General features: G+C 39.6%; 1 protein-coding gene across 5 annotated transcripts; it reads right to left on the bottom strand.

Annotated features, from left to right (window-relative positions):
- Window positions 1–21,808: 21,808 nt before the first annotated feature.
- On the bottom strand, window positions 21,809–46,541 carry LOC104102365 (lipid droplet phospholipase 1-like). Of its 5 annotated transcripts, XM_070196298.1 has the most exons (12): window positions 46,143–46,283; window positions 45,710–45,863; window positions 42,870–43,014; window positions 41,727–41,794; window positions 40,351–40,421; window positions 39,146–39,409; window positions 31,405–31,568; window positions 31,261–31,316; window positions 31,014–31,066; window positions 22,407–22,575; window positions 22,206–22,303; window positions 21,809–22,130 (listed from the first exon to the last, which is right to left on the bottom strand). In XM_070196298.1, exons 3-12 carry the CDS (start codon window positions 42,968–42,970, stop codon window positions 22,014–22,016), a joined length of 1,161 nt encoding a protein of 386 aa, XP_070052399.1. In that variant the 5' UTR covers window positions 42,971–43,014; window positions 45,710–45,863; window positions 46,143–46,283; the 3' UTR covers window positions 21,809–22,013. The 5 variants fall into 5 exon arrangements, with proteins under 5 accessions (XP_070052399.1, XP_009608361.1, XP_009608360.1 ...); XM_009610066.3 differs by lacking the exon at window positions 45,710–45,863 and having other exon boundaries at window positions 46,143–46,541; XM_009610065.3 differs by lacking the exon at window positions 45,710–45,863 and having other exon boundaries at window positions 42,870–43,017; window positions 46,143–46,532.
- Between the last annotated feature and the right edge of the window lie 25,548 nt (window positions 46,542–72,089).

Genomic DNA, 72,089 nt, shown 5'->3' with positions numbered 1-72,089 from the left:
AGAACATAGAAATTCCAATGTGGAAGTGGGAGATGATTAACATGGATTTTGTGGTAGGATTACCACGCACTCCGCGTAAGTTTGACTCAATTTGGGTGATTGTGGACCGACTCACGAAATCACCACACTTTTTTCCTGTTAAATCTACCGACACAGCGGAACAGTATGCTCAGTTGTATATCAAGGAAATAGTCAGGCTACATGGCACTCCAGTTTCTATCATTTTTGATTGAGGGGCTCAGTTCACGGCCAATTTTTGGAAGATATTTTAGCAAGGTTTGGGTACTCAGGTGAATCTGAGTACAACATTCCATCCACAGACCGACGGGCAAGTAGAGCGGACTATTCAGACGCTTGAGGGCATGTTGCATGCTTGTGTTTTTTATTTCAAGGGTAGTTGGGATGATCATTTGCCACTCATAGAGTTTGCTTATAACAACAGCTTTCATGATAGTATTCATATGGCACCATTTGAGGCATTATATGGTAGGAGATGTAGATCTCCCATTATGTGGTTCCAAATTGGAGAAGCAGAGTTGATAGGGCCAGACCTCGTGCATCAGGCTATGGAAAAAGTTAAGACCATTAAGGAGCGGTTGAAGACTGCTCAGAGTCATCAGAAATCCTATTCGGATGTTCGTCGCAGAGAGTTAGAGTTCAAAGAAGATGATTGGGTATTTCTGATGGTTTCCCCCATGAAGGGAATAATGCGGTTAGGAAAGAAGGGGATATTGAGTCTGAGATATATCGGGTCGTACAAAATTATCTAGAGAATCGGTGAGGTGGCGTACAAGCTTGAGCTACCACTCGAGATGTCATTAGTGCACCCGAATTCCATGTGTCTATGTTGAAGAAGGTAGTTGGAGATCCGTCAGCCATTGTGCCAGTTGAGACCATTGAGGATAATGAAGAATTGTCATATGAAGAAATTCCAGTTGCCATTCTTGTTAGACAAGTCCGAAAGTTGAGGAATAAAGAAATTTCCTCTGTGAAAATGTTATGGTGAAACCAACAGGTTGAAGAGGCCACGTGGGAGGCCTAGGAAGAAATAAAGAAGAAGTATATTTTCTTTTTATGAACCTGTTGCCTATGAATTTTGTATCACTTGTTCAGTTAATGCAAATGTGTTCCTTTTTATTATATGTTGTTTACATGAGGCCACAGTTAGTACTATTATGAGTTTATTACGTCGTTGAGTTGTGCATATGTTTGTAAGATGTGTTTCTAGGGCTCTCTGACATGTGGATTAGGCCTAGTTACAAAGGAAACTCTGGCAAAAAGTTTGGAAATTTAGAGAGTTAGTTAAATTTGGGATTGTTGGTATGGGGTATGGAAAAGCTGAGTTGTATAAGATGATAATAGTGAACCTTGACCCTCATTCGAGGACGAATGATCTTAAGTGGGGGAGGATGTAAGGACCCGTAAAACTTTTCCTAAAATCCCGAATTCCGTGATGCCAAAGTAGGCGTAGAGATTGAAAGAAAATATTGGGCAGAAGTACGCATTTCTGCAGCCCATTCTGCGGCCGCAGAACCACTCTGCGGACCGTAGACTGGTCGCAGAGTGGGGCAATTTTCTTGGGCATTTTTTATGCCAATTTTGCGACCATTATGCGACCACATAACCGTTTTGCGGGCCGCATTCTTGTTGCATATCTTGCCTTAAGATTTTTCGGAGGGAGGTTCTGCGGTGCACTATGTGACCGCAGAACCATTCTGCAGTGCATTATGCGACCGCAGAACAGGTATGCGAGCCGCATAGTGACCGCAGACCAGGTAAGTTTCTTTCCAGTTGTGGCACCCATTTTTGTGGTCATTTCGCAGACTGCATAGCCACTATGCGGTCGTATATACGACCGCAGAACCTGTTCCGGGGCTTCAATTTTGGGGTTTTTAAACCCGACGCTATTTTGTTAAAACACCTACCTTTGACCATTTTGATCATATTTTCTGATATTTTTAGAGTGAGACAGAGGGTCCTAAAGGGAGGAAGTGATCTTCATCAAATTGCTCATCAATTCTCACTTAAAACCTTGAAGATTTTCAAGAGAGGTACCTAGGTCTTCTTCCTAAGAGGTCAAATTCTATCACCCAAACTCTTAATTCCAAAATGTAACTAGAATGGGCCATTTGTAATGTAATTCATGGGGATGGGAGTGCTTACCTTGCATGCATGTATCCTTGAAGTATGTGGGAAGATTGTGAGCTAAAATGATAGAGAGTGGGTTGGGAAATGATGGAATCTTCCACAAAAAGGGCCTTAAAACATTGATGCACACCTAGTGTTTGATAATATGCTCGAATGAGCTAAAACCATGTTCATCTTCGTAATTTTGGTTCTATTTTGTTACATTGTTAAAATAGATTGAAGTTGCTAATATTCCGGAACATCTTAGAGTTTTAAGAAGCTCAATTGAGGAATGTTGGCCAAACCCCCTTCTTCTTAGAATCGAATCCCATGGTGTTCATGTAATTGGAGTAAGTCCTTGATCATTATTGAATTGGCTATTCCCAATGTGGTTGTGTTGAAGGTTGTTTGTTCAATGTTTATTCTAAATGCTTCATCATGTCATCTTTCCATTTGAGAGTATGTTCAGAATGTGGAATATGTGTAAGGATCGTTAAGACTTCATGTCAAGATCGAAATAATGGTTGTTATGCCAAAATGGTATGAAAAGCCTCTATGTTACTAAGATTCCCAAATTTGCTCATATGTGAATCTAATGTTTTGAATGGGAAGCCTTATTATTGTGGATAATGATAATGATATTTGAATGTGGAAAAGGGGGACTAGAACTATGAAATACGGCCAAGTGCCAAGAATGACTTTGTAATCGTAATCACTAGTGCCAATGAATTGGAAGTATATGAAAGAAGTACGATGTGAGATGATTGACTGAAAAAGGTAATGTCTCAGATGAGATGGCCTAGCCGATCGGGCCGAGATCAGACTCCGTGTAAGAACACGGTGGTATTGTGGATGAAATTATGAAAATGGTTGATGTCTCCCTATCTGGCGGAATCCCAGGGAGCTCATCAGGAAAGACCTCTGGAAATTCATTGACAACTGGAACAGACTTGAGTGTAGGCTCCTTAGCGTTGGTGTTCATAACTCGGACCAAATAATAGATACACCCCTTCTTAATCATCTTCGTGGCCTTAAGTTAAGAAATAAACCTACCCTTCGGCACCACATTATCCCCCTTCCACTCAACAATTGGCTCATTAGGAAATTTAAACCTCACAGTTCTAGTTCGGCAGTCGAGCTTAGAAAAACATGAATAAAGCCAATCCATTCCCATAATTACATCAAAATCAACCATCCCCAATTTAATGAGATCGGTCACGGTGTCCCGACCACGCACCGTGACAACACAACCCCTATAAACCCGTGCGGCCACAATAGACTCGCCAATCGAAGTAAATACATAGAACGGCTCAGGAAGGTGTTCTGGTTCTATCACAAATTCCATAGCAACGTAAGGGGTAACATAGGACAAGGTGGAACCGGGATCAATAAGAGCATATACATCATGAGTTTGGACAGTCAATATACCTGTGACAATATCATGAGAAGCCTCTACACTCTGAAGACCACTCATAGCATAGAAATAGTTGGTTCCTCCTAAACTCTGTGCACCACCCCTAGCTGTACCATGCCATGCTGGTGCCGGAGGGCCTCGAGTAGGAGGGGGTGCTGAAGATGTAGCAACTGCAGAACTAAATGGATGTGCTGTGCCCCTGCCCGCACCCTGGCGGGATGAACGGCACTCCCTCTGAATATGACCCCTCAATCTGCACCAATAACAAATAGGCAAGTCCATGTAGCAGATCCCCGAGTGCATCTTCCCACACATGGGGCATGGGTGCCTCCGCTGCTACGGAAATCTCCCTCCTAATCGGCCCTGATGGTGCTTGCTGCCCTGATTGGGCTTGAAGCGACTCCCCTACTGCTGACTGTGCCCCGCTAGCGATGAACTGGAAGAAGACTGAGCATGAGACTAGGTTGGCCCTGATGACCCTCCCCTGAAAGTTGATCTTCCCCCACCAAATGACTCCCCAAAGTTGCTCGCGGACCAGGCCTTACTGGTACCCTCTCGCTCCCTTCTGTTCTTCAACTTACGGTCCTCTGTAGCTTGAGCAAATGCTACCATCTTCTAATAGTTCATGTCTAAATTCAAAGCAGTTGTAGAGGCCTCATTGATAACTAAGGGGCTAAGGCCCTGCACAAACCGACGCACTCTAGCCTCCATAGTAGGCAACATGTGAATAGCATATTTTGACAGGTGCGTGAACTCCATGTGATACTCCCACACACTCCTACTCCATTGCTTAAGATTCTCAAACTCTGTGGCATGGGCTTCCCTAGTCTCGGTAGGCAAGAAATGGTCTATAAAGCCATCAACAAACTCACTCCACCTCGTTGTAGGGCTCCCCTCCTCCCAAGAGTCCTCCCACAGCTCAAACCAAGAATATGCCACCCCTTTCAGGCGGTAGGCGGGCAACTCCACTCCCTCCGTCTCAGTAGCTCGCATAACCTGGAGAGTCATATGCATCTCATAAATGAAGTACTGTGGGTCCTCCTCGGGATTAGCACCCGTGAACACCGGAGGATCCAACTGAAGAAACCTGTTCACCCTGGAACCACTAGAATCCCCTTGTTGTCTACGCAAAGTGGGTGCAACATTTGATCTCTGGGCTTGAGAAGCCACTATCTGTGTTAGCATCTCAATAGCTCCCTAAGATCCCAATCAAAAATACTAGAACCGGAAGCTAGGGCTGGAGGTGGAATTGGAATATCGGTTGGAGGAACCGCTGCACCCTAAGTAGGTGCAAGAACTGGTGTGTCCTGAATAGGTGTAGTGGAATCAGGTAGTGTAGCAGTCGGGGAATTATCCTCATCTCTCAGGTATTCACCCGCCTCACCAAGTAAAGGGTCAACTGCCACTCCCAAGGTGGCATTAGCTCCTTGGCCAGTTTTTTCTCTCTTCTTAGGTGCCATATACTGAAAGTTAAAGGAATGCACGCGTTAGAAGAGGAACAGTTGCACAATTAGTTTCATCGCACGATCCAAAATATCAAAGAAGGGTATTATTCCTAAATGTCCAAGTATCCTCCAACTTATAGATGTGGTCGACAACACACCGATAAGAAGGACTCTACTAGACACGGCTCCGATACATCCTAGGACACTTTAAAACCTTAGGCTCTGATACCAAGTTTGCCACGCCCAACCTCGGGAGGTGCGACCGGCACTCAACCGAGTGAACCCAGCCGAGCAAGCTTGTTAGATACTTTCTACCCAACTCACCCATGATAAGAGAAGGCATGTTTTTATTAGCTAAACAGTAGAAGGACCATATGCATAGACATTACTAAACCATTTCATTTTTTTGCTACTTCCTGTTAAGTTTCAAAAGGCATACATTTTGTGATTTAGTGGAACAAAAATCCAAAATAAAACATAATCCGTTTGACCTTTCTAGCACCCATGTACAACCCACATAGTGTCATACAAAAGAGAGTCAAGATGGTGCTGGAAACAAGGCCCCGGCTATACCTCAAAATTGACCACAATATAAACAAAAGGTACAATACATGATCCAGTAATTAAATGGGGCTCACCGAGTCCGCTGAGAAGAGGATGCAGCACTATCTGTGATCAACATTGTCTGCTACGTAACCACCTGCATCTATTTAAAGATGCAGCACCCCCGGCAAAAGGGACGTTAGTACCGTCGAATAGCACTAATATGTAAAGTTAAACATCAACTCAATAGAATGAATAATAATACAAGAGGAACAGTCAGGAATTTAATAAGGGCTTCAAATAATATTAAAACAACAAGTTAAGGATCATATACGTTTTCAAGTCAATTTCTATATTATTAGGTTGGGTGATCTTTAGTACCGATATTCCACAATTCACAACACTTCCGTATTCTTACACAGAGTCCGATCACAACCCGATTTGCTAAGTCGTCTCATTTGAGACATTACCACAATTTCATTATAATTTCCAGTACAGTACCACCATGTGTGCGGCATGGCATCCGATCACGGCCCGATCAGCTAGGCCATCTTATTTGAGACATTACCACAATTTCATCCACAATACCACCGTGTACTTACACGGAGTCTGATCTCAGCCCGATCAGCTAGGCCATCTCATTTGAGACATTACCGTAATTTCAGTCAATCATCTCACATCGTACTTCTTAACAATTACAAATGACATTAGGAAAAATCATCTCACATCCTTCAACACAACCACATTAGGAAAATCCAATTCAATAATGATCAAGGACTTACTCCAATTACATAAACACTGTGGGATTCGATTCTAAGAAGAAGGGGGTTTAGCCAACATACCTCAATTGAGCTTCTCAACTATAAAATGATCCATAGTTCTTAGCAACTTCAATCTATTTAATAAAAATAACAAGTTGAACCAAAAATTAGGAAGATGATCATGGTTTTAGCTCATTTCAGCATTTTATCAAACACTAGATGTGCATTAAGGTTCTAAGGCTCTTTTGTGGAAGATTCCATCATTTTCCAACCCACTCTCTACCATTTTTAGCTCACAACCTTCCCACATACTTCAAGGATACATGCATGCAAGACAACAACCCTCACGCCCAATAATTGCCTCTCTAACTACCCTATTTTTACAATATTTCTAAATTGAGAGCTAAGGCATAGATTCTTACCTTTAGGGTGAAGACTTCCTTTGTTAATCCTCAGTGATTGAGGAAGAATTGATGGGTAATGGTTAAATATTGCTCCCCTACTCTAAGAACTCTCCCTCTCACTCTAAAATATCATAAATGTGCTCAAAATGGTCTATGGGGTATGTTTTAACGGAATTGGGTTGGGTTTAAAAACCCCAAAAATGAAGCTTCGGAACGGGTTCTGCGGTCGCATATGCAACCGCATAATGGTTATGCGGTCCGCAAAATGACTGCAAAATTGGGGTGCCAAAACTGGGAAATAACTTACCTAGTCTGCGGTCGCATAGTGCACCGCAGAACCTCCCTCCGAGAAATCCCAAGGCGGGATATGCGACAAGAATGCGGCCCGCAAAACGATTATGTGATCGCATATTGGCCGCGAAATTGACAACAAAAATGCCCCAGAAACCTGCCCCACTCTATGACCAGTCTGTGGTCCGCAGAGTGGTTCTACGGCCACAGAATGGGCCGTAGAAATGCGTACTTCTGCCCAACATTTTCCTTCAACTCCCCAGTGCATTGTTCAATCCAAAAATTCCGAACCGCAGCTCGCAAGCGCATCGCGAAGGATTTCTACTACTATTAACCTTTACACCTACTTTGGCATCACGGAATCCGGGTTTTTAGGAAATATTTTACGGGGCCTTACAGTTGTGAAGATAGATAAAGTTGGAAAACCTTTATATAAACTTTATGTTATGTTGTATATGTTGTTGTATTGAAGTAAAGGCTTAAGAAGTGTAAAGGGGTATAAGTTGGTTCCAATCCGAGCTTGCTGCACATCGTGTTAAATAATAGTTTCATTGGTGACGTTTGTGCACTTGTTGTTGTGTAGATTGATTTGTGTTGTTGGGTATGTTGTAGTGCTGAAAGTATACAGTTGAAGGTTGTATGTGTTCTTGTTGTTTTATGGACTTGGGGAAGTAGGTAAAACGGGGAGATGTTGCCCCTTTTAATATAAAATAATCTTGTCATTCGTTGTACGATAGTTGTATCTTTCTTAGCTTAATGACAGCATTATTATCATTGTTGTAGATTAAGGTATGATGAGATGAGTTCAACGTGGTTATTGAACAGGTTTTGATAAGGTATGTAATGGATATCCCTTATCTTAATTAGCATGAATCCGTAGTAAGTAGGAGTTGGATGAATCTTATACGAGAAACACATATTGTAGAGCTCGTGTCTCAATAGGTATTACATCTTTGCGTATACTTCCATCACATCTTATTGATATGGTTCCCATCCGCTTTGTGTTATTCTATGATATCGGACAAATATAGAGAGTTACATACGTACCTCCATACATTCTACTATGTACATGATATACAGTATCGTATACATATATTTTCTATAGTCTAGCCACTTGGTTAGTGAGATATTGTTATTGCCCGACCACTTGTTCAGGGAGAGATACTATTTCCTGGCCTTATGGTTAGTGAGAGTTTATATTTGACTGACCCTACGGTCGATGAGAGTTTATTATTGCCTGGCCACTTGGTTAGTGAGAGATACTATTATCTGGCCTTATGGTTAGTGAGAGTTTATATTTGATTGGCCTTATGGTCCGTGAGTGTTTGTTGCCTGGATACTTGGTCAGTGAGAGATAGATCGAGCCCTATATGTGGTCGGCTAGCTATGATATTACTATATTGAATTGTCTTGAGTTGGGACAGGTAAGTATATCTCAGAGCATTCTTTGGATTCTAGTTTACTATGTACTTCAATTCAGTTTAAGCTTTCATTTATTCTATTGCCTATTTGTGTTATGTGAAAAGTGACATGCACACGAGGTGACGAATGTATACACGGGTGCTATGTGTGGATTATAATCAGATTAGACCTTAGGCTATTAATATGACTTAATTTGGGGATGAATTATGTATGAAACATGCTCAATCACTTTGTGTCTATGTGAACATGATCACTACGCTTGTTTTAGTCATAGTAATGCTTAATTTGTTTAATACCCATCTGCATTTTACTATTTTTATGTCCTTGTTCACCTTGTTGATAAATTGTGAAATCATATATGTGATTAAACTTTGGCATTATTGTTTTGTGATTGTTTTGCCACATCTGGACATGTTGGGCGGAGCGATACGGGTGGATATTATGATATTTCCAGGGCGGAGCGATACGGGTAGCTATTATGATATTGTCAAGGCAAAGCGATACGGGTGGATATAGTGATATTGTCAGGGCATAGCAATATACCTGGCTATTGTGATATTGTCAGGACGGAGTGACATGAGTGGCTATTGTGATAATGTTAGGGTGGAGCGATACAGGTGGCTATTGTGATATTGTTAGCGTGGAGCGATACGGGTGACTATTGTGTTTTTGATAGAGCGGAGCGATACGGGTGGCTATTATGATATTGTCAGAGTGGAGGGATATGGGTGTCTATTGTGATATTGTCTGGACAGAGCGATACGGGCGGCTATTATGATTTTGTCAGGGTGGAGTGATACGGGTGGTTATTGTTGTTATGATAAAAATGTGGGCACGATGTGCTATTTGTGTGTGTTTCTATTTTATGACTTTTTGTTGAAGCTGAGCCTTTATTTGCATTGAATTGTTATCACTTGTCCTTATGAGATTATTGTTATTGTTTTTTGCTACACTTTTTGTTGCAAGTCTTTGAATTATTGCACAGGTTATTTGACTGGTGAGTATCACAAGACTTGAACCTCATCACTACTTCACCGAGGTAAGTCTTGATACTTACTGTGTACCGATCGTGGTGTACTCATAATATACTTTTGCACATTTTTATGCAAATCCAGGTGTTGGAGGCAGTGAGAGCTTATTCACCGTGAGGATTTCAAGGTAGAGATGCATTGACCATCGCAGTCCCTTGGAGTCCTATCCTTATATTTAAACTTTTATTTTTATATCTATACAGTATTGTATACTTGAGATATTCTTATGTATTCAATTAGAGCTTGTGACTCTGTACCACCTAGGTCTGAGAGTTATGTTGAGTATTGCCATTTTGGCCTATGTTGACTCTATTTCTGTAATTATATTTACACTTTGTCTGATTCTATCATGTTCTGTTTATTCAGATGTTGTTATGTGATCAGCTTACCTAGTTTTAGAGACTAGGTGCCAACACTACATATGTGGTGAGATTTGGGTTGTGACAAGTTGGCATCAGATCCCTAGGTTCATAGGTTCTACGAGTCACGAGCAAGTTTAGTAGAATCTTGCAAATCGATACGAAGACATATGTACTTATCTTCGAGAAGCTACTGAACCGTTAGGAAAAATCATCTTCTTTGTTTGTTTTTGTACCGATTTATTACTCCGAATTCTGAACCTTTACTATTCTATTCTCTCACAAATAGTGAGGACACGCTCTATTGGATCAACTGAGAAAGCACCAGTGCCCTCCGCTAGAGCCACGAGAGTCTAGGGTCGAGGTAGAGGCCTAGGAGGGGCACGTGCTACAGCTAGAGCACCTGCTAGAGCAGTAGTTGTGGAGCCTCTAGCAGCTCCAGTTACGTATCAAGAGCCTAAGCATATTGAGAATGCATCTAAGTAGCCTATTGCTACACCGGGGCTCCAAGAGACCTTGCCACACTACATGACTATGTTCGGGAGTTTCACCTAGGCAGGGTTGATTCTGGTTGTACCTGTTACTTCACATGTTGTAGGAGCTCAGACTCCTGGCACCCGTACACCAGAGTAGTCGACTCATGCTTATCAAACACCAAGTGTCATGTCGGTGTAGCCAGTAGTTGCAGTTCACCCTGAGGTAGGGCTAGTTGTGTCATGCCGCTACAGCCTCTCGTATGGGATGGCATGGGAGTTGGAGACTAAGACTCCATTTCATCAGGTTGTGGAGATTTCTAGGAGGTTGGAGTGTATCCGCGGGCAGGAGAGGGGTGATAGGGAGGCTAAAAATTCTCGAGGTTCTGGAGGGTTAAGTGGTTTCTACACTTCAACTCTGACCCGTCATGGTAGAGGCTTTGTTAGTCGACCAGTTCAGTCTGCACTTCAGGTTACCCATAATGCTCCAGCTAGCTAGGGACACCAGGGCACTAATATTAGACATCAATCTTTCAGTGCACCGCCTGCATGGGGTTCCTACAGTGACCATTCCAATCGTTCGGCACAAACTAAGTCCCAACAGCCACACTCGTAGCGGGCTTGTTTTGAATGTGGTGATATTAGGAACTTAATGAGAGATTATCCTGGACTTTGGAGGGGTAGACCTCAGCAGGGTACTTAGGCTATAGTGTTCGCTCTAGTTGCTACTCCACCTGCACAGCTAGCTAGAGATGGGGGACAGGCGGGTAGAGGACATCCAAGAGGAGGAGGCCATGCCCATTGATATGCTTTCCCGGGTAAGATTGAGGCAGTCGCATCAGATGTTGTCATTACAAGTATTGTCCCAGTCTGTCTTAGAGATGCATCAATTTTATTTGATCCGGGTTCTACTTATTCGTATATGTCCTCCTATTTTGCTTCATATTTGCATATGTCTCGTGATTCTCTGGATACTCCTATTTATGTGTCTACACCCATTGGGGATTCTATTATGGTGGACTATGTCTATCGCTCTTGTTTGGTAGCTATGGGGGACTACGCGACTGGGGTTGATCTTCTGCTGCTTAATATAGTGGATTTTGATGTGATTTTGGGTATGGATGGGCTATCTTTGTATCATGCTACTCTTGATTTTCACCCTAAGACCGTGACGTTGGCTTTGTTGGGGTTACCGAGGTCGGAGTGGATAATTTCCTTGGGTCATGTTCCCAGTAGAGTGGTGTCTTTTCTGAAGGCTCAATGGATGGTTGAGAAGAGGTTCTTAGCGTACTTGGACTTTGTTAGAGATGTGAGTGATGACACTCCCACGAATGATTCAATCCCTGTGGTGAGGGAGTTTTCATATGTATTCCCTACAGACCTACCGTGCATACTACCCAATAGGAATATTGATTTTGGTATTGACTTGGTGTCGGGCACTCAGCTCATAGCTATTCCACCATACCACATGGCTCCAGTAAAATTGAAGTTATTAAAGGAACAGTTATAGGAATTTCTAGATAAAGGTTTCATCAGCCCGAGTGTGTCACCTTGGGGTGCTCCGGTTCTATTTGTGAAGAAGAAAGATGGATCCATAAGGATGTGCATTGACTAGAGGCAATTGAACATGGTTACTATCAAGAAAAAGTATCCTCTACAATATATTTATGATTTATTTGATCCGCTTCAAGGTGTGGGGTATTCTCAAAGATTGATTTGAGATCGAGGTATCATCAGTTGAAGATAAGGTCTTTATATATTCCTAAGACGACTTACAGGACCCGTTACGGGCATTATGAGTCATGTCTTTTAGGTTGACCAATGCCCCACCAGTTTTCATGCACTTGATAAACAACTTGTTTCGACCATATTTAGATTCCTTCATGATTGTGTTCATTGATGATATATTGGTGTATTCTTGCAGCCCGGATGAGCATGAGCAACACTTGAGGATCATGCTCCAAACTTTAAGGGAAAAGAAGCTATATTCTAAGTTCCCCAAGTGTGAGTTTTGGTTAGACTCGGTGGCATTCTTGGTCACGTGGTGCCCAGTGAGGGGATTAAAGTAGATCCAAAGAAGATTGAGGTAGTTCATAGTTGGCCTAGACCTTCTACCGCTACTGATATCAGGAGTTTCCTGTGTATGGCTAGGAATTATTGCTGCTTCGTGGAGGGTTTCTCATTTATTGCAGCTCTATACACCAGATTGACTTAGAAGGGTGCCCCATTTAAGTAGTTTAATTCGTATGAGGAGAGTTTTCAGAAGTTCAAGACTGCCTTGACTATAGCTCTAGTACTGGTTTTGCCTTTGTCATTGGGTTCATATACAGTCTATTGTGATGCTTCATGGGTTAGAATTGGGTATCTGTTGATGGAGGATGGTAGTGTGATTGTCTATGCTTCACGTCAGTTGAAGCCCCATGAGAAGAACTACCCAGTGCATGATTTGGAGCTAACAGGTATTGTGCACGCGCTCAAGATTTTGAGGAATTATATTTATGGTGTGTCTTGTGAGGTGTACACGGATCACCAAAGTTTTCAACATCTATTCAAGCATAAGGATTTGAACTTGAGATAACGGAGGTGGTTGGAGCTATTGAAAGACTATGATATCACCATTATTTATCATTCGAGAAAGGCCAATGTGGTGGCTGACGCCTTGGGTAGGAAGGTGGAGAGTATGGGGAGTCTTGCTCTTATTCCATTTGGGGAGAGACTGTTAGCTTTAGATGTTTAGGCTTTGGCCAACAAGTTCGTGATTATGGAAATTTCGGAGCCTAGGAAGGTCCTTGCTTATGTTGTATCATGGTTGTCCTTGTTTGAGAGCATCAAGACGTGTCAATATGATGATCTTGTGTCAATATAATGATCCCCACTTGCTCGTCCTTAAGGACACGGTGCAGCACGGTGACGCTAAGGAGGTGAATATTGGTGATGATGGTGTGCTACAGCTTCAGGGACATATTTGTATGCCTAATGTGGATAGGTTGCGGGAGCTAATTCTTGAGGAGGCCCATAGTTCACAGTATTCCATTCATTCGGGTGCCACGAATATGTACCATGATTTGAAGCAGCATTATTGGTGGCGGAGGATAAACAAAGACATTGTTGAGTATGTGGCACAGTGTTTGAAATGTCAGCATGTTAAGTATGAGCATTAGAGACCTTGTGGTGTGCTTCAGAAACTAAATATACCAGAGTGGAAGTGGGAGCGTATCACTGTGGATTTTGTGGTTGGGCTACTACGGACCTTAAGGACATTTGATGTTATGTGGGTCATTGGGGACAGGCTGACCAAGTCTTCACACTTTATTCCAGTCATGACTACCTACACTTCAAAGCAGTTGGCTCAGAATTTTCTTAGGGAGAATGTTTACCTACATGGTGTGTCTATCTCTATTATCTCGTATCGAGGTACTCAATTTACATTGCATTTTTGGAGAGCCGTGCAGCATGAGTTGGGAACACAAATCAAGCTAAGTACGGCATTTTATCCTTAGATAGAGGGACAGTCCGAGCGTACTATTCAGATCTTCGAGAACATGTTAAGATCTTGCGTCATTGATTTCTTGGGACAGTGGGATCAGTTTCTACCATTTTTAGAGTTTGTCTACGACAACAGCTACCAATCGACTATCCAGATGGCTCCTTATAAGGCCTTGTATGGGAGGCGATATTTTTCTCTGATTGGTTGGTTTGAGCTTGGAGAGGCTAGGTTGTTGGGAACTGATCTAGTTTGTGATACTTTGGAGAAGGTGAAATTAATTCAACAGCAGCTTCATACAACATAGTCCAAGCAAAAGAGTTATGTTGATATGAAGGCTTGTGATGTGGCATTCATGGTGGGTGATAGGGTTATACTCAGAGTTCGCCCATGATGGATGTGATGAGGTTCCAGAAGAAGGGCAATTTGAGCCCTCGGTATATTGTTCCTTTTGAGATATTAGAGATACTTGGTGAGGTAGCCTATAGACTTGCTTTTTCACCCAGCTTATCGTGGGTTCATCTAGATTTTCATGTTTTCGTGCTTCAGAAGTGTTATGGGGACCCGTCACATGTGTTGGATTTTAGCTCGGTTCAATTGGACAATGATTTGACTTATGAAGAGGAGTCGGTGGCCATTCTAGATATGTAGGTTCGTAAGATGAGATCGAAGAATATTGCATCGGTGAAATTTCAGTGGAGAGGTCAACCGGTCGAGGAGGCGACTTGGGAGACTGAGCATGATATGTGGAGAAGATATCCTCGTCTATTTGGCACTTCAAGTATGATTCTAAACCTGTTTGAGAATGAACATTTATTTATGAGGGGAGAATGTAACGACCCAGCCAATCGTTTTGTGTATTTGAGCCATGTTCCCTTATTTGATGCTCCCCATATATGTATTTGTTGTTGTGTGGCTTGCGGGGATGGCTGGGTTGGTTTCATGGAGGTTTTGGATTGAATTGGAACACTTAGTTCCTAGTTTGGAAGCTTAAGTTAGAAGTGTTGTCCAAGTTTGACTTTTGTAAATTTGACCTGAGATCAGAGTTTTGATAGTTTTGTTAGGTTCGGATGGTAATTTTGGAGTTAGGCATATGTCCGGATTTAGATTTGGAGGTCCTAGGTTGATTTGGATCTAATTGGCGAAAGTTGGCAAACTGAAGTTTTAGAATTTCATAGGTGTGACCCATAGTTGACTTTGTGGTTATTGATGTCTGTTTGGGGTTCCTAGACTTGGAATAGGTTCGTATGGTGAATTATGACTTGTGTGTAAAATTTGGGGTCATTCCGAGTTGTTTAGGCATGTTCGATGTAAGTTTGAAAGTTGAAAATTTGAAATAGTTCATTAAGCTTGAATTGGTATGCGATTCCTGGTTTTGATGTTATTTTGTGTGATTTGAGGCCTCAATAGGTCTGTGTTATGTTTTGATTTGTTGGTGTGATTGGATGGGGTCCCGAGAGCCTCGGGTGCATTTTAGATGGGTTTTGGACCATTTCTCTCATGTCTGGAGTTGCTGGTTTTCTGGTGTTGGTGCCTTCATCATGATCGCGGAGTGAGTCATGCGATCGAGAGGGTGTTTTGGTGGCTGACATTTTTTGTTTTTCGCATTCGCGATTAGGATGTCGTTATTGCAGAGCATGGTGGGCAGTTGCCTTCGCGTTCGTGCTGAGAAAGGTCAGCTAGGAGGTGACATACATTTGGCAATCACGTGTATGCTACACCATTCGCGTGGTCTCAAGAGGTGTAGGCATTGCGTTCGTGTGGGGGCTCGCATTCGCGAAGAAGGGGCAGCAACTGGGCAAGAGTTTGACCTTCGCGATTGCGAAGTAGGTCCTGCGATCGCGAAGTGTATAACTGGGCAGTGTTGTAAGATACCATTTTTGAGGGTTTGAGTTATTTTATCATATTTTGAGATTGGGAGCTCGAATTTGGGTGATATTTTAGGGGATTTTCAATACTTGATTGGGATAAATATTCTTGACTCGGATTTGATTATTATTCATGATTTCATCCTTGATTTTTGCATTTGATTGATGAATCTAAGTGAGGGAAATTAGGAGTTTTGGCAAAACATTTTTAAAATGAAAAATAGGGATTTGAACCCCAATTCGGAGTTGGATTTGGATGAAACTTATATGGTTGGACTCGTATTCGAATGGGCGTTTGGGATTTTTAACTTTTGTCGGGTTGAGGGAGGCGGCTTGGATTGTATTTTTAGTTGACTTTTTGATTTTTAATAAAGATCGGAGCTTTACTACTTGGAATCAATTTCTATGGTCGTGTTTGATTTATGGAGTTGTTTTGGCTAAATTTAACCCATTTGGAGGTCGATTTGAAAGGCAATGGCTTTTTAGAGTAATGATTTGGCTTATTTGAGGTAAGTATCTTGCCTAACCTTGTGTGGGAGAATACCCCTTAGGATTTGGCCTTAATTTTCTATTTGTGTTATGTGAAAAGTGATGTGTACGCGAGGTGACGGGCGTATACATAGGTGTTATGTGTGGCTTATGATCATATTAGACCTAAGGGTATTAATATGCCTTAATTTGTGTATGTATTGTAGATGAAACATGCTCAATCACTTTGTGGCAATGTGAACATGATCACTACACTTATTTTAGCCGTAGTAATGCTTAATTTATTAAATACCTATCCGCGTTTTACTATTTTCATGTCCTTGTGCACCTTGTTGATAAATTATGAACTCATATCTGTGATAAAACTTTGGCATTATTATTTTGTGATTGTTGTGGCACATGTGGACACATTGGGCAAGGGATACGGGTGGCTATTGTGATATTGTCTGGACAAAGCGATACGAGTGGCTATTGTGATATTGTCAGGGTGGAGCGACACGGTTAGATATTGTGATATATTCAGGGCGAAACTATACGGATGGCTATAGTGATTTTGTCAGGGCGAAGCGATATGGGTGGCTATTGTTGTTGTGATAAAAATATGGGCACGAGGTGCCATTTGTGTGTATGATGACTTGTTGTTGAAGCTTAGCCTTTACTTACATTGAATTGTTATCACTTATCCTGATGAGATTATTGTTATTGTTTTTTGATATACTTTTGTTGCCAGTCTTTGATTTATTACACATGTTATTTTCCTAGTGAGAATCGCATGACTTGAACCTCGTCATTACTTCACCGAGTTTAGTCTTGATACTTACTAGGTACGGACCGTGGTGTACTCATATTACACTTCTTCATATTTTTGTGTAGATCCAGGTGTTGGAGGCAGTAGATCTAAGCAGTGAGAGCTTATTGACCGTGAGGATTCAAGGTTGAACCGCATTGTCCGTCGCAGTCCCTTGGAGTCCTATTCTTATATTTATACTGTTATTTTTATATCCGAATATCATTGTATATTTTAGATATTCTTATGTATTCATTTAGATCTCGTGATTCTGTACTACGTAGTTTTTGGGAGTTATGTTAAGTATTGCCATTTTGGCATGTATTGACTCTATTTCTGTTATTATATTAACACTTTCTCCTATTATATCATGTTCTATTTATTTAGATGTTGCTAAGTGATCATCTTACCTAGTTTTAAGAGTAGGTACCATCAGGACCCATGTGGTGGTAGTTGGGTTGTGACAGAGTATGGCACCAGGTACCGGCCACGCCTCTTCAGGTTTAGAGTGTGACAGTATGTTTAAGTGGGGGAGAATATAATGACCCAAAGAATCGTTTTGAGCTCTAGAATTCCATTTGGTGGTTTGAGGCCTTGAGTAGCTTCATATGATGCGTTACGACTTTCATGTATGGTTGATTTTGATTTCCATGAGGTTTGGGATTAATTAGGAAGAGTAATTCTCAATTTGGAAGCTTTGAGTTGGAAGAGTTCACTAAGGTTTGACTTTTGAGTGAACGACCTCAGAATCGAAATTTGATGGTTTCAATAGGTTTGTATAGTATTGGACTTGGGCGTGTGTTCGAATTTGGATTCGGAGATTCCGAGAAGGTTTTGGCTCTAATTACCGAAAGATGGCATTTGAAAAACTGAAAGTTCTTAAGTTTGACCAAAAATTAACTTTGGTGTTATCAGGCTTTGATTGTTATTTTGAGACCTTGGATAGTTTCACTTAGTGAAATGGAGCTTGTTTGCGAAGTTTGCTTGTGGTCTAGAATGCCTAAATAAGAGTTTGGACATAAAAATGTAAATTGTTTTTTAAAAAAAGTAGTATTTGGAGTTATGTTGAAAAATGGTATTTGAAATTTGAAATTATATTTGGACATGCATTTCACTTGAAAAAATATTACAGTTTTGTGAGTGGGAAAAAACAATTTTCGAAAATTCTGGAAAAAACAATATTTATGGTCAAACGGGTCCTAAGTGCGTTTCGGACTAATTCGGCGAATTTTGAATGTTTGAAAGTTAAGAGAATGTTTTGATCTTTGATTCTTGTTTTTGATATTATTTGTGGTGTTTTGAGCCTTTAAATAATCTATTCAGACTTGTTGGTATGATTGGACGGGGTCCTGAGGAGCTCGGGTGATTTCGGAGTGATTTTGGACCATTTTGGTTGAGTTTGGCATTGTTGATTTCTAATGTCTCTTATGAGCTTCGCAATCGCAGGAGGTGAGTCGCTTTCGCAAGGTGTCTGCTGCATTTGCACGCATAGAAATAGAGCTGGCAAGGGAGGATTTAGACTTCGTGTTCGCGAAGGTCTTGCTCGCGTTCGCGAGAGAGTGGATTGTTGGCTATTGCGATCGCAAGGTTGAGGCCATGATAATGAAGTGTATTTCGTCAGTGGATTTAGGTTGTGCTTTGCGAACACGGAGTCAGGTAATTCACGAAGGGTACTTCTGGGCAGAATATTTAAGTTGTTATTTTTGGGATTTTAGCCTATTCTTTCATACTTTGAGCCCTAGACTTCGAGAGGAGGAGATTTTAAAGAAGCATTTCTCTACTACTTTATAGGTAAGTAATTTTTTCTTGGATTTAGTTGTATTTATTGATTTCTCATAAATTTCTACACTTATAAATTGGAAATTAAAGTGAAATTTGGGATTTTTATTTATAACTTAAGAGTGTGTAATTTGAAGATTTAGAGGTCGATTTGGACCCGATTTTAGAATCTAATTACATATTTAGACTCGTAGGGTTATGGATATTCTGGATCTATCCCTTGACTCGGATTTTGACAATATGGATCCGGGTTGACTTTTGTTGACTCTTGGAGATTTGATTAAAGATTGAAGCTTTATTGTTTGAAATTGATTCCTATGGCTTTGTTTGACGTTATTGCATTGTATTTAGCTAGATTCGAGTCATTTGGAGTTAGATTTGAATGAAAATATGGTTTATTGTTGATAAAAGCTTGTCGGATGGAGATAAGTCTCTTGTCTATACTTATAAGAGGGAATTCTCTCCATATGTGATCTATTTGATACTCGTTGCTTGATTTAGGAGCCACGTATATGCGAGATGGCGAGCATATATGTGTAGCTAGGTTATGACCATATCCGTTAATTGTTTGGCTTATGATTATGCCGTATTTGGACTATGTGAACTCCTTATTCATGTTTCGTTAATTCTATAATTGCGTGATGGCTTGTATATGTAGCTTGGAAACATGCTTACGTTTATGACTTGTCGAATTTGGCATATATAATTGTTTTGCTATATTGAGCTTCTTTGTGGAGCCGTAGTCATATACTTATCTTATTGATTCATGATTTGGTGGTTAAATAGTTTATCTCATTCATGATAAATATTATAATAAGACTTTTGAATGATGAAATTACTTATTGAATTATTGAGATGAATTGAATTACAAGATTAGCCATAGCCATCTTTTAGACTTATGTACTTTTATCAGCATTTCTATTATTATGATTCGGTGCCTTTAATTATGTTGTCTCACACATATATCTATGAGTTTGAGAGTTGAATATTATGGGGGGAGGGGGGAAATGAGAAATTGGGCACCACAGATATTATGAGCGGATATTGGTTATTAATGATGTTGTGTGGGTAGGATGGCACACCGCAATAGTATTAGGTGTGGATTGGGTAGCACGCTGCCACAAAAATATGTATGGATTGGTTGGCACACCGCCACAAGAATATGAGTGGATCGGGTGGCACACCGCCACGAGAATGTGGGTGGATCGGGTGGCACACCACCACGGGATTATGTGTGGATCGAGCGGCACGCCGCCAAGGAAATAATTGTGGATCGAGTTGCACATCGCAACGATTTTTATTATTATTAATGGATCGGGTTGCACACAGCAATAACGCTTGAATTTGATATCATCCCTCCGGAGTCAGGTGATTACCCATATTACTTTGAACCCTGTGAGCGCATGATACTCAAATTGGTATTGATTTGGACACTCTGTTAGTGTCGGGTATATGGAGTTATGCAATGAGAATTGATATTGGATTATGAGTGCGCATTGGCAGCGTAGACTCATGCAGTGGCTCTTACTTTTATCTGGTTGTTATTTGGCGCATATCATGATTGTGAAAGATTTGAGATATCTGATAGTATGTGCTATCTCTTATTTGAAAAGCATGTTTACATACCAGTCTTATTGCGCTTCTACTGGTAGACTTGATTGATAATATCATGCTTTATTCCATATGTTGTTATACCTCTTGTGATTATTGAGTTGTTAGTAGGTCCGACTATTGATCTCTCGTCACTGCTTATTCGAGGTTAAACTTGATACTTATTGAGGATTGTGGTTTTGTACTCATACTAAACTTCTATATATTTTGTGCAGGTTCTGAGACGGATATTTGCAGTACCCACTGAGCTGATTAGGAGTATTTAATTGGAGACTTCGTAGTAAGCTGTTATACTTTATCCGACTCGGAGCACATAGAGTCCCCCTTCCCTACTTATTCATTTATGTTTATGAATTTGTTTTCCAGACATATGTTGTGTGGGTGTTTGTTAGATAGTTGTGTGGTCGTATTTAGACCTTGTCTTTGATTTTATAATTATGATGTTGAATTGGCATTTATTCGGCATTGTTATTTATATCATAAAACAGTTAAATGGTGTAATAATTGGATTTTATAGTTGCTACTGTATGTTGGCTTGCCTAACGAGTGGGTTAGGTGCTATCATGATCCTTTGGTGAAATTTTGGGTCATGAAATTGCTTTAAAGGGAATTCCCAAACCACCACTCCTTTTATTTCGCCTAATTCAATCTGTTAGTAGAAGTATACCTGGTTTATATATATCTAAGTCTTGACCTTTGTCATTTGAACTGTTGTTGCGTTTCTCTTACTTAGTAAAGAATAACTGGTCAGCTTATGTACCTTTCCACCGACATGATTTCTGATTTTCACCGAAGTTAAGATTCAAGTCTCAATAAGCTTTACCTAGATTTAGCTTTACCTAGATTTACCTGGATTATCTAGCTAAATTTACCCGTATTGTTATACTAATCGGCTAAATATACCCTTACCTTTAGCAAACTTTTAAAAATACCCTAAGTTGAATGTACTCAAATCTTCTCTACCTTTTTAACCCCAATAAACTGATAATATTGTACTGGACAAAGACATTTGACACCTTTATGTTCTAGTAATACCCATGATGCTTGCCATTTGCAAATTCTAAGATCAAGACTGCACCCTACTAGTCATTCCAAAAAGTAGACCAACTAAAAATGATCTGCGCCCCTATTTGTTTTTCAAATCAAGAGCTTATTTTGCATGTCCATTAGTACCTTGATTATATTTAGTCACGACTACTTGTAGGATTGACGTTCATTATGTTATCTTAGGAGTGGATAACATGCTGTGTTCTTTTTGGTGCAATGTTTCATTTGGTCAATGTTTAGCTTAAGTTTATCTTAGCTTGTCAACAATATTCTTCTGTTTGTTTTCCAGCTAACGATGGAAAATAGTTTTACCCCAAACTATTTCTAGAATGCCTTCCCTGCTATATCTTCTCAAATTTTCATCAGAATTCATTTTCCTCCAAACAATTCCAGGTTGGAAGTTCTTGCTCTCACATTTCTTTGATTTATTCGTCTTGTAAGCAAAATGTTGGCATCATAGTTTCTCCCTTCAGTTACACAACGAAAGCAACACCATTTTAGTATAACATTGTCCAGTTCCACAAGACTTCCAAATGTTTTTCTTGTATCCAGCATTTTGCCCAAGTACTTTACAGCAACTTAAAACAGAGTAACATTGCAATCAATTATAGCTATTAAAAGGAAGTAACTAGTGTCATTCCTTTCTAAACTATATCAATTGTTGACTAGCTGCATGAACTACAAACTAGCAGTAAAAAATAAGGAGTATTCCTGTTGCTTCTCTTGTTGCTTTATGTGGTCTGCCACATGTGCAATTACTCCAGCTCCAGCATTGTGAAACCATTCATTCTTTACCTGTTACCAGGAATAGTGATCAAATTAGATACAGATAGACAGGTTGGAACCTTAACATATTTTCCAGGACTTTACATGGATATTGTTATGGGCGAAGAAAGACCAAAATGCTGAGTGAAAGCTAACATCAACTTTCTTCCAACTGAACTGCTGTAAGCCACGTATCATTTCCTCTGTTCGAAAAAAGAGTACTGAGATTCAGTGTGCCGTAAAATAAGCAGACGTAAGGGCTTTGAGATTCATTTTCAACTGTCAGAAACAGCTTAGTAATATTACCTTCCATAATTTCATGGTATTCCAATGTGGTCTGTGCGCTGGGTGCATTTTGAGCTGCCTCCTTTGCTTTGGCTGCCTCAGGAGGGAAATGGGGACCTTCAGATGGAACGGCTGGACAATATTCCATATCTACAACATGCTTGTATCCATCCAAAGATCGCCGAGGAGGCTGCAAGTTTAAGAAATCTTTAGACTGATAGAGAAACACATTCATCCTGTTATAATGAACTCCTAAAGGATTTTATCAGAAAAGTGTCTTTGAAGGATGATTCTACTCTGCATCACATTCCCCCACCAAAGATGGTCCTATCATGATAAATATGAAATATGATAAAATATTTTTGCAAATAGTACATCCTACTAGAACTAAAAGTATGTACACATGGCACGACTAAAATAGCTACTGCAAAAATCAAGACTAATAACACAAATGATCCTTAGATTTGCAGTGTTAGAGGAGAGAACAGAAGAGCAGCCTTTTAAGGAAATAATATCTACACTGCTTCCTTCATCCAACACAACATGCACATAGTCTTTCTTGGTGGTTAAACTGCATCAAAGCTACTCCAGTTTTAGTTCAAAAGTTAAATCATTGTATATTTTCCACTCGGAAATCACAATAACTCACCATGAAAATAGATCTAATTTTTCTCCAGAGAATGAGAAAATGATTGACATGAAACACAGGAAATAAGGAATTAAATTTCCAATTCAAGGAAACTGCCAGATCTCTCATATTCACTTGAAAGGTCCAAAACCTGCAGTTTCTGACTTCATAATAAGACAACATAAAAATCAAGGTTCCCCTGTTTTCAAGAAAACTCAATTGATTGTAACACCTACAAAGCAAAAAATTTGATAAGCTCAAGTTATGTGGTATATCTCAATGAAAAGATACATTTAACCTATCCATGTGCAGCTTATCCGATATCGAAGAAACTCTTGCACATAGTAAGCAAAATACAAGGGGTCCCTGTTTTTTGGGAATGTCAATAAATTAGTCTAACTTTCCGGTTTTATTTCACCAACAAGGCAAAATGTATAGAACTAATGCTATAGGTATCCATCTGATACGCCTTCAAGTATTGTTACAATCCAAATGAAAATGATTAGCGGTTGCTGGACAAGAGATTACCGGGGTTCTTTTTTCACAAAATTGCTGTTGTGCTTTTCATCCTAATCTCTCGTGTTTGAGCTAATTTAAGTACTTATACAGTCACACCTCTCTATAATAACCTTGTTTATTCCGATCTTTTGTAGTTTTTTACAGTGATCAGCTGAACTACACCTATAACAATATTTGATGTTTAGTTCTTACTTGGCTGTTTCAGAGAAGATACCCAAAAACTATTCTTTTTCCAATTTGCTTATATTATAAAAGATAATAAAATTATTTTATTTTAGAACCTCAAATGATATTCATATTTCACTAATTAAATAATTAAGAAAGCTAATACAATAATAATAAGGTGGAACATATGGAAAATGGCAGAATACAAAAAGTCTGCAATTTCATCTTTTAATTTCTCTTGTTCCAAGCTACCAAGAGTTTTTGACATTCCAGAGTTCTCATTGGAACTCATAAAATTTCTTAAAGTTATGTTTCCATTAAACTATAATTGTTAGAGTATATTTGGTTATTATAAACTACTCCAATAAATATATAAATATTTGAGTAAGGCCGTTATAGAGAGGTAACATAAAAATTGTGTTCCAAAGAAAGTTTGTCTGTTATAGTGAAATGATGTTTTAAAGGTAGCTGTTATAGAGAAGTTTGACTGTATAATCCTATCGAGTATGTTTGACCTTGAAGGAGTGTTCCATATAAAGTAGACAAATCTAGCACACTGTCCACCTGCCATCACCGCTAATATGGGCCCTGATAAGAAGCTCCACAGTCCCTGTCGCCGGGACCAACAACTCATCCACCAACACCCATCCTCCTTCTACAAACTCACAACCTTGCGGGATTTGGGGGAAGTTTCAAGAGGTTTGAGGAACAAGGTCAGTGATGGAATGTGGAAAAGGCAGCAAAAGTTAGTGATGTTATTTAAGAACCCACTTAGTTTAGTTATCTATTACAAAAATTCTGTGGTGATTTGCACGATCATAAAAGTAAAAGCAAGTTACCCAAAAAAGCAAGGGTAAAAGGTGCAAAATACGACTGTAAATATATGTTTTTCCTCTATGTGCTGTGAAAGCTAAAGGTTCCACTTAGATCTGAACTCAGCCTGCAGGAATCAGAGTCCAATGTACTGATGACTAGACTGTGGAACCATCGGTCGAACTCTTGTAAAATGATTATATATCTACAGATCGAAGTAACTTCACAAAGAGGTAATCTATAACAGTAAGCATGCAGTCAATGTGTGAGAATTTAAACAAAGTTACTGAAACTGGTCTATGAGCATTTTTTTTTTTTTGAGAAGGTAACAATTTTGTATATTAATATAAAGACTTCACTGAAATTGTGAAGTCACCCATAATTACAAAGTAAGTGCCCATACAAAACTAAACAAAAAGGACACTATTCACCCTTGTTCTTCTTACAATGAATCTAGTGCATCTAAAATGGATTAATGATCCTCCAAAAGTTTTCCTTTACCAAAAATAAAAAAAGAGCTAAACATTTTATCTTTATCTTCTGGATGTTGCTGAACTTTTCTTCAAAGCATCTTTGGTTTCTCTCTTCCCAGACTGTCCACCATATACAAGCTGGGACAATTCTCCATCTCTTTGTCTCTCGAAAGTGCACCCTCTTTATTCCAGCTAGCTAGAATATCAAGGATTCTTCCCGGCATTGCCCATGGAATTCCCCTTAGACTGATGAAAATCCTCCATATCTGTATAGTGAATGTGCAATGCAAAAAGAGATGGCTAATTGTCTCTGCCTTCTCTCCACATAAGTAACACCTAGAGCACAATTGGAATCCTCTTTTTGTTAGGTTGTCTTGTGTTAAAACTGCTTCTTTTGCCAAAAACAATGTAAAGCAAGCAATCTTCTATGGAATTTTTACTTTCCATATCATCTTTCATGGCCAGCATCCAATTTGATTGTTGGATAGATTGTATTCCTTGTAAGCACTCTTAACTGAGAACTTCCCCTGTCCATTCCCTTGCCATATGATAAGATCTTGACTAGCATTGATGCCACTGAACTGTTCCAAGATCCTATAGAACTCAATCACTCTGTCAATCTCCCAATCATTTAACATTCTCCTGAAAGTGAAGTTCCATCCCTGGACTATCCATACCTCTTCTAAAGTTGCTTGTTGTTGCTGATTCAGATCATGAATGTCAGGAAAAAGTCCCTTCAGGGCTCCTTGTCCTAGCCAGTTGTCATTCCACAGTGATATTTTACTTCCATTTCCAACTTTGAACTTTGATTTGTTGATCACTTTTGGCCAAAGGTTTCTTATTTTACTTCCATTTCCAACTTTGAACTTTGATTTGTTGATCACTTTTGGCCAAAGGTTTCTGATTGATCTCCACAGGCTGACACCATATGGACTTCTCACTGACTTGGTTGTCCAGTTTCCTTCCTTTCCATATTTCTCCCTGATAACCTCTGTCCACAGTGTTTGTTCTTCTGTCGCCAGTTTCCATAGCCACTTCATCATCAAACTTTGGTTCTGCACTTTCAAATTTTTGAGTCCTAGACCCCCTGCCTTTTTGCTAATAGTCAAATCATTCCATCTAACCAGATGGAACTTCTTTTTCTCACTGTTGCCTTCCAACAGTAAGTTCCTTCTTAGAGCATCAATTCTCTTCACTACATAGACTGGAATTGGGAACAAAGACATCATGTATGTAGTCATGGCATCAAGTACTGAATTGATCAGAATCAATCTACCCCCATGGATAGGTATTGATTTGTCCAATTTGCTAGTTTCTTCTCACATTTCTCCAGCACAGTATTCCATATACCTTTTGACTTGCTTTTTGCACCCAAAGGCATCACCAAGTATACAGTTGGTAGTTCCCCTACTTTCTCACCCAGAATATTAGCCAAGCTTTGGATTTCCAGTACCTCATTAACTGGGTAGATGAAACTTTTCTGCCAGTTAATGTGTAGCCCAGATATTGCTTCAAATAGAATGAAGATTACCCTAAGTATCTTTACTTGTTCTCTTTCAACTTCACAAAACACTAAGGTGTCATCAGCATACTACAAGTGTGATATCCTCTTGTTGCTATCAGCTTTACTACTCACTTTAAAGCCCCTAATCCAATCATTTGTTTGGGCTACCTTTAACATGTCATTCAATCCTTCCACGGCAATAATGAACAGAAAAGGAGAGAGGGGATCCCCAAGGCCCATCAAAGAGACCTTTTACCCCTGCCAACTCCCACCAAACTTTCCTCCCTCTTTTTTCTGTCATTTGGAGCATACACCACTGAGAGGTGCCATGTATACTCCTGAGTCTTTCCTGAAAATTTGCAAGTGAGAGTGTGAGCTCCAATACAAACCACCTCCCCCTCCCATACTCTACCATCCCACATTACTATAATTCCCCCTCTTGTCCCACTAGCCTCTAGTTGAGCAAATCTTACCCATCTGTTGCCCCACAACTCCCTCACTAAATCCCTAATATCCCCCTCTATTTTTGATTCTTGAAGACACACAATCCTGGCTTTCCAACTAAGTAACAAACTTTTAATCACTCTCTTTTCCTAACTCTATTCAACCCCCTCACATTCCATGATAAGATATTTACAATCATTAATTATGATTCAATATGTACCCACCCCCCTACTTCTAGTTCCATTGCTTTTAAAGTTACTCCCGATTTCCTAAGCTTTTAACTCATTGGCTCCCTTTTTCTTTGGTGTCTGGGTAGACTGTGTCACTCCTTTCCCTTTGTTGGTCTGTCTTCTGCTGTCTATTTTCAAAAACAGCTCTAGTGCTTCTCGCTCACACCCACTGAAATCCACCCCAAATTCCTTGCTCAGTTTTATAATATTCTGGTGTACCCAGATAGACACCTCAAACTCCAAGTCTTCCTCTGCCTCTAAGACCTGTTGGTTGAGAGGCTCAACTTCTTCAATTGCCCAGTCCATGGACCTGTCATTTTCTGTTGCATGCAGTTGCATGTTGTTATAGTTCTCTGAATTTTCGTCTTCCTTGTCATTCTCTGTAACAATTGTAATGGCATTCTCCTCAAGTTGGCTTTCTTGTTGTTTTCCTTCTTCTCCATCCTCTTCCCTTTTTTCTTTCTCTTCATCTTCTGATTTTTCATCGTTACTGATATTGCTTTCCTTGGTTGCCTCTGTCAGAGACAAGCTCTGTTTTTTCTTGAATGGGGTATACTGTAGAGCTTTTATTTCATCATTAAGAGGGTCAGTTATGTGGATTGGGTTGGGCGTGTAATTGTTCTTTTCTTCAGATATCACTTGGGCCAAAGAACCTGGGCCCAAACTCCTTTTTTGATCAGCCTTTTTAATTGTTCCTAAGCCCTCACGTGACTGGTCACGTGCTTTTTTAAGGTTGTACTGGTTTGAGCTTCCCACGTGCCCTACTTGAATTTTGAAACCTCGAGCCCCACCCTCTGCAATTAGGTTATTTTCCTTTACCCGCTGGTTTGAGACATTCTCTTTTACCCATTGGTTGCAGCTCTCATCTTCTTCGTTCTCCTCAGCACTGGACCTCACCGGCGCCTCACACCATATCTGAATCTCGAACAAAACTCCTTCGACCTCTATTTTCACTGTTTTAGGGATCAAAGTTCCATCTCCTCTCACTTTTATTCTTGCCCATTTCAGATGATTCTTGAGTTCTGTTTCCTCTTCCGTTTCGAGCCATCTACCACAAACTTCACCCACTTCTTTAAAAACGTTTTGAGACCATAGATGGAGTGGAAGCCCTATTATCCTAATCCACATCTGATTTATCCTTTTGTTTCTTGGAACCGTTCCCACCATTAGATTCCACCATTGGAGCTTAACTTTGTCCTTCTTCCAGTACCAGTCATTTTTCAGCACATTGTCAGCAGCAATTTTCGAAGGAAATTCAAACAAAAATCTATTCTGGTCCATTTCATAGATGTTGATTCCATTAGCTTGTTTCCAGAGCTTTGAAGTCCATTTATGTACTTCCGATAAAGTTACCATTTCTGAATTCCCTTCTGAGATGAGACCCACCAGACATCTGTCTAGGACCTCATTGTGAATTTGGTCTCCAGTTATGTGAATAATGCCTCCATCTCGTTGTATTTCCACTTCATTCATTTCTCTATTGGCCCATTTATGATTCCTGACAGTGTTTGAGTACAGTAAGACCTCTTCAACCACCCTATGAGCATTAAAGGCATTCCTTCTTACCCCACTATTAATGAACCTTTCAATTTTTGTCGCTATATCCAACCAACCTGAGTTGAAAGCCGCCTCTGGTACAATAATGATCGATCTGTGGACCCTGATAATGGTTATATAGCAGCCATATCTATTAAAGTTTCTCGCACAAAGTCTCTGAAAATTGATCTCTGTTTTTCCATCTTTTGACATAGTTTCCTTTCTCCCTTGAAGCTTCCTTCAAATTCTCGCATAGCCACACCATCGTCTTTTTGCTAAATGCAGTCCTTATAAAGTTTCTTCCTCGTTCAGTCCACCTGAACCAGTCTTCAGCATTGGTTGATCGTCTCTCTATTTCGTAGGATTTGAATCCCATTGCAAAGTATATGATATTCTCCTTCATAATTCTATGTACATAAAGTTCCTTTTTCTATCTATGAGCATTTAACAGCCAAATCACGTGTTCTTTGCTAAAGTAGAATGTCAGGAGGATTATCTTTGAAAGTAGTGAAGTGAGAATATTAACTCCGCCCCTATAATAAGTTTCAAGCCTCCAAAAAAGAAGAGGGTTGTAGTACGTTGACAGTTAGGAAAAAACTAGTCAATTTATGATGAATCTTAAGCAATATTGAATAAGTTGGGACGTGCTTGGTATTGGACCAAAATGGATATTGAGGATTTAGATAGCCAACAACAAGTGACTTGGAATTGAGGTGTACTTGTTGCAATGAATGGAAAATACTACTTCGGTGCTTCATTTCTCCACATTAAAGCAACAACAACCCAGTGTAATCCCACAAGTGGAGTCTGGGTAGGGTAGGATGTACGCAGCCTTACCCCTACCCTGGAAGGGCAGAGAGATTGTTTCCGATAGACCCTAGGCTAAAAAAAAGATGGAAGAAGCACTAATAGCAAGTAATAACAATACATGATATTTAGAAAACTAAATCCAAGATAGCAAAAGAGAATATGAAAAAAGTACTGATAGCAAGTAATAACAGTACAAGATATGCAGTGATAGCAAACTAAGGGAGTACTGATGGCAAGTAATAACAGTACAAGATATGTGGAAATAGCAAACTAAGGATAAAGAGATACCATACTAACAATAATACTATTGAAATAAAGAAGACAAAGGAAAACGCTCGACTACCTACTAACCTTCTACTCTAATTCTCAACCTTCACACCCTCCTATCAAGGGTCATGTCCTCGGTTAGCTCAAGCTGCGCCATGTCCCGCCTGATCACTTCTCCCCAAGACTTCTTTGGCCTACCTCTACCTTCCTCGTATCCCCCAAGGTCAATCTCTCACACCTCCTGACTGTGGCATTTGTGTTTCTCCTTTTAACATGCCCGAACCATCTTAGCCTCGCCTCTCGCATCTTTTTCTCCACAATAAAGCAGCTAGGATAATTCTTTAGTTGATATACGAAGTAGAAACTGGCACCCAAAGGTGTGGCCTAGTGGTCAATGAAGTGGGTGAGAATCATGAGGTCTCAGGTCCAAATCCCAGCGGAGGCAAAAAACACTAGCTGATTTCTTCTCATCTATCCAAGCCTTGATGGATAGAGTTACTTGGTACATGTTGCTGGTGGGAGGTGACAGGCATCCCGTGGAATTAGTCGAGATGCGCGCAAGCTGGCTCGGACACCACGGTAATAAAATAAATATACCAAGTAGAAACTAAATGTACAACAAGGTAAAAGTTCCAGCAAGATTTGACCTCGGGTTAGTGGATTTTAGAGCCCAATGTCCTAACCACTAGACTACAAATCTGAAGGTTGACCTACAATTACTTGAATCTCTATCCGCCACAGAGCTGCGGAAAGCATTAAAGAGGTTAGCATTTAAAGTAAAATATGAAAAGTACATTACGAGGTCTTGTTTATCATTAAATCATTTTCGCATCAGAAAGCCCATGAGAATAGAATCATACTATAGAATGCTAATACAAAAATTACCACTAAAGTTAACCAACTTAAGCCTCTTTGAAGAGAAACACAGCTTGAACAGAAAGGAAACAAAGTTTGCATGACAGAAAGGAAAGCCCTTGTCTGAGACATCAAAACCTCAGCACTGAGTGTTTCATGATTGCAAATAATCAATATGTCTATTCCAAAACATAATGAAAGCTTAAACTTTAGATCTGAACCTTGTTTAATTACTCTTTACCTGAAACAGTAGCTATACTTGACCTCACACCAATTTATTCAGACTAACTACCCGAATTCATAGTGCGATATTGTAGACATCTAATCAGAATGAATGATTATCTCCTTGAAAAGTAATAGAGTATTTAATAATTATAAGATCACCTTGAAAAGTTCTGTCTCCCTTCTTATAGAGGATGTACGCCAACCAACCATATCTAGATTATGTCAAGAAATTAGTGCAATTACTGCAACGGAAGTAAAACTAATACTAGAAACAAAAAAAAATACTTTAGCCAAAAGAGAAAAAAAAAACTGATATATATATATATATATATATATATATATATATATATATATAATTTAAAGGAAATATGAAGCTTGAGAAACTACAAGGAGATGCAAAGGATACGGTCATAAGAGACATTAGCATAAAGAACACGACATTTGAAAGCACCGAGGGCCGATCTGCAAGAAGGAAAAAACATGTGTAAGAAGCATAAGGATGGAATAGGAAACTGCTGCTCGGGAATGGTAGAAAGATTTTTTGACTCACAAAAATTTACCATCATCACAGTCGGATGCCATTCTAAGTAGAAGAGGTGGTTTGTTGGGCTTGCCCTCTGTGAGGAAGAGCTGACTACCAGTTCGGCCAGCAAAAATGGGAGCAACTGGTGCTGCAAGTTTCTCTAATATAGGAACTCCCAGGAGAAATGGAAGCTAAAAAATAATAGATAATCAACAGTCGGGATGTCAAGAGCCAACATAAATAATCACAACGATTGTTCAAATCTTGCTGGAGCCATTATCTTACAGTTAGATTATATAAAAACACTTGCTGATGAATAAAACCTACCAATTACTTTCCCAGATTTGTATATCCTGTGACGCAAGGAGGGAAGATAACAGGACCCTAAAACATCACCTGTTTGGGGTCTTTGTTGACCTAAAGAATTTATTGCAGATATGATAAGCTATTTTTTTATCTGTCATATTTCCTTCTTGAATAATACCAATAACTCGATTATATTGGTTACATACCTTTTATATTGCATAATAAGAGTCATCATTTATATTTTTGACATCCCTAAATGGCATCTACTTTCCTAAAACAAGGATAATTTCTAGTTTCTTTGGAGTACTTTTTAAATGTAAACTATCAATTTGTGCTTCTTTTGCCTTCCAATAAGAAATAAAATACATGAGTACTTCTTCGGTTTTTGTATCAAATAGTGTAGTTACCAGCATTGATCTAGAAAATGGGCCTTAATGAAGATGGTAGTTAACTAAGGACAAGAAGATCAACACATCATAGTAACAAGTCTCTTTTGAATTATTTTCAGAAAACAATTGTGAAGATAAAGAAAATTTTAGTCTCTAAGGCTTTGGTCAAGTAGTAAGAGCACAAAACGTATGTGTGGGTTAGCCACACGTTACAAGTTCGATTACAGTTGTCGGCAAAATCATGGTATTTTAAGTGGAGAAGGATAGAGCAGTGGGCCATTACCAACCGACTTTCGAACCGTGCGGCAGCTGGCCCCGAGTATTTCTCAGTAATGAAAAGAAGTATCAAAGAAAACAATTAGCAAATGCTAACATGAGACTTGGATCTTTTTCTCCTAATACAATTGTCACATCGACATTCTTTTTGTTAAGAGGGAAACCCGCAACCGCACACTTGGTGCGCACTGGGTAAACCTCCCCCTGTGTAATAGCCTGCAAACCACACAGGGAAGGTAAGCCGCACTAGGCAAGCCATGTGCGACAGGCTCAACCCAGAAGGCATTGAGGGGGATTCGATCCCAGGTCATCATCCATATGGATGACCGCCCTCCGAACCAATTGGGCAACCCCGACATTCTATTGGGTTAACTATCAAATTTGGGAACAAAAACGATTATATTTCTCCTGGGAAAGTACACAAACCTTAATTAACCATCAATATCTTTGTGCCTTATTGTAGAGATCATAAGGTACCCCAGCGAAAGAATATAATACCAAGATACTATTCCAAAAGTCAAAATTTTGCTTTAAAATGGAGTACCACAAAAATCTGTTGATTTACCTTGTCAAAGGCTGAAGTTAGTTTCTTTTATCAGTTGTCAAAAGCTGATGTCAGTGTTCATTCCACAAGCACCAATTATTCATCATCAACGCTCATTTAGCGGAGGAAAGAACACAGTAAAAGTAATGACTCACACCAACTTGTTTGGATTAAGGCTTTTAGTTATTGTTGTTACACTTGCATTAGATCTGCCATTTGGCAGTTTAGCCTGATTAAGGGACTTGTAGATCAGTATATAGGTAAGTATATATATGTGAGAATTAGAGAATCTCTAGTTTTGGAGAATCTTGATTATCCATGGAATGTAAGCAAGGAACAATTTGGATCCGAATAAAAATATAATGGTTAAAGAGGATTCATATAGACGACCCCTAACTTCTTTTGGCTCAAGGCAGAGCTGATTGATTGAATGAAGTATAAACTACTACATTTAAACGTAGGATTACCCATGAAGAGGATTCCATTCGAGATAAATAGATCAGGATAAGAACATTTGGCAAGGAATTCTGGATAGATGTGCTAAAAAACTAACCCATGGAAGAAACAACATTTATCAATGGGGGCAGACTTACTCTTATTAAAAGTGTACTAGATGGTATGCCTACCTACCTACTGTCCATATTCTCAATGCCAGCAGCATTGGAGAAAAAAATGAATTCAATAAGAAATAGGTTTTTATGAGATAACAATGAAGACGAGAAAAGAATTCATCTGGAAACGGCAGGTGGTTCTGAGGGATAAGAAGGGGGGTGGAATGGGTGTAAGAAATCCGAAATTAAACAATAAAAGTTTGCTAGTCAAATGGCTTTGGAGGTATTACATGGAAGAAAATGACGTTTTGGAAGGAGCTGAAATGCTATTCATGGTAAAGAAGAAGGATGGAGAAATTATTAAAAGGGGAGTCTGGAAGAACATAAGTAAGCTTTGGGGAGAATTTAATCAATTCACCAGATTGGGGGTGGATGATGGAATTAAAATTAGATTCTGGACAGATTTGTGGGCTGGAGACGAGTGCCTGAAGGATAAATTCCCTATTCTGTTCATCTGTTCAGCAAATAAAGAAGGTACACTTGCTGATTTTCATTGAAGTTCTGGTTGGCAAATTGTTTTCAGAAGGAATTTAAATGACTAGGAGATGGAGCTTTTCTGTCGGTTACTTCAGCAGTTGGAATCAGTTTGTATTGATCTTGATAGAATGGACTCCTTGATTTGGTTAGCAAGCAGAGACAAAAAGTTTTCAGTTAAAAATTGCTACAGATTGTTGATTAAGCAATCAGGACAGTGGAAAGCTTCGTGGCCCTGGAAGATGATATGGAAGACAAAAGCTCCTGTCATAGTAGCTTGCTTTGGGCAGATAACAGCTTGCGGGGCATGTTTAACTGAGAATAACTTGCAGAAGAGGGGTTTTTTTTCCTATGTAGCAGATGCTATGTTGACATCTTTTTCCCCATTGCAGTTTTGCCAGACAATGTTGGGATTTTATTTCTAACAATTAGAGGTATTGCTTGGGATTGCTACAAAATCTGCAGTGAGGTCCTACCTCGCTTTCTCTTCAAACTCTCTCTCTCTCTCTCTCTCTCTCTCTCTGAACTCTCTAACGACTCTTTCTCCGCCAATGACCAACAGCCGCCGACCACCATCCCCAGCAGGTAGGCCCCTTCTCTCTCTTCTCTCTCTCTCTCCTCTTCTCTTCCTTCTTTTTCTTTTCTTTCTTTTCTTCTCCCTGAGCTGTTCTTTCACCACCAGTGACCGACGGCGACAAACATCCCACCCCTTCTCCCTCCTCTCTCCTTCTCCCTCTCCTTGTATGTGTGTGTGTTTGCATCTGTGTACAGTGAACAGGGCCGGCCGAACCAGAACTATTCCGGCGAGATACAGCCACGCGTCGGCGCGTGAGCAACCATACAGTCAGATTTCCGGCAAGATTTTCCCTCTTTGGTGGTCGCCTCCTCAAATCAACCTGGCCCACCCAATTTCCAGCCAGTTCCGACGGGATACAGTCATTCCGGTCAGTTTTCCGATGAGCTCCATTGTTTCCGTCGACCTCCATCCATCCATCCAGGTGTCCTCTACTGTATTTCCTCCTGCCAAGGAGTGGCAACATCGTCTTGACGTCTCCGACTACAATCCAGGTTCTATCTTTCTTGATTTGCTATATTCTGTTTCGCTCATTCGTATTTGCTTTCCTGTCCTTTAATATCGATGCTTGTATTTAGTCCCACTTGCCTTTCTTTAACTCTAGAACCGCCGCTTGTTTTATTGTCATTTTTAGTAACCCCTGTTGTAGTGGCTCTGATGAACGATGGTATATTAAGGTCATGTCCTCCGTTGGGGCTGGGGGTGAGGGTCAAGGGTGGCAAGTGGGTTAAGGGAGCCTCTAGGATGAGAATTGGGTCTTGGAACATAGGAACATTGACGGGAAGTCTATAGAGTTGGTGAAGATTCTCAAGAAAAGGAGGATCAATATAGCTTGTGTCCAGGAAACCAAATGGGTACGGATTAAGACACAGGATGTGGACAGGTTTAAATTGTGGTACTCATGAGGCTCGAAGAATAGGAATGGCGCAGGCATTTTAGTTGATAAGAAACTCAGAGAGCAGGTGGTAGAGGTTAAGAGGGTGAACGACAGGATGATGGGATTAAGCTAGTCGTTGGAGAGCTTACTTTAAACATAATTAGTGTTTACACACCTCAAGCGAGATTGGGAGAGGAGGCCAAGAAGCGTTTTGGGAGGATTTGGATCAGGTTGTGAGAGGTATACTGCTCACTGAGAAGCTATTCATAGGAGGAGATTTTGATGGCCACATCGGGACAACTTCAGGGGGTTATAACGTTGTGCATGGTGGTTTTGTTTTTGGGGATAGAAACAAATGAGGAGTCTCGCTTTTGGATTTTGCAGAATCTTTTGAGTTTGTGATAACTAATTCGAGTTTCTCGAGGAAGGAGGAGCATTTGGTGACCTTTCATAGTACGGTGGCTAAGACTCACATAGATTACTTACTCCTTAGGAAGGGTGATAGAGTTCTTTGTAAGGACTGCAAGGTTATCCCGAGTGAGAATCTTACAATCCAACATAAGCTCTTGGCGATGGATTTAGAGATTAAGAGGAAGAGAAAAAAGAGGACTTGATGCGACAGGCCAAGGATCAAATGGGTTAGCTTGACTACTGTCAGAGCTCAGAGGATGGGGGAGAAATTGGTGGAGATAGGGGCTTGGGGGAGTAGTAGGGATGCAAACATGTGGCATAGGACAGCTAGTTTCATTCGGGAAGCAGCTAGAGAGGTTTGGGCGCCTCGAGGGGTAACGTTGGTAGATATCGAGGGGATTGGTGGGGGTACAAAGAGGTCCAAGGGAAAGCGGAAGGCAAGAAGGCCGCATATTTGAAGTTAGTGGAGCGCAAGACGAGGAAGATAAGCGGACGCATAAGAAGAGGCATAAGGCGGCGAAGAAGGAGGCGAAGTTAGCGGTTAAGACAGCAAAAACATATGCGTTTGAATGCTTATATGAAGAATATTGAGGACAAAGGTGAGGGTAAGAAGCAGTACAGCCTAGCTAAGGTGAGAGAAAAGAGAGCCCGAGACCTAGAACAAGTGAAGTGCATCAAAGACGAGGACGGCAAAGTATTGGTGGAAGAGGCATACATTGGACGTAGATGGCAGACATACTTCCATAGACTCTTGAACGAAGAAAGGGACATGAACATCGTGCTGGGTGATTTGGAGCACTCCTAGAGTAGTCGGGATTGTGGGTATTGTAGGCGTGTAAAGGTTGAGGAGGTTGAGGGGGCTATGCGTAAGATGAGCAGGGAAAGAGCGACCGGGCCAAACGAGATCCTGATAAAATTATGGAAGAGCCTAGGAAGGGCAGCTGGGCTCACTGGGTTGTTTAATGTCATTTTTAGGATGGCAAAAATGCCCGAGGAATTAGGTGGATAACAATGATTCCCTTGTACAAGAACAAGGGTGATATTCAAAATTGCAATAACAATAGGGGTATCAAGCTACTAAACTACACTATGAAAGTTTGGGAGAGGGTGGTGGAGAGGTGAGGAGGGGTGTGTCCATTTCGGAGAACCAGTTCGGATTTATGCCGAGGCAATCGACTACAGAAGCCATACATCTTGTTAGGAGATTGATGAAGCAGTATAGGAAGAGGAAGAGGGACTTACATAAGGTGTTCGTCGACCTAGAAAAAGCATACGACAAAGTCCCAAGGAGATTCTGTGGAGATGTTTGGAGGCTAAAGGTGTACGCGTCGCATACACTAGGGCGATTAAGGGCATGTACAATGAAGCCAAGACCTGGTAAGGACAATAAGAGAAGACTCGAAACATTTCCCATTCGTGATGGGGTTGCACTATGGATCAGCGGTCAACTCGTTCTTATGTGCCTTGGTGATGGATGAGTAGACGCGACACATTCAAGGGGAGGTGCCTTGGTGTATGTTATTTGAAGATGACATAATACTAATTGACGAGACATGAGGCGATGTTAATGCTAAACTAGAGGTTTTGAGGAAAATCCTGGAATCTAAAGGTTTCGGGTTGAGCGGGACTAAAACGGAAAACTTGGAGTGCAAGTTCAGTGACGTGACTTCGGAGGCTTACGTGGAAGTGAGGTTGGATACACAGTCATCCCCAAGAGAAAAAGTTTCAAGTACCTTGGGTCTATAATCCAATGTAATAGGGAGATCGAATATGATGTCACACATCGTATTGGAGCGGAGTAGATGAAATAGAGGCTCGCATCCCAGCGTCTTGTGTGATAAGAATGTGCCACAAGTCTTAAAGGTAAGTTCTACAGAGTGGTTGATATACCGACAATGTTGTAGCGGGCGGAGTGTTGGTCAGGCAAGACATCTCATGTTTAGAAGATGAAAGTGGCGGAAATGAGGATATTGAGATGGATGTATGAGCATACTTGGAGAGATATGATTAGGAAAGAAGATATTTGGGACAAGGTGGAAGTGACCTCTATGGTGGACAAGATGCGAGAAACGAAGTTGAGATGGTTCAGGCATGTGAAGAGAAGATGCACAGATGCCCTAGTGAGGAGGTGTGGAAGGTTGGCTATGGTGGGTCCAAGGAGAGGTAGAGGTAGGCCGAAGAAGTATTGGGGTGAGGTGATTAGGCAGGACAAAGCACATCTTCAGCTTACCGAGGACATGACCCTTGATAGGAAAGTGTGGAGGTTGAGGATTAGGGTAGTAAGTTTGTAGGTAGTCGAGCATTTTTCTTTTTCATACCTATAATTCTTTTCCATACATGTAGTACTGGTATTATTTTTGTATTCCTTATTCTTAGACTTTTATTAGAACATGTTGTTTCTTTTGCTTCGATTATCTTATTTTTCTGGCTGTTGTTACTGCTTTTCTTTCCGTGGCATGGCTTCTCCATTACCGTATCTCTTTTTCAAAACTGTTGTGTTTATACTTTCCTTGAGCCGAGGATCTATCGGAAACAGCCTCTCTACCTTCATAAGGTAGAGGTAAGGTCTGCGTACACACTAGCCTCCCTAGACCCCACTTGTAGGATTACACTGGGTATGTTGTTGTTGTAGAGGTATTGCTTGGGTGATACCTCAAAATGTGAAGGGATTAATGGAAAGTTGGCAGCAACAGGTGGTTCCTAAAAAGTAGATATGGAGGACTGTTCCATTGTGCATTTCCTGGACTCTGGCTGGAGGGGAACAAGGCTTGTTCTGAAGGGCAGAGAATTCTTATTCCTAGAACTAAAAATAGATGCTTACAAAACTAGTATTTCTGGTGTAAAAGTAGCCTTCTAGTAAGTCTAAATCAATATATGGATTTTATAGATCTCTTAGGAAGGAGAATGTAATAGGCTGCATGTTATGTACTTTGCTTTTGTGCTTTCTTCTGACCATCTTGGTACGATTTAATAAAACCTTTACCTTATAAAAAAAATGAATCAGGATAAGAACAAAGCCAGTATATGATTAAATGTGTAAAGACAACTGAAAATCATATATTGATGATTTGATGAAATTCGAAAACAGGAACTCTTTTAACACTCAATTTTCCAATAAAACTTTATTATATGCCCTACAAAAAATTTCCGAAGAAGGATTTACCACGGTAAAAAGTCGAGTAACTTCTCAAGGATATATTACCACATATACCATCCAAAGAAATCACATTTACCATAAACCTTGTAATAAGAAAGAACCACAATTAGCATCATAGACATTCAACAGATGGCAACAAGAGAACTAACCTGATTTTTCCCTCTCACACCAAGATGTGGCGTTGCCAAGGTGATAAAATTGATTGGTTCCAGCCCGGCAATTAAGCCTTTATTTGAGAAGCATGTCATTTTGAAGTTTGCATTAGTTGAAGCGACCACATCATCAGAAGGGTCATTATGGTTGGTTGATGTATAAAGAACAGCAGCAGCATATCTTGTAATCAATCCACCAAGAGAATGAGCTAGAAAAGAAATCTTCTTTAGGCTCTCTCGCTTCTTTACAACCAGCATGACCTGTTCATAATTAGTTGTGACATATATTAAAGGCAAATCATTCGGCAATCACAAGGTAAAATCCGACAACTTTAAAATAGGCATCTAACTTCTGAGAAGCATGGAATGGAAAAAATTATGATTTCAAATCAGAGAAGTGTACTTGGAAACAATTTGACCATTCAGTTTTTTTAAAAAGAAAACTATGATAAGGAATGCAGATTGAACACTTCCATCATGAAAATCAAGAAAGAACTTATTATTTAAAAATGAAGGTGATAATCCAATTCGCATAACTAGTGGTGCATTAATAAAAGTTCATTGCTAATTCCAAGAAGTAGGCAGAGAGAAGGTCTTTTTACTAGTATTCAAAGAACCATTTGAGATCAGACGAAAGGAGAAAAAAAATTCAGATAACTTGGAAAATTCGATAGTACAATATATCATCTGGGTCTGTTTCTTTCAGTTCTTATAAATATGTGAAAAGGGTCATATCCACCACCACAGAACTGCTAGAAAAGTCTCCGCATTATGCCATATTTGTATCCCGCTTAGGAAGCCGAGCTTCCTGGATAGCAGCTACCAGGTCGGATTACATCCATTTACAGTTATCTATTATGATGGATAAAATATACCTCTAGAAACTCCGTCTATGTGCAAGCACAATTGGGTCCAAGCTCGAATGAAGGAGGAGGGAGAGAGTAGGTTGACGGCCAATGAAAAAATAGTCTAAATAGTAAATATCTGAATACTCAAGAATGCTAAATAGAGAAAAAATGAGTACAAACGATTCATATAGCGAGCCCAACAAGGTTGGGACTAAGGGAAGTTGATTGCTTGATTGATTGAGAGTATACCCTATATTTGCTTATTTGCACCAGACTTAGACCTAACTTACACCATGACACTGCGTAGTAATATCACAGGCACAACTAACTCCATGCACCACTTCTTTTACTCACTTCATCTGCTAGCCTTTTCCCAGCTCCATCAATCCCGGAGAAGGTTTTAGTGAAAGTGTTACATGAACTTGCTGCAAAGAAAAGAAGGAAGAAAAAGAGTCAACTGGCAATACCAACTGGCTAACTTTTGGTTCATCATTTAACATATGTTCAAGTTCTGAGATCAGGCTTCAAATTCATAATTATTTCATGAAGAAGAAACCACATTCAACTGAAACTATAGTTTAGTCACCGTTACCAATTCCAACGGAGAATTCATGTCCCATTAGAACTAAATTGGTCGCTATTAATTGTCTTCTTCTCCCTCTTCCATACCCTCTCCTCTTCTTTCCTCCAATCAAAAAGGAGAAGGAGAAGCTATTTTTTATAATGGTGGTGTCAGACCTAGCTTGCGTGCACCTTAACTATTCCAAACGAGGTACTATGTAACTCTGCCCACCAATTAGGTAGATGGAGAAAAATCACCTAGAGTTTCTTGACTCTACTGGGACATGAACACTATTCCCCCAAAAGTATAACTGAAATTTTCCCACTGATCTGGTTCTGCATTAGGGTAGGTTGTCTACATCACACCCCTTGGGGTGCGGTCCTTGCCCGAACCCTACGTGAACGAGGGATACTTTGTGCACAGGCCTGCCCTTTATCTGGTTCTGCATTAGAGAAAAATATCCATATCCTGTTTAACAGGTAACTCCTACAATGCAATTCAATCTTCCTTGACCACAAGGACAAGAATGGAGGAAAGAAGACGATGCAGAAATAACTTATCCTTCCTTGCTGAATGAACAAAAGTTTCTTTTCAAAAGGGATGCAAAGATGTAAAGAATTGGATTCTATGCATAGGATATATAGCTAATCTCATTTACCGTTCCTTAGTAAAAAATAGTTAGAGAGAAGCATAAAGCTTACTTTGTTGTTAATTGTCGCAGTGACTTCATCTTGTATTCAGACAGGAAAACGAGGGCGATTGAAAAGCGCCTATGTTTAATAGACAATAACTTACTAAGCTGTCAGAGTGTGATTCTCTATACCAGAATATAAGTACAGTGTTCGGACCCGGAACTTTCTTCCTGACAAATCTAATAATCATTTCATTTAAAATGCATTAAGATGGTTCCAAATGTTGAAATGTTAAGCATCGAGCTTCCAAAATGTATTGGAGTTACATATTCTGGTTTACGCAGCTTGTAAATTTTGGAAGTGAAGTATTCATAATATACTTTACTTTCACGGACACGACATTCTCATGTGATGGAAGCAAGAGCTTTTTGGCACTTCAGTATCTCAGAGTAGAGTGCAATTGAAGCAAGAAAATCGAAACTATTAAGCAAAAGCAAGAAAGCATGACATTAGACAATTTGGACAGAAAGCTATACCATAGATCACAAAGTTTCTTCCCAACCGCTTTTTAAGCTCTGCTTGTGCATACGTCCAATCACTTGGGCTGCATCCCATGCAAATAACATGACAAGCTAGTTGAGTGCCAGATGCTACTATAAGATCTATGCATGAGATCAGCAATTAGCATAGTACCCATTAAAATATCAGGTACAATATCATCGACAACCTGATGAATTGAGGTAATTGTACATCCACCTTTAGAAGCTCAACTCATGAATACCACAAAAGCATTTTACCCAAAATAGATAAAGGTGATGCATGTCAACCATGGAGAAGCAAGGAGAGAAGGCTCAGATAGAACTTCATGCTCCTTCGAAATTCGAGAAAAAGTAAAACATGTTGTAATAATGAAATAAGACAACTTGAACCCAGACCTAGTATACCAACAGCAATAAACGCAATAATCAAGTACAGTCAAACCTCTCTATAACGGTATCGTTTGTCCGGAAAGTTTTTGGTTGCAATAACGAAATGTTGTTATAGAGAACATATAATATAATATCACATAAAAAATCGGTTCCAAAGAAAACTTGGCCGTCATAGCGAAATGTTGTTATAGAGGATAGTTGTTATAGAGAGGTCTGACTGTACTCATTTGTTATCTGATTGCAGAGATATTTCTCCCTGCTGAAACTTTCTCTTCAGCAATTTAGAATGACAAAGATTGAGCTTGACCAAAGTAAAGAATATCGCCATCAGACAACCCAATTAAGAGACATGTATGAGAGATAAGAACTATAAATAACTGTTACTGCATTCAAGACTTCACACCTTCTATCAGTTATGTAGAAGATACATGCATTATTACCTCTTGAAACTTTTTCTTAGGTTCTACCACATGCACCCTATAAATGCTAACGCTTTCTGTTTGCAGAAGGATAACATCAATTAAGCCCGAACGTATGCTTGGATGAACATGGAAACAGGTGACACACTAGTTTGTTTAACTTTTATCCTAAGCATTTGCCATCTCAAATTGTTGATATCAACAGTGACTCATTCAATATTCACTTTCTATTTTTCTCTTTTGATCCTTCTTTTAAGTACTCTTTTATACTTCAATTAGAAAGTAGATATATGGATGCTACCCTCATTGGGTGAGCAAAGAATTGGCCTACCTTGCCAAGATGCCATGAACAAGAACAAGAAGATGCTCAGGCTTATCCTCCATGTCCAACAACCAACTTGGTGACAAAACACTTCTTTCAATTGAACACATCACCTGGGCTCTAAGGCTTCGATTTCTCCAAAAACTATTTATGCCTGCTGAAAGGGCGGGTAACTTTCTCAAAACTGTAGAAAAAAGAATTTGCAAAAAAAAAAAAAAAAAAAAAGAATGCAATACTATCCAAAACATCTGTAGCATAAACAAAGATGTGGAGGTTGCAAAAGAGCATATTGCCATCATATCTGAATTATGATATAGAAAGTTAATATTCCAAATTCATAAAATAAGCAGGAGCAAACTGTTGCAACTTGACACTCATTATTTTCCAAAGGACACCACAAACACATAAGACTTCAAACGTTAACATCACCCTTTTTATCAAGCAACCTACCCAAAGTAGAGGAGGAAGCTAGCTGTAGGTACATATCGCTGACACCTGAAAGCACATAACGAGCAATATAGAACTGCCTAAAGCAGATTTCAGTATATCAGTAAGTCCCTGAAGCAGCTTCAAGTCTTCAACTCTTATCATTTAGCAGATATCCACGCAACCTGCATAGGAGGATGGGCTGGAAGCAAGCTACAGCACCGACAAGTGGAAGGACACCACAAGCAACATGGCATTGACTAAAGTAGAGTACTAGAGTTCATTTCCATTTATTTAGAACATAGCATTATCATTACATGCTAGAGCCAAATGATCGAGTTCCCAGAGCAATTTCAATCCTCACATATCAGCGGACATGCTCAGAAATTATTTCTTGACAAACTACACACTAACATAGGGGGAGTGAATTATAAAAGCAATATCTATGTGTCTCAATGAACCAGCAATATCCTGAATTAGTTGCTGTGGCATTTGATAGCTCTAAGCGCTACACGTCAAGGTTTGCCTACAGATTGAAGAAGTTAATTATCTTGTGGATTGTAATAAAAGCACGAAGGCATTATTTACAGCCTACCAATTTTACAGCAAAGACCAATCATTTTAATTTGAGAAAATTCAATGAAAATAAGATCACCACTAAACCATAGTAGAAGGGTTTCACTAAACTATGGATTCGAGCTATGAAGTACATTACAAGAAAGCAGTGGACTATTCATCTACTGATGCTCTATCTCACAGACATGCAGAACTTGATTAATGCAGCAACATACCTAAATTACAACCTACTTGGACACAGGAGGTTCTAGCTAGATATGAAGGTGATGTGGACATGACTAATAGCTTGTTTGGCCAAGCTGCAAAAATCAGCTTATTTTGATAAGTGCTTTTTCTCAAAAGTACTTTTGGTGAGAAGCAGTTTGTGTTTGGCTAATTAATTTGAAAAGCACTTCTGAGCAGCAATTAGTGTTTGGCCAAGCTTTTAAAAACAACTTCTAAGTGTATTTTTCTCAAAAGTGTTTTTCAAAAAAGTGCTTTGGGAGAGAAGCTACTTTTTTCTGCTTCTCCTCAAAAGCACTTTTTTTCGTCCAAAAGCTTGGCCAAACATTTCAACTTTGAAAAAAAAGCACTTTTTTGCTTCTAGGATTGGAGAAGCTTGGCCAAACAGGCTAAGTCATAGTTGCAGTCAATAATATTAACCCGCATGCAATCCTTGACTTTGCAGAAATGAATGTTAAAACATAGACTGGCAGCACTTGTAAGCTTGGGGGACAGCTACTTAGTGCTACACACCCCTCATCTCTTGGGGTTGGGGTCATTGAAGGATCCTAGCTAGTCAACATATGATGACAGGTGTATTTTACTGGCCTTCAATGTTGACTAATTTTAAGAAGTAGATACAAGATTGTTGATATGTTCCTTAACATTTCACTTGTAGCCCTAGCTTATACTTCATAAGGTTTGGACGAACATTACCACAAAGGGCTCCTGAATCGGGGGGTATGGATACTTTTTTGTTGTAGTGAATAAGTATAGTAACTACGCTCATTTCCTCCCATTGTCAGGTCCTTCCACTGCTCAGCAAGTGACCAGGCCATTTTTAGAAAATATCTACAAGTTACATGGTTCCCCCAGATAGTATCGTGACTGACCAAGACAAGATGTTTCTTAGCATATTTTGGAGGGGTTGTTTTAAGGGACCACAGACCGAAATTCTCTTTAGTTCAACCTATCAACCACGAACCAGTAGACAAAAAGGGAGACTGTACAGATGTTTAGACCACCCTAAATGTATGACTCATCATAAACTCGGTTAGTGGTGCAAATGGTTGTCCTAGGCTGACTATGGTATAACACCAGCTTTGTTCAACCCTGCAAATGACCCCATTTAGGGTGCTCTATGGAATTGACCCACCCAAGTTTACTTTTAGAGTTTTTCTTACAGAATAAAGTTATAATGATATACCAGCTACTCCAAGCAAAGGTAGTTGATATTGAAGGTCCCAAAAGATAACATAAAGAACAAGACATAGAGTCAAATGAATAACTACGCAGATAAATGATGTACAGAGAGAGAGTCCTACTATTGAGTGCAAGTACACTAATAATCAATAACTATTTAGCAATAGAAACCATAGTCTGCTGCTTTTCTCTAGCCACTGAAGTGTCAAACAAACAGTAAGTTAAATGCCATTGACAATAGGAATGGAAACAAAAGGCTTCAGATGTTTTGTAGGAAAGCCCCTATGTAAGAAACAATTTAGTTATTTATTTGAGATTAAAATTGCAAGCTTTGCATCCAAGGGTGCCGCCTAGCGATCGATGAAGCTAGGATGAAGACCATGAGAGACCAAGGTCTGAATTCCAGCAGAGGCAAAATGGTTGAGTTATTTCTTCTCATCTACCTGAATCGTGGCCCCTGATGGAATAGTTGAGGTGTACGAAAGCTTCTTGGCAATAATAAGACAAATTAAGACAGATACGTATTTCTGGCTTATCGCTTTCAACTTATAGAAGACGAGTTGAATGTTTCAGCTTCAACAGAATATCTGCACATATCTGCTCAAGGCACAGAATTCAAAACAAAGATTTCAGTTGTATTTAGCATTACTGTGTTAATCCGTGTATCAGTTGCTTCTGCCTTCAAGCATTAACCAATTTACTAATTGAATGAAATTTAATGGAATCATTACTGCATCCAATTAACGATCAAATTAAAATGCATAAGCGTAGCCAAACAATAAACAGAACAAACACCTCATGTTAACATTCATTTGAGCAAGCACAAATTTCAATTAGAATTTGATATAATCTGTAAAAGGAGGGAAAATAACTTACCAGAAAAGATGACAAAGTTCTTCCAATTAAAGGACGCCGATGAAGAACAACAGTAAGGGTAAGAGGAGGAATATGGATTGGAAGATAAGAAGGAATTGTTTTTGGAATGAGAATGGTGCTTAAATTGAGGCAAATAATGATGATGAAATATTGGTGCCAATGACGCCATAAATAGGAGTTAGTGATTTGGCCGTCAAATTCGCTGGCGCCCGAAGCTTGTTGCTTGTTATGTCAGCATCTCTCCCATTCTTTTCTTACTATATATTACTCCATGCCCATGCCCTCGCCTATAGATATTTTAAAGAATAGATATTGAGGCATCCGCCATTTTTAGGAGATTTTACTCCTCCTTTATCTCGGGGCAACGAGCTCAAAGGCTGCTTGAGAGTTGAGATGTGCATATAATCTCATATATATAAGCTAAAGATTTAACTTATCTACGCTTGATTTTTATCTTTAAATGTAATTTAATATGTTCTAATAATTTTCATGTTTTATTTTTCAAATAACTGGTTCTTACTTTTTAAGGGCAGTTGTCAGGCAATGAGTTTATCTAAATTAACAAGTTAATACTATTTCAAGAAGTTGTCTTGAGGTACGCGCTTTGCGTTTGCGCGTGTACATCATATCAAGATGTGACGACCCGATAGGTCGCTTTGAATATTAGCCTTTATTTCCGTATTTCGAGACCCACGTTAGCTCTGTTTGATGTTTCTTGGTTTGCGTGCGTGGTTTGTGTCGCTTTTGAAATTTTTATGTGAAAATTTGAAAAAAAAACATGATTTTTGGCCTTAAAAGCAACTTGAGTTGACCACAGGCAACATTTTGTGAAAACGGTCTCGGATTGGTGTTTTGATGATTTCGGTAGGTCCGTATCGTAATTTTAGACTTGGGCGTATGCCCGTAATTGAAATTGGAGGTCCTATATTGATTTGACTCATTTTGCCGAAAACTAGTATTTTGAAAGTTTGAAAATTTTTTAAGTTTGACTGTAAGTTGACTTCATAGCTACCGGGTTCAGATTTTGATGTTGAAACTTGGAATAGATCTGTATTGCTATTTGAAACTTGTCTGCAAAATTTATTCCAATTCGGAATTGATTTTACATGATTCGGACGCTTAGATGTGATTCTAGTTGTTCTTGAGTTTACTTTGAAATTTCATTCATTTTGATGTTCGATTTATAAAATTAGATGTTATTTTAGTGATTTGATTGCGCGAGCAAGTTCATATGATGTTATTACACTGTATGCATGTTTGGTTTGGAGCCCGAGGTGCTCGGGTGAGTTTCGGACGCGTTTCAGATGAGTTTGGATGGTTTGAAGTTAGCTGGTGTCCTTCCAGCTCTGGTGTTCTGATGCAGATCTCGCAATTGCAAGGTCTGGCTCGCATTTGCGAGCCTCGCTTTTGCGAACAAGAGTTCGCATTTGCGAGTAGGGCCTGGGATTGGGTAACCTCGCATTTGCGAGGAAATGGTTCGCAATTGCGAACAGCACATGATCATTTTTGCGATCACTTGGTCGCATTTGCGATGCCTGGCAAAAATAGGACTTCTTCGAAATTACGAAGATATTGTGATGTAGCAAAAAAAGGACTTGGTCGCATTTGCGATGCCTGGCAAATGCGGCCCTCAAAGACAAGGGTCGCATTTGCGATGGCTGGTTATTCGCATTTGCGGTCAATTTGCCGTATTTGCGACTTCTGTTCTTCTGAGGCAGGGTTTGCATTTGCGACCCTTGTCTCGCATTTGCGATGCTCGTAATTGTGAACAAGTCTTTGCAAATGTGACATCTACAGCTGGGTAAAAGAGGAAAAAATCGGGACTTAGCTCATTTTACACCATTTCTCAACCCTAAACATTCTAGAGGCGATTTTTCAAGAGACTTTTCTTCCCAAATTCATTGGTAAGTGACTTTAATCCATTTCTTTTCAATTCCCCATTACTTTTCATGAGATTCCAACATCAAATTTAGGATTTCTATAGTAGAAATTAGGGGCTTGAGTAGAAATTAGGAATTTTTATAAAATTGATATTTAAACCTCAAATTGAGGTCGGATATCGAAACAAATCACATAACTGGGTTCGGGGATGAATGAGTAATTGAGTTTTAGTCTGAACCTCGGGTTTTGACCAAGCGGGTCAGGGGTTGACTTTTGCTGACTTTTTCAAAAATAATCAAAATTAAACCTCTTTCATTATTGGGTAGTTCTAAAGCTTATTTTGAATCATTTGATCAACAATTTGCTAGATATAGGGTTAGTTTGGAGGCTTGTTGGAAAGGCAAGGTCGTGGTTGGTTGATTGCTTTGATTCGCAAAGTGAAGTAAGTATTGGGTCTAACCTTGACTTGAGAGAATTAGGGATCCTTGAACTATGTGTTTGTCACGACTCAAAATCCAACTAGCTGTGATGGCACCTTGTTACAACCCAAATTCGCATATCATAGATCACGCCGTAAGGTAGTCGACGTAAATCCAAGAAGAGATTATCTTTGAGATGATAATAAGTTAATCCTATTGGTCTTAAACGATACAAGGGTGTATAAGAGTGGTTAACAAGTATTTGAAGTTAAGCTAATCAAGGATGTTGTAACCCGTATTTTCGGATAACACTAGAGGTGATTAACTGTCCCAAGAGGTCTTGTTTTAATGTATTTGAATCATATAATATCCGCATCATAAGTCTTGAAATCAAGCGAGTTATGAAATAAAATTCGATAAAAGTTGTCGCAACTTAGGTTTATAATTTTACTTAAACTTTAGGTCAAATGTTACTGCATTTTACTCCCAATGTGCTTGGAATTATGGGGTGATCTACCTATCAAATTGAAGATCTATGAGTCTAGTTTCCAACGCATTAAACCGTTCGTCGATACGATCTCGGAATAGAGAGATATTCGCGTTTTCGCGAGAGTGCGCCAAGCTGCTCTCTATGGGGCCCACAAAGGCGGTTTAAGACATTTGGACATATATAAGATAACTCAACCCCGTTTTAAGTCATTATTTTTCAGTATATTCAGACCTTATAACCCTAAAAACATTCTCTCAAGGTTCTCTCATGATCCAAGACCCAAACAAAGGGCAAACAACACAAATCAAATGTCGGGAATCCCGTGGTGCTAGTAAGTTTCTTATTTTTCTTGTTGTTGCTGATTTTTGTGTTGTTCCAGCTCGTGTGGGAGGTTGTTTTAAGTGCTTTATGTTCTGTAAATACACCTTCAAGTTTTTAATATCAACCCTAGGTGATTTCAAGTCTTCTAAAGTAATTCTAGTGCCGAAAAACCCGAATTAATTGCTAGTTTCGCTTCCTTGTTCTTGTGGCAGAATTGAAGGGATATTTCGAGGAAAATTAAGGTCAAATTGGAGTTGTTCTTTCTGTTTAAAGGTAATGAACCTCTTACTCTATATATATTTAAGATTATCCAAGTTGCAGCTAAGTCGTTGAAGCTAGAACTTGTGAAATATATATCGAAAAGCTTGGTAGTAATGTTGTTGGTTGGTGGACTGTTTTGGAGGCTCAATATGATTATTAATGATGTTGTTTGGGCTGTTTGGTGATTGTATTGACTTGTGGGAAGTCATATAAATAGGGGAGGTGCTGTCCGTTTCATCGTAAAATAGGTTGTGGTCGATACATAATAGTTACGACGCTTAAACGATAATGATAGTGTCATTTGTCTTATTGTAGACTAAGGAGTCGTGATATTTGCATAGCTTGAGGTTGGGCAGTATATACAAGGTATGTGAGTCTATCCCCTTCATTCTTTTGCACGACTCCGATTGTACATAATGTAATGAACGAGCTCCCAAAGATACTCTACTCTTAGAAGCTAGCAGTACTTACATTGCTGCCCTTCTTATGAAACGATTGGTATTGATGTTACTTCTCTTATTCTTATATTATCAATGTTGTTGGTAGTTCCTGATTCTTATAAGTTTCTTGATGAAGAGTTAATCCTAATAACGTAGACATTATGGGTATGTCGGGGCCCTGTTCCGGCAATGTTGTAGCACTTATGTTCTTTTAGAGGCTCATAGACAGGTGTCGACTCATGTATGGTTTGGAATGCCTTGTCGGCTGATTTTTGTTGTATAGTCTTTCATGGCACCATGGTAGCTCGTACCTTATATATAGTTTCTTGACAGTCTTGTCGTCCCATGTTACGTATGTTCATGACATTATCTTTCATTGTTGGATGTTCATGATCCATGTCTTTCATTTATATTGGTCTTGTCGGCCCTTAAAGATAATAAGGAAGGTTAGATAAAATGTACGTTGGTGCTCGGCAAGTATGGCCCGGGTGCTAGTCATGACCCTCCAGTTGGGTCGTGACAAACTTGGTATCAGAGCAAGTCTGTCCTAGGGGTTGTCTATGAGCCGTGTCTAGTAGAGTTTTGATTATAGATGTGTAGCGCGCCACATTTATAATCAGGAGGCTACGTGACATCTAGGGTTGTTACCTTCTTCCTGAATCTAGATCGTGCGTAGAGTTGAGTAGTAAGTGTTCATATCTAATATTCACCTTGTTTTCTTTTAGCGATGCCTTTGACTAGGAAGCAAGTGATTAGTAAACGGCTTGATACAGCTGTGGGAGAGGGTAACATTCAGGTGCCTCCAGCCAGAGCAGGCCAAATTGAGGCTCAGAGTGAGATGCCATCTCATACCTCTCTGTCTCCTCTCGAGGATATTAGGAGGCACCCAGTACATCCAGTTCCTCCGTCTGGCACTACAGACCATGATATGCGCAGTGCGGTGCAATTGTTGACTAGCTTGGTAGCTGCTCAGGCTCAGAGGCAGAATACCGGTGCTGCTGATAAACCGGTTAGTGCGAGAGTTCGTGATTTTATTAATCTAGACCCTCCAGTGTTTACCGGATCAGACCCCAAGGAGGACCCGCAAACATTTATTGATCAGGTTCATTGTACATTGCGGGTTATGCATGCTAGTGATACGGAGGCAGTAGAGTTGGCTTCTTATCGGTTACAGGATTTAGCGATTTTATGGTATGATAGTTGGGAGAGATCTAGGGGTCTGAATGCTCCTCCAGCCGTGTGGAAGGAATTTTCTGAGGCCTTTCTTCGTCACTACTTGCCAGCTGAGATACGACGAGCTAGAGCTGATAAGTTCTTGAACCTTCGACAGGGTAATATGAATGTACGAGAGTATAGTATACAGTTTGATTCTTTAGCAAGGTATACTCCCCATATGGTGGCCGAGATGAGTGATAGGGTGCACCTGTTCGTGAACGGGTTGGGACCACATCTGATAAATGAGTGTACAACAGCCTCCTTGGTAGAGGGCATGGATATTTCCCGTATTCAGGCTTATGCCCAGACCCTTCAGGATCATAAGTTATATGCTAAGCTCTCTAAATGTGAATTCTTGCTGAACTCAGTAGCATTCCTTGGCCATGTGATATCTGATGAGGGTATTAGTGTCAACACTCAGAAGATCGATGCAGTGAAGAATTGGCCGAGACCTACAACACCGTCAGAAGTTCGCAGCTTCCTGGGGCTAACAGGATATTATAGGCGGTTTGTAGAAGGGTTTTCCTCTATATCAGCACCATTGACTAAGTTAACATAGAAAACTACCAAGTTCCAGTGGTCTGATGCTTGTGAACATAGTTTTCAGGAGCTAAAGAATCGATTGACATCCGCGCCAATGCTCACTCTCCCAGAAGGAACAGAAGGTTATGTGGTATATTGTGATGCCTCAGGTATAGGTTTGGGGTGCGTATTGATGCAACGTGGGAAGGTGATTGCTTATGCATCAAGACAATTGAAGAAGCATGAAAAGAATTACCCGACTCATGATTTGGAATTGGCTGCAGTAATATATGCTTTGAAGATATGGCGGCACTACTTATACGGCGTCCATGTTGACATCTACACAGATCACAAAAGTTTACAATACATCTTCAAGCAGAAGGAGTTGAATTTGAGGCAGCGTAGGTGGCTTGAATTACTGAAAAACTACGACATCGAGATATTGTACCATCCCGGTAAAGCCAATGTTGTGGCAGACGCTCTAAGCCGTAAGTCAATGGGAAGCTTAATACATATTGAGGCAGGTAGACAAGGGTTGACCAAATAGCTTCACCAGCTGGCCAATATGAGAATCAGATTGTTGGACTCTGATGAAGGAGGTGTTACTGTACAGAATACAGCAGAATCATCTTTGGTAGCCGAGGTAAAAGCACGACAATATGAAGATCCTACCTTAGTAAGATTGAGAGAGGGAATTCAGCAGTGTAAGATTACATCTTTCAAGATCGGAGAAGATGGGACACTGAGATACCAGGGCCAATTATGTGTGCCTAGTGTGGCAGGGTTGCGAGAGAAGATTATGATTGAGATTCATCAGTCCCGATATTCTATCCATCCTGGCTCGACAAAGATGTATCATGACGTTAAGGAGCAGTATTGGTGGGATAACATGAAGAAGTCTATTGCAGAATTTGTAGCCCAGTGTCCTAATTGTCAACAAGTAAAGATCGAGCATCAGAAACCCAGTGGATTGATTCAGAATATAGAGATTCTGACCTGGAAATGGGAGGTGATTAATATGGACTTCATTATTGGATTACCTCGCTCTTATCATAAGTTTGACTCCATTTGGGTGATAGTTGATCGACTTACAAAATCTGCCCATTTTCTACCAGTTAAGACAACTTACACGGCTGAAGATTATGCGAAGTTGTATATCAAGGAGATTGTTAGGCTTCATGGTGTGCCGGTATCTATTATATCAGACCGAGGAGCTCAATTTATGGCTAACTTTTGGAGGTCTTTTCAGAAGGGTTTAGGCAGACAAGTAAATCTCAGCACTGCATTCCATCCGCAGACTGACGAACAGGCTGAACGTACCATTCAGATGCTTGAAGATATGCTACGAGCATATGTTCTAGATTTCAAGGGGAATTGGGATGACCATCCGGCACTTATAGAATTCGCCTACAATAATAGCTACCATTCCAATATTAAAATGGCCCCGTATGAGGTACTGTATGTGAGGAAATGTAGATCACCAGTTGGATGGTTCGAAGTCGGTGAGACAGAATTATATGGGCCAGATTTGATTTACCAAGCCATTGAGAAGGTGAAACTGATACAAGAGCGGCTGAGGACGGCACAAAGCAGGCAAAAATCTTATTCCGATGTCCGACGTCGTGATCTGGAATTTGAGGTTGGTGATTGGGTTTTCCTGAAGATCTCGCCGATGAAGGGTGTTATGCGTTTTGGGAAGAAGGGTAAGTTGAGTCCACGGTATATTGGGCCGTACAAAATTCTTCGACGAATTGGACAGGTTGCTTATGAGTTAGAATTGCCATCCGAATTGGAATTTGTACACCCGATATTCCATGTATCTATGTTGAGGAAATGTATTGGAGACCCTTCTCGGGTCGTCCCTATCAAAGATGTACAAGTTACAGAGGATCTATCATATGATGAAGTGCCAGTGGCTATATTAGATCGACAAGTCCGCAAGCTAAGAATAAAGGATGTAGCTTCCGTCAAAGTATTATGGAGGAACAAGAATATAGAAGAAATGACATGGGAAGCAGAAGAGGAGATGAAGTCTAAATACCCTTACATATTCCAGAGTGAAGATAACGAGGATACCGGGGGAAAGAAGGACGCATTATAAGGTGAAACGGCTCTATGAGGTAAGCAATAGCTTGTGAATACTCTTTTTTAATACAAAATGGTGATATGCAGATAATGTACATATCCATAATGCTTTGTATAGTCTTGTATGGCCATAGGTTGGGTTTAACTGCTTGCAAGTTTGGCTAGTGTCCATTTTATAAGGGAAACTCAGCCAGAAATCTCCGTCGGAATCCACGATGAGTTAGACACCCCATAAACCCTTACATTCGAGGACGAATGTTCCTAAGGGGGAGAGGATGTTACAACCCAAATTCGCATATCATAGATCACGCCGTAAGGTAGTCGACGTAAATCCAAGAAGAGATTATCTTTGAGATGATAATAAGTTAATCCTATTGGTCTTAAACGATACAAGGGTGTATAAGAGTGGTTAACAAGTATTTGAAGTTAAGCTAATCAAGGATGTTGTAACCCGTATTTTCGGATAACACTAGAGGTGATTAACTGTCCCAAGAGGTCTTGTTTTAATGTATTTGAATCATATAATATCCGCATCATAAGTCTTGAAATCAAGCGAGTTATGAAATAAAATTCGATAAAAGTTGTCGCAACTTAGGTTTATAATTTTACTTAAACTTTAGGTCAAATGTTACTGCATTTTACTCCCAATGTGCTTGGAATTATGGGGTGATCTACCTATCAAATTGAAGATCTATGAGTCTAGTTTCCAACGCATTAAACCGTTCGTCGATACGATCTCGGAATAGAGAGATATTCGCGTTTTCGCGAGAGTGCGCCAAGCTGCTCTCTATGGGGCCCACAAAGGCGGTTTAAGACATTTGGACATATATAAGATAACTCAACCCCGTTTTAAGTCATTATTTTTCAGTATATTCAGACCTTATAACCCTAAAAACATTCTCTCAAGGTTCTCTCATGATCCAAGACCCAAACAAAGGGCAAACAACACAAATCAAATGTCGGGAATCCCGTGGTGCTAGTAAGTTTCTTGTTTTTCTTGTTGTTGCTGATTTTTGTGTTGTTCCAGCTCGTGTGGGAGGTTGTTTTAAGTGCTTTATGTTCTGTAAATACACCTTCAAGTTTTTAATATCAACCCTAGGTGATTTCAAGTCTTCTAAAGTAATTCTAGTGCCGAAAAACCCGAATTAATTGCTAGTTTCGCTTCCTTGTTCTTGTGGCAGAATTGAAGGGATATTTCGAGGAAAATTAAGGTCAAATTGGAGTTGTTCTTTCTGTTTAAAGGTAATGAACCTCTTACTCTATATATATTTAAGATTATCCAAGTTGCAGCTAAGTCGTTGAAGCTAGAACTTGTGAAATATATATCGAAAAGCTTGGTAGTAATGTTGTTGGTTGGTGGACTGTTTTGGAGGCTCAATATGATTATTAATGATGTTGTTTGGGCTGTTTGGTGATTGTATTGACTTGTGGGAAGTCATATAAATAGGGGAGGTGCTGTCCGTTTCATCGTAAAATAGGTTGTGGTCGATACATAATAGTTACGACGCTTAAACGATAATGATAGTGTCATTTGTCTTATTGTAGACTAAGGAGTCGTGATATTTGCATAGCTTGAGGTTGGGCAGTATATACAAGGTATGTGAGTCTATCCCCTTCATTCTTTTGCACGACTCCGATTGTACATAATGTAATGAACGAGCTCCCAAAGATACTCTACTCTTAGAAGCTAGCAGTACTTACATTGCTGCCCTTCTTATGAAACGATTGGTATTGATGTTACTTCTCTTATTCTTATATTATCAATGTTGTTGGTAGTTCCTGATTCTTATAAGTTTCTTGATGAAGAGTTAATCCTAATAACGTGTACGAAGGATACCGACCTTACGTCACTCCGAAAGGTTCAAAATGTGATTCCAATGAGTCCAGCATGCATCATATATATGTATCTATTTTACTCTACCGAGCCGCGCTATAGTTGGCCGGGTATGGCACCTATTGTGCAACCACTGATCAGTTGGGTTTTACCGAGCTCCACGTGGCCGGGTACGATTCTACCGAGCCCTATGATGGCCGGGTACGTTTTACCGAGCCTATTATGGCCGGGTACGATATGATGATGATGATGCCCACAAAGGCATATGTTTTAAACGTTTATGTATATATATATATATGTATGTATCATGTATTTCATGTCAGTAGCCCTCAGAGGTACCCAGATGTCACAGGTTGTATATTCCCTATCACTGTTTACATTATTGTTCTTACTTATGCTATTCTGCCTTACATACTCAGTACTTTATTCGTACTGACGTCCTTTTTATTTGTGGACGCTGCATGTCGTGCTGCAGGTCCTGATAGACGGGTAGACGCAGCTCCCCCATCACAGTAGGCTATCCGGTTCAGCGTTATTGGCAAGATCCTTTCTCCGGACTTGCCGTGGTCTTGGTATGCATTTTTGTTATAGACATTATGGGTATGTCGGGGCCCTGTTCCGGCAATGTTGTAGCACTTATGTTCTTTTAGAGGCTCATAGACAGGTGTCGACTCATGTATGGTTTGGAATGCCTTGTCGGCTGATTTTTGTTGTATAGTCTTTCATGGCACCATGGTAGCTCGTACCTTATATATAGTTTCTTGACAGTCTTGTCGTCCCATGTTACGTATGTTCATGACATTATCTTTCATTGTTGGATGTTCATGATCCATGTCTTTCATTTATATTGGTCTTGTCGGCCCTTAAAGATAATAAGGAAGGTTAGATAAAATGTACGTTGGTGCTCGGCAAGTATGGCCCGGGTGCTAGTCATGACCCTCCAGTTGGGTCGTGACACACCTAACTCAACTTACTAGGTAAACCAATAAGTAACAATCCAATTCAAATGAGATTTACAGAGAAAATAAATGATGAAATAACTGAACTTATATACAACTTCCCAAGGATTGGTAGTACAAATCATGAGCTTCTAAGATTTAGAGTTTACAAAGTTGGTATGAAATAAATACATCATATGTTCGAAATATACATAAATAGATTTATAAATCTAAAGCCACCAAGAACAAGAGACAGTTATAACCGGAACGTAGGTACATCTTCAACGCCAACTCCCGCCATATGCAGTAACATCAGCTCCAAAATATGCACGCAAGGTGCGGAAGTGTAGTATAAGTACAACCAACCCCATGTACTCAATAAGTAACAAACCTAACCTTAGGTTGAAAGCAGTGACAAGCTTGGACAACGGTCAGAGTCCAACACCAATAGCCAAGAACAAATCATAACAATATAATGAAAGCAGTACAAGTAATAACTCAAAGATATGATGCTCAGCTCGTTCACAGTTACTTAAAATGGGCATGCTTTTCAGGTATCACAGTAAAAACCAAATCTTTCACCGAAATCACCAAAATATGAGTATATCATAAAACTGTGATTTTTCTTAATAACTTTCAACAACAGATAAAATGTTTCATTGTCAGATAGCATGAGAAAAAGTACACCTCTATGTTTACATGTCAAGTTGCATGTGAAGCCATGAATGTCACAATACCATTTAGCATGAGGAAATACATCTCTATGCATACATGCCAAGTATGCATGTCAAATGTAATGCATCACAGTGATAAACTCATGTACTCGCACTCTCAGAGTACTCAATCTCACTGTCTCATACTCAATCACTTAGTACACTCAATGACTCGGCACTCGGTAACTGCTGTCACGCCCCGACCTCGGGGAGCGCGACCGGCACTCAATTGAGATTACCCGACCAAGCAAGCCCGCACAATACCTTCTACCCGAACTTACTCATAAATAATGATAAAATCCAATTCATTAATTAAACAGTAAGGAGGATCATGTGAGCAACAACACCAATTCGTTATCAACAGTTACATCATTTATAAGTTTCAAAATATATACACTTCCATAGTTTGATGTGGAACGTGTGATATAATTATAGCATTACTAGTTTGACTTTCCCAATACCAAAATACCACCCACACTATGTCTATGGAGCCTCTAATAGATACAAAAGAGTGCGTTGATAGTGTCGGCGACAAGGCCCCGTTTATACCTTAAAACATAGTACATAAGGACAAAATATATACGACCCCAAAGTGAATTGGGGTTCACCAAGTCAGTTGGGAAGAAGGTGTACCACTATCAACGATCAAAGCCGCCTGTTGTGGAACCACCTGCATCCATAAAAGATGCAGTGCCCCGGGCAAAAAAGGACGTTAGTACATATGGAATAGTACTAGTATGAATGACTAAACACCCTCTCAATAGAACGAATGATAACTCAAGAATGAACAATCATAAAAATCAATGGGAGTCTCAAACAATACCCAAGACATCAAATTAGGAATAAGACAAGTTTTCATGTAATTTTCATATTTTAGATTGGGAGATCTTAGCACCGATATAGATATACCACCGTGTATTTTGCACGGAGTCTGATCACGGCCCGATCGGCTAGGCCGTCTCACCTAATACATCAACTACAATTGCAATCACTATCTCAATCTCAATCATTATCTCATTCACCATTTCAAGCACAATCACCACCATATGTGCGGCATGACGTCCGATCACAACCCGACCGGCTAGGCCGTCTCACCAAAATGCCATGTGGATCGACATCACCCTTTTCTAGCAATCATCTCATCCCAATAACAGGGAATGCTCTCATCATATCAATCTTATCCCAAATAAGGGGAATAGCCACAATTTACTCCTACACCAGCACGTGTAGTTTCGGGGCTAGGTTATTTCAACCTACCCTTCCTGGATGACTAACGATACTCCCAAAGTGTTTATTTATTTAAAGGGCTTTCAACGCATTTCAATATCTTTTACACGTCTCTCAATTTCATTGGCTCTAGTGGCCCCAATTGTAATATTATTCATGGCACGTTAGCCGCGTTTTATATTTCATGTTCATCTCTTTTCACTTTCAAACATCATCACAGATCATCAACAACAAGCATTTCTATGCAAGACTTTAAGTCCACATGTGAGCAAGTTAGATCCTTAAGCACATAAGGATTTTTTTACACAATTTGGCATAATAGCTATCATTGGACACATGACTTGAGATTATAATATTTAGAATATGCGATCCATGCTTTGATCACTTTCTCAAATAGTAGCACAACTTAACAAGAGAATTTGAAACATATATTTAGTATATTCCTTATGTCACAAAGCTTATTCGGAATAATCAATTATAATGAACAATTTGGGACTTACAAGGACATCGTGGAGTTCAATTCTTAGAGAAGAGTTTAGCCAACATACCTCGTCTTGAGATTTTAAATTACTACGACATTCCGGAATTCTTAGCCACTTCAATCTATTTAGAAATATAGTAAAATTGAATACAAATTAGGAAGGAGTTCATGATTCCCGTTCATTTAAGCATTTTATCAACCACTAGGTGTGCATTAAAGTTTCAAGGTCCTCCTATGGTGGATTCCTTCATCCCACTACCCAATGTTTACCCAATTGAGTTCAACAATCCTCCAATTACCCTTGATGGTACATGCATGCATAATAAATAACTCCCACACCCAAGAATTGCTTTTCTCATTATCTATTTTCAAATTAAATCCCAGAATTGAGGGTTAGGGAGTAGAATCTTACCTCTAGGATGAAGACCCAATGAGTTTCCCTTGTGAATTCTTCAACTTTGAGCAAGAGTTGATGAACAATAACCTTAGGAACTTCCCTTCTCACTCTAGATCACTCCCCCATCTCTAAATATTAGTTAGGACCAGCTAAAATAACCCACAAGGTGTTTTTATGAAAATGGGAATCGGGTGAAATTTCTCAAACTTAAACTCTACGAAGTCGGGTCTACGGTCGTAGACTGGACTGCAAAATAGGTATGCGGCCCGCAAAAGGGACCGCAGAAAGGGTCCCAAAACTGGGATGTTCTGATTGGGTCTGCGGCAGGTCTGCGGTCGTATAATGCACCGCAGAACTCCCCTCCGAAATTCATCATGCCGGGTTCTGCGGATGATATGCGGCCCACGAAATGGTTATGCGGTCGCATAATTGACCGCAAAATAACATTCAAATTTTGCCCAGTTCTTTACTTCACTCTGCGGCAGATTTGCGGTTCACAGATCGGTTCTGCGACCACAGAAATACCCTATTCAGCCAAAAAATTTCCTCAACTTCCCAACTTGTCTCTCATGATTTCTAAAATTGGTCCTGAGTTGTTGATTGTTAAGCAACAAATTCTTTAACAGGTCATTCGTACTCTCATCTACTTGCTAGGGTGGCTTCTAAGGTTGGTTGTAATTTCCTTGAGGTCTATATTGATTCTGAGTCGTTTGATTTCCACCCCAAGAAAAGTTAGGGTGATTCTTTCAATTTGGATTGTATGTGTTCCCATATTGTGCATTCTGATTTATTAGACCCCTAGCTTGTTGCCCCGCATAATAGATGGATTCACGATTTGAGGGACATATGTCACCATGTGACCTTCACCACATAACTCGTAGCAAGTGGACATCTGTTGCATATGATGCACTTGTTGCCTTGTCATCTTATTTATCTGATTTGCTAACTTTGCTATATCTTCTCTCATAGTAGAGAAATTATCAAGCTCAATAACACATCCTGCCTTTTGTTTAAGTGTTCTTTGTGGTTTCCCATCTCCTTGCTAATTATTATCATTTGGAATGAAATTGTTCAGTAGGATTTGGATTCCACGGCCGGTCATTTTGTATATTTGAGCCTCGTTTTCCCATTTGATGACACTTGTATGATTAGTTATTGTTTATGACTTGTGGGGATAGTTTGTTTGATTTCGGGAAGGTTTTGGAGTGAATTGGAATACTTAGTTCTATTGTTAGAAGCTTAAGTTGTAAAAGTTTACCAAAGTTTGAATTTTGTGTAAACGACCTCAAATTAGCCTTTTAGGGGGTATTTCCATTAAGTTTATATGGTGATTTTGGACTTAGGCGTATGTTCAAATTTTTATTTGAAGGTTCCTAGAATGATCTGGCCCTATTTGCCGAGAAAAAAATCCTTGTATCACAATAATCTGATACAAAATTCATGTATCGACTCGATACAAAATCCATGTACCGACCACACTCACAAGTTCCAAAGTTACATGGGTTATTACTTGACTCCGGAGGGACGGATCCAAATCAAAGCGCAACGAGGGGCATAATAGCATCCTGTCATGCCCCAAAACAGAGGAGCGCGACCGGCGCTCAACCGAGTGAACCCGACCGAGCAAGCCTGTTAGATTCCTTCTACCCAAACTCATTCATGAATAAAGAGAATATATGATTTCCTTAATTAAACAATAAAGTGGTCATGTCTGCAATTACCAATTTCTTACCATAAGTTTCACCATTTTTAAAGTCTCAAATGGACAAGTAATACAACCACAACATAGCATAGTTTGTCTTTCCTAGCACCAATACACAACCCACACTATGTCTACGGAGCCTCTATAGATAAAGAAGAGTACAATGATAATGGTGGCAACAAGGCCCCGACTATACCTCAATCATAATACATAAAGAACAAAAGATACATGACCCCGGGATGAAGTGGGGCTCACCAATTTAGCTGGGAAGAAGGTGTACTGCTATCACTGATCAAGGTCTCCCGCTATGGAACCACCTGTATCCATTTAAAGATACAACGCCCCCGATAAAAGGGACGTTAGTACCATCGAATAGTACTAGAATGAAAACTAAACACCAATTTAAGAATATAGAAATACAAGATAATTATGATGAACCAATGTGGCAATAGAATAATATAGATAACCGTCTCAACCATAGCAAGCTTATTAAAAACTATCAACAACATTTATAGGATTTAAGATGAGATCCTCTGTAACCATCTTCACACAAAGCGGCCCCGTTGCCTCACCCGATGTATACAGGTGGATGTGTACGTATAATACCGTAACTCAAATCAAGCGGTCCTGCCACCTAACTTCAATGCATGTGGGTGGATGTATAACCACAGTACCAAGAACCTACACAAAGCGGCTATGTCTCCTCACCCCAATGTATACGGGTGGAAATGCATCAACGATACCAATACCAACACAAAGCGGCTATGCCGCCTCACCCCAATATATGCGGGTGGTGGTGCCACAACAATACCAAAACTATACACAAAGCGGTCGTACCGCCTCACCCCAATGTAAGCGGGTGGAGGTGCAGTCCCACAATACCATAATCACTACACAAAGCGATCATGCCGCCTCACCCTCATATATATGCGGGTGGAGGTGTATCACAATCACAATCTCTATGCCATAATCCCCACACAAAGCTGTCATGCCGCCTCACCCCAATGTATGCGGGTGGAGGTGTATCACAATCACAATCTCTATACAACTTGGCATAATAACTTTCACATAAATCACAACTAGAAATTATAACATGTGGATACATAACCCATAGTTTAGGACACATCCTCAATTTATAATGCAATATGATAAGAGCATTTGAAACACGAATTGAACATATATCTTCATCACAAAACTTATCGGAATACTCCATTTATAATCAACATCTCGGACTTACAAGGATATTGGGAATTCCAATTCTTAAAGAAGAGTTTAGCCAACATACCTCAATTGAGCTTCCTTAAACTCTAAAACATTCCGGAATTCTTAGCAACTTTAATCTATTTTAGAAATATAACAAATTGAACTAAATTTAGGAAGATGATTATGGTTCTAGCTTATTTGAGCATTTTATCAAACACTAGGTGTGCATTAAGGTTTCAAGGCCCTTTTTATAGAGGATTCCATCATCCCACAACCCAATCATTACCATTTTTAGCTCAACAATCTTCCTACATCCTTTGATAACACATGCATGTAAGATAACCAATCCTCTTGCCCATAAATTATCTTGCTTATTATCCATTTCTACACAAAATTTGAAATTGAGGGTTAGGGTAAAGAATCTTACCTTTAGGATGAAGACCTAGTGAGTTTCCCTTATTAATCTTTCAAAACTTGGGCAAGAATTGAAGGACAAATATTGAAGAACACCTTCTCACTCTAGGGCACCCTCTCTCACTCTAAAATATCAGATAATAGCTCAAAAATGACCCAAAGAGTGTATTGAACGAAATAGGGTCGGGTTTTAAAAACCCAAAAATGGAGCTCCGAAACAAGGTATGCGATTGCATAAACGATATGCGGACCGCATATCGGTCGCATAGTTAGTTACAAAATAGCCAAAAGAACTGTCTGTGTATGCGGTCACTATGCGGTCCGCATATCCGTTATGCGATCGAATAATGCACCGCATAAGAGTTATGCGGTCGCATAATCGACCGCATAATTGCTTTCAATTGGCCCAATTAACTGCCTCACTCTACGGCCATTATGCGGTCCGCAGAGTGATTCTGCGGTCACATAATGGATCGCAGAAATGCACTATTCCACCAAAAATTTTCCTTTACTTTCCAGTGCATTGTTCAACCCAAAAAGTCCGAGCCGCGGATAAGCCTAGTCTGACACCATAAAATATTATTTTCTTTGCAAACTTTACCGAGCTTTACACTTAAGTACTTCAAAAATTTTTCGGGGTGTTGCACATCCCTTATAAATCAATATCTGATCATCATGTCATGTGTGCCATAACTATATATTATCCGCACGCTTTACCTTTCGTGCCAAAATTCTCAATCCAAATAAAGTATCTATATTCAACATGTAATCATATGCTCAAGAATTACAGATAAAAGGTGCACAAGGAATTAATAAAAATCATATGGATATGTGCTCATGGAATCTCTATGTGACTACGAGCAATTTAAATAATTCAACATATCAAGGGTAAGTCCCCATACCTCGTAATTAATCATAAACTTAGGCATGATTTCTAACATAAATAAGAGAGAAAACTGAGTCACATAAGTCAAATAAATCATGAATCAAATGAGCACATAGTTAAAACAAGGCATAAAATATTCAAATTCTACTCGGTCATGATATAAACTCGGTAAATACATATACGCTCGCCACCACGCATATACACCACCCCCAATACCTTAAACATATAACAAACAAGTCAAATCCTAGGGGTTTCCCTCTTAACAAGGTTAGCCAAGAGACTTACCTCTTTCCGGGCTAACTTCAACCACAAATCGCATCAAAACCACGTTCTAGCCCTCCAATCATGCAAATCCAAGCCAAGCATCATCCAAGGACGTCAAACAATATCATAGGAAGCGATCCCAATCCATGAAGCTTTGATCTTTGAAGAATTCCCAAAAATCATCCTGGGCCGGTGTTGACGGCAATTTTGATCCTCCCTTTTAAAATTAATTTACTTATACTTAATAATTTACAATAAATATTTTGAAAGTATTTTCTAATAATAAATACCTATTTCTACAAATTACTTAATTATTAGTTTTGAAATTAGTCACCTAGCATTAGTATTATGTAATTACAAATATACTTATTATTTTAAGATTATTAAAATAACTTTTCTATACATCATATAGGCCTTATAATTAATTTGACAAATTACTCCTTAATGTCTAGTTAATTAGACTACTATGTTAATAATTTGGAATTAATGCTAAAATGAAGTATTTATAAACAATTAATTATATTAGTTAGAAATGTATATAATAATTATAATTTTACTACATTATATTGAAAATTATTAAGCTTATTTAATTTAATTATAAAAAGGATCAAAATAGGCTAAAGGCTATAATCGCAATTCTCTATTAAAGATCAATTGGCCATTCTTTAAATCATCTCCAACCCAACACCTAAGCCCAATCCGAAAATACCCAGTCCAAACAATCTCTCCCTTTCCACTTTGGCAATCCATGCCATCACGATTGAGCCAATCACAGCATGCCATGTCGCCTTTCCCATCCCCTCACAAAAGAAACATAACTGATACGAGTCGTCCATTCCACAGATCAATAGCTCTGAATTCGTCTCCATTTCCCTTTTAATTTTAATAACCCCAGCAAGCTTAATCTTGGTCGTTGAAACCAAGGAATCTAACGGCCCTCAAATTTCGTCCATAAAGCACGTTTAGTCTCAAATTATCGGGACCGTTGATCTCAAAGATCAATGGCCAATATTTGATCTCCTAAGTTTAACCTAGAGACAGCCCCTCCCCCCTCCCCCCAAATGTCTCAAACCCTAGAATCATTTCCTACTGACTCTGCCGCCTCTCTTTCCTTTTCCTCTCTAAACTCTCTCGACCTTGCACAAATTTGTGCAAGGTCATAAATCTTGACCCAGAATCATTCCTTATGCTTCCCTATCCGTGATTCTCGATGTCGCTTTCCCGTTTCATCATAGAGATTCAAAATCTCGAGTCTTCTAACCCAAACACAAAGATGAAAACTCAAGTCCTCATATTTCCTTATGCTGCAACCAAATTAGAGCATGCATGAGCTCCTCATGATGATTATTCTGAACTAGAGGTCAAATGCAATAACCTCTGGACCTCTGGTCTTTATCCGATGGATTCTTCAGTTGTAATGGCTGTCGTGCACTCAGGTAAAAGTCTCATTCATTTTCCCCTCAGATTCACTCTAATTTTACCATCTCTGCTATCATCATCGGCTCATCGTCATCTTCCACTATCATTTTGAATTTTGTTTAACCCTAGAGGGATTGAATGCCACTATAAAAGGAGCCTTCAATGCTCTCACCAGAAATACCAGATCAGACCTAACACGAACACAAAAGCAACACTAGATTTCATAAATATTTAGGTTTCTTTACTGATTTCTAGTTTTCTCTCTTCGTTTCTGAGTGCTTTCACTGCTCAAGCTTGAAGCTTTGGTCCTAAGCAATTAGAAAGAAATTTGTGTTTGGTCTGCCATCCTATATAAGGTCAGTACACCTCCAACTTTTCTCTTTTGATTGTTTTTTCAAGTATCACGAATATGCTGTTATCTTTTTACTGATTGTGTTCGTTTATGATGTTTGTCATTAGTATGTAGATGTTATTTCCAGTTCATGATAGTGTGTCGTTAATTTTGTGGTCATTTGCCATACTTCTGAATATCTTTAATTAGTGTTGATCGAGTTGCTATGTGACCTTAATGACTTTTATTCTGATTTCAAATAGTCTACATGATTAAAGTTTCCTTAATGTACCTTAATGATTTCTCATGTTTGCCTAGACTTCATATTTTCTTTTAATGATTCTGTTGTGATCATTGTCTCTACCACACTGTTTCCTGCATTCTGTTGTTCTGTAGTCGAGATTGTAGTTTGATAGTTCTAATTAGGAGAAACCTGAAAGTTCATAGTCTAATTCTTCACCATTTAACCGAAGCATGAAAAGTTTAAGTGTCTAAAGGCTCTCTTTCCCTATATATGTGTTTGTTAACTGTAAGAGCATCATATGAATCATTACTATGATAGTCTTATGTTTGAGTTTAACTGTTGGTTGCATCTCTAGGTCTCTCTACATGAAACAATCTCATTAAGGTGAACCTTTATAAACATCCGCAATCCTTCTGCATATATTCTGTTATGATCAAGTGATCTTTTTTCATAAAAATAGGTTATAGTTATGTTTGTTATAGTTAAATGATAGTTGTTTTCAAGCTGAGTATAACTGCCTCATGTTTAGATGTAAATCTCAGTCTGTATAGCTGAGTTAAACCTGTTTGGCATAATACTTTCCTTGTTTTTAATCCCCTTTATGACATTGCTGACTTGGTATTATAATAGGTGAAACTTACCTTGTCTTTGTAAGATCATAACCTCATTTGAAATATCTATGTGTAGTTGATAAAAATGTTGTACCATTGTCTGTCTTCACGATTTCACATTCCTTTGAAATTGCACTCAGTCCTCTTCTTCATGCTAATCTGAACTGAATCTGGTTTGTAAATCCTATGAGAAGCTCTTTATTTCTACTGCATGGACATAATGGTTTGCTTAAGGTTAATACTATTATGAAAATGTGATCTTGTTGAGCACCTTTAGGAATTCCATGTTTGAATCTGTAAACTTGTATTCAGCCTAAGAGTTCAGATAATATTCTGGTATCTTTAATAACACCTATGGAGTTTGCTAACTATGATTGTTTGTCTGAACGTTTATTGATGCTTTTAAAGATTTCCAAGCTATATTGTTAACCTATGTATGTGCTAGTAGTAAGACCTAGGCTAACCAATCTATGAGTAGTCTGCTAAGACAGATGCATTCGTATTGCTGCATATCTGAACTATGTGCTCTTTTAAAAGGGATCTCAAGTTCTTGGTTCTTTTGGCAGTAACATCATAGTATTCCTATCTCTATGTGTGGTTGGAATCTGTCCTTCAGACTTGTTAATGTATGTTTCATTTAGTATTGGAAATGTAGTTATAAAGAATAAATTTTTTTCCTGTGTCCTTATGTTATTCTACCAAGAGAAAGTATACTTCTGTGGTAGGTGTATCATGGTAGTTTGTTTACATTGAAAGAGCCTCATTGGCACTTAAACCTATAAAGAAAAATGATTTGTCAGTGGTTAAAGGTATTTGGGAGTAACGTTTAGCTCTAGATTGGGCTGCTCTCCCCGTCACAAGCATTGCCTTGGGCCTTGAGACCTTTGGGAACTTTGAAGTATCGGGGATTCAAAGGGGGCATCGACCTTGAGTGGAACTCTCTTATTCGCCCTTAATTCATTGACACTTGTTATTCTCCTTGGGTTTAGTGTTTAATAGCAACAAAAGGTTTTTAATGTAAATTATTTACCATATACAACCACCATATTAGTATAAGTTCTCATGGTATTTGAGTATTGATAGTTTGTTATATTTTGCTCTAATCATTTGCTTATGTGTTTCATGCGTGGTTGAACATATAGAATGTGTATCTAATGACCTTCTCTTTCTTTTTTTAAACATGTACCTTTGTTTGGGCCTGCTGGGTTCTTGAGGAACTCAGGTTCAAGTCCAACATTGTTGTATCTTCCTGGAAATTCGAAGTCAGTTGTCATCGTCCCTATTACTGCTGTGCTTGCCTCTTTGAGGCCCAAATACCAGAGTCCAATCCTCTCCTTTAAACTCCTTTATTATTTACTGTATTATTTACTGCTTCGTTACCTTAGTTTTATAGCCTTGTCGCACTTTACTGCATCCTTGTTGTTATTTTATCTCACATGTATACAACAATTATATATTGATTGGATGCTTTACTTTATATCTTAAGTCATATAAAACTTAGACAAGCCTTAAATAACATAGGATTAAAAGAAGTATTAGTTAGTAACCAAACCCACCTTCGCTAATTATATGTTATTCTGCTGTGTTTTATGCTAATTTTTCTTAAAGATTTTGATTCCCAAAGCTTAGCAAAGGACGGCAGCCCCTCTTTAAAAAAAAAAAGAAAACACCAAAACTGAATCGCAAGCTTTATCTTCAAAAGGGAAATCAATTCATTTCAAAAACATGAAGTGCTGTCGCCCAAAAAGATTTTCAAAAATGGTTTTCTTAAGTCTAAAAAATCAAGGTACATCTTAGGCCTACTCCCCATAGTACCCTCATCTCATTAGAAGAATATGCACCTCTATGCTTTAGGAACAAGTGTTTTAATTTAGTTCTCCTTTTCACATACTTTCTTAAAATACAAACACCTTGTATCTCTTTCAAAATCTCATTTCAAGTATATATGAACTAACATTATTTTCCTCTATAAATTCATGCCCCTTTTAAACTACACCCTCCCTTTGTAAGAGTTATGTCCTAATATACGGTAAGTCATACCTTTAGAATACTAGTTAAGGCATAGTATAGATAATTGATTCCAAATCTAGTCTAAGTCCTATGGAGCTACCTCAGGTAGATTTTAAGGGGTGCCTAACACCTTCCCCTTAGAAGAATAAGAACCCTTACCCATAATCTCACTGGTTAGCAGACTAATAAAGAATATGACTTAATAATTAAAAAGGTACCCTAGTATACCTTTAAATATTAGGTGGTGACTCTTTTTATCAACAACAGAGAAATCACAAGTTGAATCTTATTTTGACTAGTGCAAAATAGGGTGCAACAACATGGCAACTCTACTGGGAATTTCACACTTAGGTTCTGACCTTAGCAGACTTAGACTAAATTTGGCACTTAGATTTATTTGTACATTGCCTTAATCGTAGATAATAATGCAATTACGTGCTTACCTGCCTTATTTACTCTTTATGCTTATTATCATGCTTATTGTTGCTACACTTTTGTCTGTTACTGCTTTATATACACTGTCATCACATTTCTTCCTATCGAATCTTGGTCGCACACTATCACACATAATGGCACGCGAGGGTTGTCTTTTACACCCCTCCGAACCTTCTTTTCAAAACTCTCTAGTTTCAGAGAATAGCTTTGTCAGGTTAACTGACATAACTTCTCGTAGCCTTCAGTCTAACTTAAAGTAGGAAACACTCTACTCTAGCAAAAATAGGTCATACTGCATAAACCTTAGATGAGTCGGTCCTTGGCATCGACACACAATTAGGAAAGCCACCATAATGTCAATGGGTCATGCACCCAATGGCATGACTTCTGTGGAAGACAAACAAACATTACAAGACACTTAAAGATCCAAATCAAACACTTACCAAACACCTTTCTTTTATCCACCTAAGAAAATGAAAATAAACCAAAACATCCCTGAAATTAGCATGGTAATGGGAGCGCCACACAAGTTGAAGTAGTGGTGGAAACATTCGCCGGGAACACGGAGATGAGATTCAGACACACCTAGGGGAATTCACCGCATTGCTGAACATCCAAGCAGACAAGGTGCTCACTCGCCTGTTGATAGACTTTTGGAATCCGGCTAAGGCGGTGTTCAAGTTTGCCGACTGTGAGTTAGTACTGACATTGGAAGAAGTTACTAATTTCACGGAGCTGCCGTTCAATGAAAGAAAGCCGATACTGACAGTTATTATGCCCAGTTACCAGTTCTTGGATGCTTTAGGCTTGACCAAAAGTAGGGGTCTCAAAAATATCGAGGACGGATGGGTGAGCCTCGACCAGCAATTTGATAGATTTGGACACCGTGAAAGCTACGAGTGGTATTCGGGAGAGTTTTAATGTGACAAAGCGACAGAGAGAGTGGAGTTGGCATAAGACTCTCTGGTTTATGTGCTCTACTGAGACGGAGGGAGTGGAGTTGGGCGCCTACCGCCTAAAAGGGGTGGCCTATTCTTGGTTTGAGCTGTGGGAGTCGTCTAGCGAGATAGAGTGAGTTTGCTGATGCCTTTATAGACCATTTCTTGCCTGCTGGGACTAGGGCAGCCCATGCCGCAGAGTTTGAGAATCTTAAGCAAAGGAGTAGGAGTGTGTGGGAGTATCACATGGAGTTCGCGCGTCTGTCAAAATATGCTATTCACATGTTAGCTACCATAGAGGCTAGAGTGCGCCGGTTTATGCAGGGCCTTAGCCCCTTGGTTATAAATGAGGCCGCTATAGCTGCCTTGAATTCAGACATGAACTATGGGAAAATTGTAGCATTTTCTCAAGCTACAGAGGACCGCAAGTTGAAGAACAGGAGGGAGCGAGAGGGTACCAGCAAGTCCCGGTCCGCGGGCAACTTTGGGGAGACATTTGGTGGAGGGAGATCAACCTTCAGGGGAGGGTCATCAGGGCCAACCAAGTTGCATGTTTAGTCTTCAGCCAGTGCACCACCAATCAGGCCCAATCAGGGTAGCAGGGGACCCTACCATCAGGGCTGATCATGAGGGAGATTACCGCACCAACGGAGGCCCCCATGCCCCAGGTGTGGGAGGATGCACTCGGGGATCTGCTACATGGACTTGCCTATATGTTACAGGTTTATAGGGGTTGTGTAGGCTAGTCTATTATGTACGTACGGGTTTATAGGGGTTGTGTTATCACGGTGCATGGTCGGGACACCGTGGCCGATCCCATTGAATTGGGGATGGTTGATTTTGATGTAATTATGGGAATGGATTGGCTTTATTTATGTTTTGCTAAGCTCGACTGCCGAACTAAAACTGTGAGATTTGAATTTCCAAATGAGCCGGTTATTGAGTGGAAGGGGATAATATGAGGCCAAAATGTAGGTTTATTTCTTACCTTAAGGCCACAAATCTGATCAACAAGAGGCATATTTACCATTTGGTTCGAGTTACGGACACCGCTGATTGAATATGGGTGATCTCTTAAATGAGATGGCCTAGCCGATCGGGCCGAGATCGGACTCTGTGTAAGAATACGGTGGTATTATAGATGAAATTATGAAAATGGTTGATGTCTCAAATGAGATGGCCTAGCCGATCGGGCCGTGATCGGACGCCATGCCGCACATATGGTGGCACTGTGTTGGAAATTATAATGAAATTGTGGTAATGTCTCAAATGCGATGGCCTAGCCGATCGGGCCGAGATTGGACTCCGTGTAAGAATACAGAGGTATTGTGAATTATGGAATATCGGTACTAAAGGTCACCTGACCTAATAATATGGAAATTGTCTTGAAAATGTATATGATCCTTAACTTGTTGTTTTACTATTATTTGAAGCCCTTATTGAATTCTTGTTTGTTCCTCTTTTATTATTATTCATTCTATTGAGTTGGTGTTTAGCTTTACATACTAGTGCTATTCGACGGTACTAACTTCCCTTTTTCCGGGGGCGCTGCATCTTTAAATGGATGCAGGTGGTTACGTAGCAGACAACGTTGATCACAGATAGTGTTGCATCCTCTTCTCAGTGGACTCGGTGAGCCCCATTTCATTCCGGGGTCATATATTGTACCTTTTGTTTATATTATGGTTACTTTTTGAGGTTTAGCCGGGGCCTTGTTGTCGGCACCATCTTTACTCCCTTTTGTATCTTTAGAGACTCCGTAGACAATATGTGGATTGTACATGGGTGTTGGGAATGTTAAACAAGTTATGTTGTGTTTGATCACTTGTTCCACTTGAACTATAAGAAATGTGTATTTTGAGACTTAAAGGCGCAATGACTAATGAAACGATTTAGGGTCGTATGAATGAGATTCCTACTGTATATTTAATGAAATCACGTCTTTTCTTGATCATGGGTTTATTGGGTAGAAAGAATCTAACATACTTGCTCGGCCGGGTTCACTCGGTTGAGCGCCGATCATGCTTCCCGAGGATGGGGCGTGACTGTGTGTCACCTTGGGGCCTACCGATCCTCTTTGTAAGGAAGAAAGATGGGTCACTAAGGATGTGTATTGACTACCAACAGCTCAATAAGTCACGATCAAGAATAAGTACCCACTACCAAGGATAGATGACATGTTTGACCAATTACAAGGTGCTAAGTACTTCTCCAACATTGATTTGAGATCTGGGTATCACCAATTGAAGATCAGGGAGTAGGTATT

The sequence above is a fragment of the Nicotiana tomentosiformis genome, chromosome 2 (assembly GCF_000390325.3).
Source record: "Nicotiana tomentosiformis chromosome 2, ASM39032v3, whole genome shotgun sequence".
NCBI classification, from domain to species: Eukaryota; Viridiplantae; Streptophyta; class Magnoliopsida; order Solanales; family Solanaceae; genus Nicotiana; species Nicotiana tomentosiformis.
This window is presented reverse-complemented; position numbering and strand designations above follow the sequence as displayed.

Excerpts from the sequence above, each read along its gene's own strand:
- LOC104102365 (XM_009610065.3), bottom strand. The coding sequence starts at position 46,311 with ATGGCGTCATTGGCACCAATATTTCATCATCATTATTTGCCTCAATTT. Across the intron at positions 43,018-46,142 it reads GAACTTTGTCATCTTTTCTG|CAGGCATAAATAGTTTTTGG; the intron begins GTAAGTTATTTT and ends CCGCCCTTTCAG. Across the intron at positions 22,576-31,013 it reads GGGAGACAGAACTTTTCAAG|CCTCCTCGGCGATCTTTGGA; the intron begins GTGATCTTATAA and ends TTAAACTTGCAG.